At 46.1% G+C, this 72,089-nt stretch overlaps 1 protein-coding gene across 3 annotated transcripts; it reads left to right on the forward strand.

The window, feature by feature from the left end:
* The first annotated feature begins 12,207 nt into the window (after positions 1-12,207).
* Positions 12,208-45,686, forward strand: LOC115475954 (perlwapin-like). 3 transcript variants are annotated; one of them, XM_030212038.1, is made up of 7 exons: positions 12,208-12,326; positions 15,412-15,555; positions 29,009-29,152; positions 31,788-31,928; positions 38,030-38,167; positions 40,303-40,440; positions 45,537-45,686. In XM_030212038.1, the coding sequence occupies exons 1-7, from the start codon at positions 12,239-12,241 to the stop codon at positions 45,551-45,553; spliced, it is 810 nt and encodes a 269-aa protein (XP_030067898.1). In that variant the 5' UTR covers positions 12,208-12,238; the 3' UTR covers positions 45,554-45,686. The 3 variants fall into 3 exon arrangements, with proteins under 3 accessions (XP_030067898.1, XP_030067899.1, XP_030067900.1); XM_030212039.1 differs by lacking the exon at positions 40,303-40,440; XM_030212040.1 differs by lacking the exon at positions 38,030-38,167.
* The last annotated feature ends 26,403 nt before the right edge of the window (positions 45,687-72,089 follow it).

A 72,089-nucleotide genomic window follows, 5' to 3' on the forward strand; every position in this document is an offset into this window, starting at 1 on the left:
TTGTAGGTGCACTGAAAAAGAATTCTGCGCGCACCCAAAACCTGCACCTACACTACCGCAGGCCCTTTTTCAGCACGCAGAGCTCTTCCAGAAACAACAGGGCTTTTCATCCTCCTGTTGTATATGGTGGAACAGCTCTGCTGGTCACATTACTCTCTTTGTTTTTTGTCAATTTATTAGAAGCCAGGAGTGTGTTTGGCTGTCTTGGACATACATGCATTGAACCGTTAGAAACTAATAGTACTGATTTTTGCTTTTCTTAAAAGTTTTTTGAAAGTTCAAGATTGGATACGATGACTGTTTGCACGGAGAGTGTTAATGGAGTTTTTCTGACCACTGATGTTTTTCCTTGAGTAAGTAGAGAGGTGTAGTAGCCGTGTTAGTCCACTCTTAAAGGTTATCAATAGAAATCAAACAAAATAAAACATGGAAAAGAAAATAAGATGATACCTTTTTTATTGGACATAACTTAATACATTTCTTGATTAGCTTTCGAAGGTTGCCCTGCTTCGTCAGATCGGAAATAAGCAAATGTGTTAGCAGATAGTATATATAAGAGAAACATCAAAGCATTACTTTGACAGTCTGACAGAGTGGGAGGGTGGGGGTATGCATGGGGACATCAAAGCATTTCATTGATATTCTAACAGAATGGGTGTTGGTAGGTGAGAGGAGGGTAATAAACAGAGAAATAAACAGAGAAATACAGCTTTATGTTTTATAATGAGTTAGAAAACCCAGATCCTTATTAAGTCCTGTTTGTTGGGTGTCAAAATATTCAATCATTCTTATTTCAAAGGTCTTACGTTCCTGTATTGTTTTAAAATTACCTTTCAGTATTCTTACTGTGAAATCACTGGTGCAGTGTTCTGGTCTTGTAAAGTGTTGGCCCACAGGGGTGGGGGCTTGACTGGCACCGGCTATTTTCATGTGATGACTGTGCAGATTGAATCTTGTCTTAAGCATCTGGCCTGTTTCTCCAATATAGCATCCTTCGTTACATTTTTTACACTGAATGATATATACCACATTGGAAGATGAGCATGTAAAATAGTCCTTTATGTTGAATATTTTTCCTTTGTGAATGACTGTGGGGTCTTGTGAAATGTTTTGGCATAGTTTGCAGCTGGCTGTGTTACAGGGAAACGTGCCCTTTTCTTTTTCCGTCTGTGTTGGAAGTTTACTTCTGATCAGCTTGTGTTTTAAATTTGGTGGCTGTCGGAAGGCCAGCACTGGTGGGGATGGGAGTCTCCCACTCTGTCAGACTGTCAAAGTAATGCTTTGATGTTTCTCTTATATATACACTATCTGCTAACACATTTGCTTATTTCCGATCTGACGAAGAAGGGCAACCTTCGAAAGCTAATCAAGAAATGTATTAAGTTATGTCCAATAAAAAAGGTATCATCTTATTTTCTTTTCCATGTTTTATTTTGTTTGATTTCTATTGATATCCTTGAGTAAGATAATTGTCATTATTTTTGAAAGCTTTAACATCAAGGTTCACTGAGATCTTTTCTCCATACTTTTCCCACTCTTGCTCTCTGTTCTTTGATTGTTTCTATGAATCTGAATGTTTTTTTGTTGAGTTATTGTTCACATTCTGGAAAACCCCAATTACTTCGGAAGCTTGGGAAATGAGTAGCCTAGTGGTTAGTGCAGTGGACTTTGATCCTGGGACACTGGGTTCAATTCCCACTGTAGCTCCTTGTGACTCTGGGTGAGTCACTTAACCCTCCATTGCCCCTGGTACCAAATAAGTACCTGTATATATGTAAACCGCTTTGAATGTAGGTTGCAAAAAACACTGAAAGGTGGCATGTCAAGACCCAGTTCACTTTCCCTATTTGAGATTCTACATGGAATGCTGCTACTATTGGAGATTCTGTTGCTACTATTTGAGATTCTACATGGAAAGTTGCTAGTGGAGGAGTAGCCTAGTGGAGTGGAACATGGAATGTTGCTACTATTGGAGATTCTGTTGCTACTGTTTGAGCTTCTACATGGAATGTTGCTACTATTGGAGATTCTGTTGCTACTGTTTGAGATTCTACATGGAAAGTTGCTAGTGGAGGAGTAGCCTAGTGGTTAGTGCAGTGGAACATGGAATGTTGCTACTATTTGAGATTCTACATGGAATGTTGCTATTCCACTAGCAACATTCCATGTAGAAGCCTGCCCTTGCAGATCAGCAACGCGGCCTCGCAGGCTTCTGTTTCTGTGAGTCTGACGTCCTGTGCGGCCGCATTGCTGATCTGCAAGGGCAGGCTTCTACATGAAATGTTGCTAGTGGAGGAGTAGCCTAGTGGTTAGTGCAGTGGACTCTGATTCTGGGGAACTGGGTTTGAGTCCCACTACAGCTCCTTGTGACTCTGGGCAAGTCACTTAACCCTCCATTGCCCCAGGGTACAAAATAATACCTGTATATATGTAAACCGCTTTGAATGTAGTTGCAAAATACCACAGAAAGGTGGTATATCAAGTCCCATTTCCCTTTTATGGAGCAGACTCAGTACATGGCACCCAAAAATCGGTGCCAAGCGCTAGCCTATATTGGGCGCACCAGGCTGAGCACTCATTATAGAATGCCATGTAGCGCCAATTCCTGCCCCAAATTTGAGAGCTAGCATTTACATTAGCTGAAACCTGGTATAAATGTCAACGGCCACCTCACGGCATTTGGGGCATGTAAATTGTTCTATTTCATAAGACTGCACACAAATATTCAGAACATTTATGACCCGCCCATGACCACGCCACCTTTTGGATGGCACATGGCACTATGGGATTTGGATGCTCAGGATTATAGAATGGCAATGCACACACAAATCCAAATTAGTGCCAATAATTGATTGTTCGCATCCAATTATTGACTGTCATTGGCCTTCTTAGCTAGTAAGTTAGTTGCGTGCACATCTTGGATGATGCCCAAAGTTATAAATACATTCAAGGCAGTTTATATGGTATATACAGGTACTTATTTTGTACCTGGGGCAATGGAGGGTTAGGTGACTTGACCAGGGTCACAAGGAGCTACAGTGGGAATTGAACCCAGTGCCCCACGTCCACTGCACTAACCACTAGGCTACTCCTCCACAAGCAACATGCCATGTAGAATCTCAAATAGTAGCAACATTCCATGTAGCCGTCTCAACTAGGGAAAGGGAACGGGACTTGATATACCGCCTTTATGTGGTTTTTGCAACTACATTCAAAGTGGTTTACATGGTATATGCAGGTACTTATTTGTACCTGGGGAAATGGAGGGTTAAATGACTTGCCCACAGTCAGAAGGAGCTGCAGTGGGAATCGAACCCAGTTCCCCAGGATCAAAGTCTGTGAAGATCATTGTGTCTGTTTGCTCATGTAGGAATAAACCACTGGTGTTTACCGTAGCCAGCTTGACCTTTACAGAGAAGGAAGCATCTCAGGTGTCTGATACAGCACTAAGTAGCCCTGGAAAAATACCATCATTAGTTGCAGATCTGCAGTCCTTGCCAATCTGCTCTCATTGTGTCTTAGTGTGGCAATGTCAGAGTAAAAACATACAGTGAGACGTTGAGAAATGCCCATCAGTCTTCTCTCAATAGAAGTATTGAGAAAAATCTTCATTCATGTTTGATGCATTTAATTAATCCGGAAGAAAGAATAATAAGAAAGACTCAGAGGGCAAAAAGGAACGGGGTATTTTGCAATACAGCAGTGCAATCAAAGTTTAAATAAATGTAACTAGTGATTTCTGCCAAATCATACCCTCCTAAATATTATTTTGGTTCCAAATCCTGACATGGGATTTAATATCATACGTACCATTGCCTGCCTTGTGCCTTTTATCCTAGGAAAAGGCCAATAAAAATAATCCCTGCACCGTCCTGAGTGAGCTGTTTTGGGTCGGAACGAGGCCTCTGGCTAAGTGTTGGCGTTTCAGTGCCCAGTAGAGCCCGGTGTTGTTTTCAGACTGCACCTGGGCGTGTGCTGCAGTTGGGAAGGGGCCTGGCCTGCTGCTCACATTCATTTGTGAGGTGAGCCCAGACAGGCCTTTGCCACTGCATCTGCTGCAGGCAGTGAGGTACAGTGGCAGTGGAGCTGGAGCCACTTTGGCTGTGTCTCGGGGCAAGCCCCTTCTGCCTCGCATCACCTTATGCCTGGAACAGATTTCCCGAGCCCATACGCCATGCGCCCTCCCTGCCTATCTTCAAGTCCTTACTCAAAGCCCATCTCTTCTCCCTTGCTTTTGGCGCCTAACCACCTTCCCCATTCATGTTACCTACACTGACTACAGAGTTTGTAACCTCTAGATTGTAAGCTACCTACACTGACTACATAAGTTGTAAGTTACCTACACTGACTACATAGTTTGTAACCTTTAGATTGTAAGCTCTCTTGAGCAGGGACTGTCCTTCCCCATGTTAAACTTGTACAGAGCTGCGTAACCCTGGCAGCGCTATAGAAATGCTAAGTAGTAGTAGTAGTAGTAGTAAGTCTTTGGGGCATGTGTGTAGATTTTTTTTTTTTTTTGGAGCCCTGGGATGGTGTGTGTTTCAGGTTTAGGGTGAGAATTGTACCTGCAGTCTTTCTCCAGAGGGGATGGGGGGACTTAGTCATGCTTGCTAGTGTAAAAATTAAGTCTTGGGTTAGAATCCCTGCAACACTTCTCTGTTAATCCTTGCTTTAAAAATGAAGTGAGTTTATTTTTTTTGACTCCTTATTTGAATAGGTGCAGACATTTTAAGCACACGTTCTCCCCACCATGGCCACTGATGAAGTTTTTCTCCTGTGAAGAACCTCTATACTACCAGTGCTGCAGACTGACTTCTGGAACTGTCTGGAGAAACCATCCGTTTTCATGTTTTTATTATTAAAGTTGTTTCCTATTATTCCCTTACCCTTAATTGTTCTGTCTGTTTACCTGTCTTATCTAGATTGTAAGCTCTTTGAGCAGGGACTGTCTTTTTGTGTATGGTGTGCAGCGCTGCCTATGCCTTGTAGCACTATAGAAGTGATAAGTAGTAATAGTAGTAGTAATGTAGAAGCCTGCCCGTGCAGGACATCAGACTCACAGAAACAGAAGCCTGAGCGGCCACATTAGTGATCTGCAAGGGCCGACTTCTACATGGAATGTTGCTAGTGGAATAGCAACTATCCATGTAGAATCTCAAATAGTAGCAACAGTGGAGGAGTGGCCTAGTGGTTAGGGTGGTGGACTTTGGTCCTGGGGAACTGAGGAACTGAGTTTGATTCCCACTTCAGGCACAGGCAGCTCCTTGTGACTCTGGGCAAGTCACTTAACCCTCCATTGCCCCATGTAAGCTGCATTGAGCCTGCCATGAGTGGGAAAGCACAGGTTACAAATGTAACAAATAAAATAAATTCTCCACTGTCATCTGTCAGTCAACCAGTTTCCAATCTGGTTTACCACTTTGGGTCTTAACTTCAGCCCTCTCATTTTATTCAGAAGACTCCAGCAAGGAGCCATATCGAAGGCTTTGCTGAAACCCAAGTAGATTATATCTAGTGAGTGTCCTTTATTCAGTTCTCTGGTCACCCAGTCAAAGAAATCAATCAGATTCATTTTTCACAATATACTATTTGTTTGTGCTTATCTGCATTCTGTGAAAGAACAGCCTAAGTGGACTTGGCTGGATAGAGAAAGAAGCGCCTAACCCAGTGAGTAATCTAAATGTGCTGACGAAAGAGGAACTGTCATCTGACTATACTCCCTTTTAGAAACACCTTGTCCTGTAAGTCCCAAAATGGGCTGGGTGACAGTCTCCCAGGGCCTCTAAGCAGAAAGAAAAATGCTCTGCCCTCAACCCAAAAGAATTGGAGAATACGGTGAAGGCGCTGAGGCTCAGGCTCCTGTTTGGACTGAAGTCTCAGAATGGCCAGTGTTGTCTTTAACCATACTAACAACGTGAACGACAGCAAATTCCTTTGTTCTCTGCTAATCTATTACTTGGAAATGCAAATAAATGTGAATATAGTTTTGAAGTTCTCCTCCTTCTCATCTATCTCTCCTGTATCCTCTACCGTACAGCTCCCATAACTTCTCCTGTTGCAGCAATGACATCTCCTCCATCACTTGCACACTTTCTAGCCCCACTCAAGGAAGAAAATCTGCAAGCTCCGATTCTGGAGGACACTTGCGTGCCATCATCCTTTCTCACTAAGCACCCTGTAATGTTACAGCCAGGGCCCTGTGTAGGCAATACGAATAAATGGAAGCCTCTTTATGAGAAAGGAAAAATCAGGTGATGGTGGTGATTCTCTAAGTGGTATCAACCATACCAATAGGCGGACTGGCCGGATAAACATTGGAAGAGCTTTACAGCTCTTTGAATAAAGTTCTGTTGTCAAACAAAATGAATTGGTTACCTCAAAGGAAATCTCACTGTCCTGATCAAACTCAGAATACCTGCAATGGTCTCTGACGTACGTCCATAATAGCAGTTATGATCAAAATCAGTGTATTTTGTATGGCTTTATAGCATTACTAGTAAAAAAAAGGCCCGTTTCTGACACAAATGAAATGGGCACTAGCAAGGTTTTCCTTGGAGTGTGTATGTTTGAGAGAGTGTGTGTGAGAGTGACTGTGTGAGAGAGAGATAGAGAGAGAGAGAGAGAGAGAGAGAGAGAGAGAGAGAGAGAGAGTGAATGTGCAAGTGTGTGTGTGTGACAGAGAGAGAGTGAGACTGGGTGCGAGTGTGTCTGTGAGAGAGAGAGAGTGTGTGTGTGAGCATGAGAGTGTGTGCCAGGGGCCCCCTCCCTCCCGCCCTCCGAGTTCCAGGGTCGTCCCCCCTCCCTCCGAGTTCCAGGGTTGTTGTCCCTCCCTCTGAGTTCCAGGGTTGTCCCCTCCCTGCCTCCGAGTTCCAGGGTTGTCCCCTCCCTACCTCCCTCCGAGTTTCAGGGTCCCCTCCCTCCCCTGCATTATGCTCTCTCCCCTGCATTCATCCATATGCAGGCAACGTCCTCTGTGCCCTGCCCCCTCCATCCATCCATGTGCAGCATCTCTCCCCTGCCCCATCCACCTCCCTCCGAGTTCCAGGCCCCCCTCCCTCCCATTTCCAGGGGCCCCTCTCCCTCTGTCCCTCCGTCCCTCCCTCCCAGTTCCAGGGTCCCATGGAACTGGGAGGGAGGGGGGACGGAGAACGTTGGAGGAGTGACGTCAGCAGGTGGTTATAATCCCAGTGACACACATTGGAACGTTGGAGGAGAACATTGGAGGAGTGATGTCAGCAGGTGGTTACGATCCCAGTGAGACACAATGGAATGTTGGAGTAGCACATTTTTATATTAGATTAGATACAGTTTAAGCCTTGTGCCTTCTACATTATAGAGTATTGTACCACCTTCATCTTTCAGCCAAAATGCATGCTGGAAACTGTGCTTTCACAACAGCGGGCATACTGTAAAGTTCAAAGCTGGTCCAAGGCTGGTGCTAAATTTTTGGCCATAGCAAACACATATTAAATAGCAGGTGGAGGAGAGTATACCGCACTAATTTCCAGGCAGAACACCAAAAGACGCAGAGGCATAATAGAAAAGCGTCGCCGAGATCGAATAAATAACAGCTTGTCAGAACTGAGACGATTGGTGCCTAGTGCTTTTGAGAAACAGGTAAATATGATTTGAACAGCGTTCTCATTTTTGTGGGGTTACTTACAAAATACTTAACTGTTTAATTGCGTTAAGATGTGTCTTCCCAGATATATATTTCAAATAGATCCATGGTTTCATTTCTCTCTCCTGCTCTCTTGTATTCTCCTCAGGGATCAGCAAAATTGGAAAAAGCTGAAATTTTGCAGATGACTGTGGATCATCTTAAAATGCTGCACACAGCAGGAGGGGAAGGTAGATGTCTGTTTTACGAAACAGAAAATGCGCAGGACTAAAAGTAATACCACAGAAGGCTTCCTAGGAATACTGGTTTTAAGCATACTGGTTTTAGGACTCTATAGCTGGTAAACGTGTTGGGTACAGTAAATTCAAATGAAGGGGTCCCTCCCTTGAAATAGCTTTAGAAAGGACTTTTAGCACAGAGGGTCCAAAAGCAGCCACAAGTGGGCACTTTTTATTCCTTGGGGTCATTTTTGTTTGGATGTGAAACTTGGGAGAATTTGATTGGTCTCATCTTCCAGTAGACTTTCTTACAGGTTCACTGCAGGCTGCAGAATACAAATAACATAAACAAAAGCTTTCTTGAGAAAATTTATTGCTGCTCCCAAGGGTTTGTTCAGGTTATGTAACACAGGTTCAACTGAACAAACCCTTTGGAGGAGTGGCCTACTGGTTAGAGCACTGGTCTTGCAATCCAGAGGTGGCCAGTTCAAATCCCACTGCTGCTCCTTGTGATCTTGGGCAAGTCACTTAAACCTCCATTGCCTCAGGTACAAACTTAGATTGTGAGCCCTCCTGGGACAGAGAAATATCCAGAGTACATGAATGTAACTCACCCTGAGCTACTACTGAAAAATGTGTGAGCAAAATCTAAATAAAAACCTAATTCATAGGTGACATTTATATGCAAAGACTTTCTCATTTTACTGCATAAACACTAATATATTTTATTTTAGTGAACATGCTGCTTTATTGACATATGTCAAAACGCCTTAGCCGAGTGGCTAAGGATATATCTGGCTAGATCAGCCACATTGACTGGGGAACAGCAGCTAACTGCTTTGTGAAAACAGGTAGCTAGATTCGACCATGGCAAATAATGGCATTCCAAAAGGCAGGATTAGGTCAGGAGAGATAACTATGAACATACCTTGGATGAACAAAATATGCATCGTTATACAGGCAGTTTTGTATCACTTGTTGAAGTAGGCGCAAATGTGCTTGCACTTTGTCTCCTGTCCAGCAGATGAAAGACACTCTTGTACAACTGACTCCTCCTTCATCCCATTCCTTGAATTCTGATCCACGTAAGATACCCCTGAAGAATCAGGGCCACCACCTTTCTGAGCTCCCTCCATTCTAGGTCTAAACAGCAGACACGTGATTGCATCAGACCCCCAAGATCACGAGGAGGTAGCACCATGATTGTGGTCATGTTTGGAGAAAGATATAAGAAGAGGATTGAGAGGGAGGTGGAAGACATAGGTAAGGGAAGCTAGTGTTAGGTTTAACAGGATAGTAATGGAAGTTCCCCACAGAGGGAGCTTATAGAAGCAAGTAGCCAACATGGAGCAGGTGCCAAGCATCTTGATCACTACTACCTTGCCAGCCTAATGCTCCAGGGAAAGATCATAGAGAACTTACTCGGTGTCTCCATCTTGGAGGATCTATTCAATACTACAGGTCTCTCCCATCAGAAGAAGAGAGTGGAGGAACTTGCAACTCAGTTAGCAAGATGGGTGAAACTAAAACACCTTGTGAGGGCAACATGGATCTTTTGCTCATGGAGCGGTGAGGAGTGACCTAGTGCAGGGGCGTAGCTATGGGTGCAACGACGGCGACGACGACAGACTTAGTCTAAGACTCTTCTTGCCTGCAGCGGCAAGCGGGTGGGCGTAAAAGCAGCAAGCAGCCAGGCTCGACTCCATCCTTCGCTTCCTGCCCTCTCAGCGTTCCGCCCGCCCGAAAGGAAATGACATCAGAGGAAGGCGGGACGGCACAGAGAGAGGGCAGGAAGCAAAGGATGGAGTCGAGCCTGGCTGCTTGCTGCTTTTACGCCCGCCCGTTGGCCACTGCAACTTTGGGAGTGGAGTGGAAGTGAGCCAGCAGCCAGCCCATCTAGTCCACTCAAGGAGGGGGAATCCTCATTGACGTCACAGTGGCACGGAGATTCTCTGTCTTTCACGAGGCTGGGAAGCAGGCAGAGTGCACGTGGAGATTCCCCCGACCAGGGGAGCTGTGACACTTAACGTCTCTCTGCTTTAGATCTGCGCAGGAAGTAGTTAAGGGCAACTTAAGCAAGTATAGATGAGGGATCATAGCAGGGGTAGGGGTGGGGGGGTGGCAGGAAAGATTCTCGCACACCCGTGGACTGGCTCCCTATAATGAGGAGCGTGTTCAGCCATCCTGGGTTTGCGTTCTGTAGGAAAATCACTGGGACGATCAGAGGCTGCAAAGCCACACGTATTTAAACCTTTTTTAGTAAGGCCTCGAGGTAGAAAATGAATTATGCCACGTCCTTAATGTGCCTTTAAATGAGAAATTGCTTCTCTCTATTAATTCTAATTTCTCTTGTAGATGGGCATCTGATTGCATAAAATACCCTGAGATTAATGTTCCTAATCATTCTAATACTCTGTATAAGGTCAACTACCCAGAGGTAACATGAAGGAGTGGAAAAGATTTATGTTGCTGTATGCTACTCACACCTAGTTCCCGCCCATATTAGCTCTGGACCCACCCAAAATGTCAGGTCTGGCTACGCCACTGACCTAGCGGTTAGAGCACTGGTTTTGACATCCATTCCATTCATTGCATCAGGTACAAATTTAGACTGTGAGCCCTCCAGGGACAGGGGAATACCCAATGCGCCTGAATGTAACTCACCTTGAGCTACTACTGAAAAAGGCGTCAGCAAATCCAAATAAATAAAAAAAATAACAAAGACAAAGAATCAGCCAAGCGCTGAAATCCCACTACGATTTTAATGGGAGCAAGTAAAAGCTGGCATAGCTCTACCTAGGACTTCCCCTTTGAATTCATGTGCCCCATTGTAACTGCTCTGCACAGAATCTGGGGATTGTGAAAACTCTTGTTTCCTGTGGAATACAACCTGTTTATCTAGTGTCTTGTAATAATGTGAGATCAGTTTGGAACCACGTCTGCTGAATAGTCTGTAATTATTTGGAGTTACATAACAGAAATTACTCTAGAAGCAGAAAAATATTTTCTTTACACCGGGCCTCCACCCAAGGTCCACTAAAGTAACTAATTTGACTTCAGATGAAAGTAACTAATTACCTGAGTTTTTGAGACCTTAGAAGCAGTGGCATAGCCAGAAAGGTTTAACAGGGGGTGGGCCCCCTGCTTCCCCCCCCCCCCCCCCCTCGGTTACCTTAAAATCGCCTCTGCTCTGCTCCAGTGTTTGCCCATCCTTTAGAAAACAGGAAGTTGTGTCAGAAGGGGTGGGATGGTTCAGAGAGAACGTCCCAGTGCAGGCAGCCTATGAGTGCTGCTGCCGCTGCCCGGGCAACGATTGGAGGGAGATGATTTTAAGGCATGTGCGGGGAGGTGGGAGGGGGGTAGCGGTCTGACAAGGGATGTGTATGCAACACACGCACATAGAATAAATACGTCACTGCTTAGAAGTCCCTCACCAGGTGCTCCTTCTTCAGATGAATTCTGGGCACTCTTCAGCTGTTTACCCATAGGAAAAAAACCCAGCTCAAAATTGGGCCCTCCCTGTGAGGAAAAGTGCCCATGCACTGGGAGAGGCTGAGGGCTTTGAGTAGGACATATGTACCTCCTTTGGTATTGGGCAAGCATTGAATGTAAGGAAAAGTTTGCAAATGTCGCAGCCATAGGAGCCAACTTTTCAAAATTATTAGGGGTGCTAAGCCCAGTGGAAATAACCCCTCCCTGGACACATACAAGGAATTTTCTCAATTATTGGGGGTGCTCAAGCACCCACAGAGTCGGCTCCTATGACTCGCAGCAGTTCTGGCATTACGAGGAACAACCAGAGCAATTCTCTATGAAGTCCAAAGTCTCCCCAAAACTGAAGGAGGCACATCCCACTGGCAATGCTCTGGGCTCCATCATGTCAACCCCAGACCTGTTCAGCTAAGGGATTACTAACAAACTGCATTCCTCCCGTTCCTCTCACACATATATAATGACCTTGTCTAAGCGACCACTTGAATCCTACTTATATTGTTTCACCGAAGGTGGAAAGTTTCAGAAATGATGGGGATCTTTCAAGGAAACATTGCTCGGAAAAGGGTACTTTCTAAGAGAAATGTGCGCTAGCATTTTTTGCTGGATTCATTTTGCCATGAAAATCACCACATATATCTCATGTGGCTCCCAAACCACAGACTTGCACATCTAGAAATGATTAAGCTTTGGCACGGAAAGGTGTTTCTCAACACTGTGGTAATCAGCAGTTCCTTGTTCTATCTTGCCCAGGCAGATGTCTCAAATGAGCAGGTTGTGAAAGACCAAGTGAGGAGGAGACCAGTCCCATGATCCCTCCCTCAACTCTTCCACTCCCAATGAGGCAGGAGTATAAATTCCAGCCAAGGTTAGCTGTGGAGATTCAGATACAACTCCTGAAGGTACCATGAAGGCAGCAGGCGGCATCTTCCTAACCGTGGTTCTCCTCTCCCTCTGGGCAGAGCAGCAGGCTGTGTCTCTTCAGCAAAGTGAAGGTGAGTAGAGGGAGCCGCCTCACATCAATGCAGATTACAGCTCAAGAATGTAGCTCCAGGTTCCTCTTTCATGTAGCGATGGTAAAATGACACTCACCAGACTTCTTAAAGAAAGTGGGACTCGATAAATTGCTTTTCTGTGGGGTTTTTTGCAACTACATTCAAAGCAATTGATATATTATATACAAGTACTTATTTTGTACGTGAGGCAATAGAGGGTTAAGTGATTTGCTCAGAGTCACAAGGAGCTGCAGTGGGACTTGAGCCCAGTTCCCCAGGATCAAAGTCAGCTATACTAACCACTAGGCCAGTCCTCCAACTAGCAACATCTTGTGTAGAATCTCAAATAGTAGCAACATTCCATGTAGAATCTGAATTAGTAGCAACATTCCATGTAGAATCTCAAATAGGGAAAGGGAATTGGGACTTGACGTACCACCTTTCTGTGGTTTTTTGCAACTACATTCAAAGCAGTTTACATATATTCAGGTACTTATTTTATACCAGGGGCAATGGAGGGTTAAGTGACTTGCCCACAGTCACAAGGAGCTGCAGTGGGAATTGAACCCAGTTCTCCAGGATCAAAGTCTGCTGCACTAACCACTAGGCTACTCCTCCACTAGCAACATTCCATATAGAATCTCAAATAGTAGCAACAGAATCTCAATAGTAGCAACATTCCATGTAGAATCTCAAATAGGGAAAGGGAAATGGGACTTGATAGACCGCCTTTCTGTGGTTCTTGCAACTACATTCAAAGCGGTTTACATACTACACACAGGTACTTATTTGTACCTGGGGCAATGGAGGGTTAAGTGATTTACCCAGAGTCAGAAGGAGCTGCACTGGGAATTGAGCCCAGTTCCCCAGGATCAAAGTCTATTGCACTAACCACAAGACGACTCCTCCAGAGTGAGCATTATGTCAAAAAGAGAACATTTTCTTTAAAAAAAAAACACACACACACACTCTCTGGGGGATTCTATATATGGCGACTAAAGATTTGCAGGTTTGCACACCTAACTTAACTGATCAGTGAGACAATAAGCACCAATAATTGGCTGCTAATAACCAATTATTGGTGTTAATTGGCCTTAATTGGGATTCACTCATGGATTGTATTCTCTAGCACTCCGCATGTAAATCCTATAGCGCATAAATTCAAGGGGGCATGACGAAGAGCATTTTGGGAGTGTTCCAGGAGTGTTCCCAGAATTTCTTTTCACATTGTTACAGAATAGACCCCCATCAGCGTCTAATTTAGCTGCTGGCTTTTACGCCTACATTTCATTTGAGACATCTGCCTGGGCAAGATAGGACAAGGAAGTGACGATTACCACAGTGTTGTGAAACACCTTTCTGTGACAAAGCTTAATCGTTTCTGGGTATGCAGTCTGTGACTTGGGAGCCACATGAGACGTGATGATTTTCATGGCAAAATGAATTCAGCAAAAAAATGACATTTTTGCTAGCGCACATTTCTCTTAGAAAATACCCTTTTCCAAGCAATATTTCCTTGAAAGATCCCCGTCATTTCTGATACTTGCCACTTTCACAGAACAATGTAAGTAGGATTCAAATGGTCACTTAGACAAGGCCATTATATGTGTGTAAGAGGAACAGGAGGAATGTAGTTTGCTACTAATCCCTCAGCTGAACAGGGATGGGGTTGACATGATGGAGCCCAGGGTGTGCCTCCTTCAGTTTTGGGCAGACTTTGGACCCCAGGGCAATTGCTATGGTTGTTCCTCCTAATGCCAGCACTGCTGTAATTCCAAGTGCCTCAAGATAGGCATCATTTATACGCTTACTATTTTTGATCCTTTACAGAATAGCAGTGCTTAAATGTTTCAGCGCTATTGGGAAAAAGAGTGCGCTCTGTTTAAAGAGTGCATACTCTTTCCCAATAGTGCACAGAAGTGTGGGCGTGCAACGAAATGTGATGGTTCACACGTGTGAACACTGTCAGGAAAAGAGTACATAAGTGTTGCCATACTGGGACAGACCGAATGGTCCATCAAGCCCAGGCATCCTGTTTCCAACAGTGGCCAATCCAGGTCACAAATACCTGGCAAGATCCCCAAAAAAGTACAAAATCATTTTATGCTGCTTATCCCAGAAATAGTGGATTTTCCCCAAGTCCAGTTTAATAATGGTCTATGGACTTTTCCTTTAGGAAGCCGTCCAAACCTTTTTAAAACTCTGCTAAGCTAACCACCTTTACCACATTTTCTGGCAACGAATTCCAGAGTTGAATTACTTGTTGAGTGAAGAAAAATTTTCTCTGATTTGTTTTAAATTTACTACTTTGTAGCTTCATCGCATGCCCCCTAGTCCTAGTATTTTTGGAAAGCGTAAGCAGACGCTTCATGTCTACCCGTTCCACTCCACTCATTATTTTATAGCCCTCTATCACAGCCTCTTTACATATACTCCCTGATTCTATATAAGGTACCCAAAGTTGAATGCCCAACTTCAAGCACGCTTCTGAGATGTTCACGCAAATAAATTGGATAATTATTGATGTTAATTGGCACTCATAAAATTTGCACGTGCATCTGGCTGCACGCTATTCTATAAGGTACGCACAATGCCTAACTCCCATAGCATGTATCTCAAAAGGGGGTGTGGCCATGTGCGTGTCAGGGCATTCCAACAATTTGCATGTGAAATTACTGAATAATGCCAAAGTGCAGCTTAGGTGACGCCATTTATACCAGATTTCAGCAGGCGTAAATCCTGTGCCCAAAAGTTAGGCGTCAGATCAGTGCTAAGTGCTTACTGCTCAAGTTTGGACACCATCTCTAGAATTCCCTCCCTATTGCCTTTGTAAAGAGTGTGCAGGTAATGACATTCATTCCAAAACATAAAACAAAAAAAATCAACTAAAATGAAACACACACATTTTTGGGCTGCCCATCCATCCCTACTTTCGTGTCCAGAGGAGCAGCTATTATGGGTTCAAAAATGGAAAGAAATGGTTTAGATCATTTTGTCAGACTTGTTTTGGCTGGTGGTAGATTTTTATGAGCAGTTGTATGATATCATTAGTATGCATTGTTCTGTTATTATGTTTTTATTCTAGTAAAGGCTGGAGTTTGCCCACCAGCACGAAATATAAAGAAAACCCCGTTCTGCGATTCTTTCTGTACCAACGATAAAGACTGCTCAGGAAACAAGAAATGCTGTGATGATGGGTGTGATAAGTTTTGCAAACCACCTGCAGCAGGTAATTATCATTTACAATTGATCTGATTATACTTTTCCCAGCAGTATTAATTCTCTTCTTCTGAAACTGTTATAGACAGAAAAGGCACTGCTAAATTGCAGCTCTTGACTTTAAAAAGATAGTTCACTGGCTCAAACAGATGATCTGTGTTTAATTTCTGTCCTCACAAAAACACAGACACAGGGAGACTCAAGTAGGCACCTGATGTATGATTTTTGCCCTCTCGTGGCAGTAGAGGATTTGAGAAGACTGTTTTAGCTGTTTTAATTCTCTCTCTTATCAATCAGACCATCTACTATAATAAAACGCACCCTCAACGTTCTGAGGACACTGACGTCACTGCAGGCACTCAGACACCGGTTCGTAAGTTCATGGTGGTGAAGCCAGAACACTCACCATGTCTCCATGCCCCGCCCTCGCATCACACGTGATGATGTCGAGGGTGGAACATGTACACAACCACGCAAATGAACAAACAGGAAGGAGTAGGGAAACACGCGTAGCTTGTTTCCCTACTCCTCCCCTTCCAATGAATCGCAGCCGCCGAGGACGTGCCCATCACCCCGCCCCTTTCGCACCATCGCCCCGCCCCGATAACGCTAGCACCCCGCCCCCGGTCGCCCCCTCTTCCCCCCCATCACCTCCCCTCCCCTTACGCTACTATCCCTGGTGGTCTAGAGGTACCTGTTCGCTCGGGGCAGGAAAGAAAGAGCCGCCACTTTCCTGCCCGAACCGGTGCTGCTAGCTGCCCTGCTGCATCCTCTGTGAGTCGGGCTCTCCACGTTTCAAAATGGCCACCGAGAGTTGACGCAGCCTCGCGAGACTTCAATTCTCGGCGGCCATTTTGAAATGCCGAGAGCCGGACTCGCACAGGATGCAGCAGGGCAGCTACCAGCAGCGCTACAAGCAGGAAAGAGGGGGCTCTTTCTTTCCTGCCCCGAGCGAACAGGTACCTCTACACCACCAGGGGTACTAGCGTAAGGGGAGGGGAAAGGAGTCCCGTGCCCGCTAGTGCCCGTTTCATGACAGGCAGAAACGGGCCTTTTTTACTAGTATACTATACAGTGGGGGAAATAAGTATTTGATCCCTTGCTGATTTTGTAAGTGTGCCCACTGACAAAGACATGAGCAGCCCATAATTGAAGGGTAGGTTATTGGTAACAGTGAGAGATAGCACATCACAAATTAAATCCGGAAAATCACATTGTGGAAAGTATATGAATTTATTTGCATTCTGCAGAGGGAAATAAGTATTTGATCCCCCACCAACCAGTAAGAGATCTGGCCCCTACAGACCAGGTAGATGCTCCAAATCAACTCGTTACCTGCATGACAGACAGCTGTCGGCAATGGTCACCTGTATGAAAGACACCTGTCCACAGACTCAGTGAATCAGTCAGACTCTAACCTCTACAAAATGGCCAAGAGCAAGGAGCTGTCTAAGGATGTCAGGGACAAGATCATACACCTGCACAAGGCTGGAATGGGCTACAAAACCATCAGTAAGACGCTGGGCGAGAAGGAGACAACTGTTGGTGCCATAGTAAGAAAATGGAAGAAGTACAAAATGACTGTCAATCGACAAAGATCTGGGGCTCCACGCAAAATCTCACCTCGTGGGGTATCCTTGATCATGAGGAAGGTTAGAAATCAGCCTACAACTACAAGGGGGGAACTTGTCAATGATCTCAAGGCAGCTGGGACCACTGTCACCACGAAAACCATTGGTAACACATTACGACATAACGGATTGCAATCCTGCAGTGCCCGCAAGGTCCCCCTGCTCCGGAAGGCACATGTGACGGCCCGTCTGAAGTTTGCCAGTGAACACCTGGATGATGCCGAGAGTGATTGGGAGAAGGTGCTGTGGTCAGATGAGACAAAAATTGAGCTCTTTGGCATGAACTCAACTCGCCGTGTTTGGAGGAAGAGAAATGCTGCCTATGACCCAAAGAACACCATCCCCACTGTCAAGCATGGAGGTGGAAATGTTATGTTTTGGGGGTGTTTCTCTGCTAAGGGCACAGGACTACTTCACCGCATCAATGGGAGAATGGATGGGGCCATGTACCGTACAATTCTGAGTGACAACCTCCTTCCCTCCGCCAGGGCCTTAAAAATGGGTCGTGGCTGGGTCTTCCAGCACGACAATGACCCAAAACATACAGCCAAGGCAACAAAGGAGTGGCTCAGGAAGAAGCACATTAGGGTCATGGAGTGGCCTAGCCAGTCACCAGACCTTAATCCCATTGAAAACTTATGGAGGGAGCTGAAGCTGCGAGTTGCCAAGCGACAGCCCAGAACTCTTAATGATTTAGAGATGATCTGCAAAGAGGAGTGGACCAAAATTCCTCCTGACATGTGTGCAAACCTCATCATCAACTACAGAAGACGTCTGACCGCTGTGCTTGCCAACAAGGGTTTTGCCACCAAGTATTAGGTCTTGTTTGCCAGAGGGATTAAATACTTATTTCCCTCTGCAGAATGCAAATAAATTCATATACTTTCCACAATGTGATTTTCCGGATTTAATTTGTGATGTGCTATCTCTCACTGTTACCAATAACCTACCCTTCAATTATGGGCTGCTCATGTCTTTGTCAGTGGGCACACTTACAAAATCAGCAAGGGATCAAATACTTATTTCCCCCACTGTAAATCAAGCCTTTTGGATGCAGTAATACCAATATATGAGCTCGAAGTGAAAAATTAATAATTGACTCTTGTGGTCACCTTTTGAAGAACTTGAAATTGATGACACGCTGATGTCTGGTTTGAAGGGTCCACCTTCTCTACACAATGAGTTATTAAAATCCCATCCAATATTTAAAGAGCAGAAGTGGTGAAGACAAGATGGCTGTCAGTCCAAGAGGTGCCAACAATGCAACTACAAACTATTGGAATGCATGACTCTCATTAGGGGTACACTGGAAGGGTAGATAGTATAAGTAGCCAGTTCTCCAATTTCTTGGGGCTGAAGTTGACCCCTGGTGCAAGTACACATTTTTTTTTTTTTTTTACATTTTTTTGGTGTCTGTAGCTAAAATGTCAACATCTCCTGCGTCATTCTCTCTCCAAGCACACAGGACAAGTATCAAGGATCCCTGAATATTATTAGCATGGTCTCTGGACAGTCAAATGCAACCTGCATAGGAGAAATCACTAAAGAAGGCTGATAGAAATTTGTATTAAAATATCCATTTGTTGAACCTTCCACAAATAAATAAAAATATACAAAAGTAGGACAATAATAACTCAATAATAGTGCATCTACAGGGTGAGGCAAAAAAAAAAAGTAGCCCCCCTAGAGTTTTTCACTGTTTTCTCAGCAACTGCTTTGAATTCCAACGAGAAATTTTACGTGGTTATTTAGTTATTATACTTGTGTGTTACTATTAAATGATATTTAATTATCTTAAGCTATGTTTAATGTTACTACATTTTAGCGTTACTACCTAGCAAGTTTTGCGTGTTAAAAAATGTTGAAGCTAAAATACAGTATAATAATGTCATCCGAATGATATAATTAACAATGTGCAAAATTTCGCAGTCACCGTGAATGCTCAACATGTCCACCCCCAGCTTTAACATAGACCTTCAGTCACTTTGGGAAGTCATTATAATTGGGTCTGCCACGGTCTGGGCAGCGGAAGCCATGGGCTTTCTATTATCCTGAAAAGGACTGTATGTTCCCTCTAAATTCTTAATTACCCTGACCTTGTCTCTGCTCATGACGGTATTACACAGTCTGGGCAGTAGCAAGCTCCACAATTAGAAAGAAACCCAATAGTCAGTAGATATAGTAATATAGTTTATTAGCATCAGTATCTCACCCAAAGGCAGTACAGGCAACCAGGTATTCACATGGTAGAACAGCACTTCACGACACGTCTCTCTCCAGCCTTCTTCTCCCGTCTTCTGATCTAATACCCTTCAGACTGTCCTTTTTATACCCTTTTGACTCTATTCATTCCAATGGACCCTAGCTTTCTCACCAGAACTCTTCGGCCCTTATCAGTTGATAAGCATGACTTCATATGTTCCCAAGCTCTAAGTATAAACAAAATATGTTTAGAGCAACATCTGTGAAGAAAATGACCTCATAGGTCATTTTGCTCTTCAGCTCCCCCTCCCTCTACTTGCACCTGACCCTCTGCTATCTTCCATTAGGCAAAACATCTTGCTCATGACTTCTGGCAGGTGCCAGTCCCAGCATTGTTGACAAGAGCAAAGTCCCCCTCCCCTGTCAGCTCTCTGGGAACTCACTTCAGCTTCTGCTGCAGTGAAATGTATTTTGTATCAGAGATGATTTTTGATTTTTTAAGAGGCCTAGCTCTTAGCCTGAGCCATTGGCCTGTATTTCACTGAGAGCAAGGGCTAGCATATTTCTACAGAAGTTCTTAACAGCCTAGCTGATGGGTCCTTGTGGCAGGCTGTCCCAGATCACCTGCAGCACCTCCTTCAGTATGGCGATTGTTTGCGGCTTTAGGCTGAGCTCGTGATAGGCCTCTGACATTGCTCCCTAGACAAATGTCTCCATCACTGTGACATCATTAACAATAAGCTGGTACTCCTTTTTTTTTTTCCTTCAAATAATGGTAGTTTTAGATTGCAAACATTTCTGAAAGCGTGATAATTGCTGAGTCGTCACGCTAAAAAGTCTGTAACTTCACCATGTTTAAAGATAACCTCATTCCACTCAGCACGTAAACGTAGATAGTAACAACAAATAAAGCTGTAAAATTTCACACTGAAATTCCAAGTGGTTGCTGAGAAAACAGCAAAAAACGTAATGGGTCTTTTACTAAGGCAAGCTGATGTTTTTAGCGCGTGCGCTAGAGATGCCAATGTATCCCTATGTAATTCAAGTTTAATGTCCCAAACACTCATCAGTAAAATACTCTTTGTTGAAAAATAACAACCACAGCCAACGCTTATCATATCCAAAGCTACGTTGCAAAATCAATTCACATTTGTATGAACTTTTCTAAAGGGGATCATCAGAGTATCCTGCAGCACACACCATGTGGGAACTACGTCCCTTTGTGATAACGGTGTGGCGCATCGTCATAGATCCACTAATATATTTTGTTGTTGTTATTTTTTTTTTTTACAAATTTTTTTAAAGTGAAATATGTTTTTTTGAATCTTAGTTATTTTTTTTTTTAATTTTTGTTACATTTGTACCCCACACTTTCTCACTCATGGCAGGCTCAATGCAGCAGGCAATGGAGGGTTAAGTGACTTGCCCAGAGTCACAAGGAGCTGCCTGTGCCTGAAGTGGGAATTGAACTCAGTTCCTCAGGACCAAAGTCCACCACCCTAATCCCTAGGCCACTCCTCCACTGTTGCTACTATTTGAGATTCTACATGGAATGTTGCTATTCCACTAGAAGTCAGCCCTTGCAGATCACCAATGTGGCCGTGCAGGCTTCTGCTTCTGTGAGTCTGACGTCCTGCATGTATGTGCAGGACGTCAGACTCACAGAAACAGAAGCCTGCGCAGCCTTCTACATGGAATGTTGCTAGTGGAATAGCAACATTCCATGTAGAATCTCCAATAGTAGCAACATTCCATGTAGAATCTCCAATAGTATCTATTTTATTTTTGTTACATTTGTACCCTGCGCTTTCCCACTCATGGCAGGCTCAATGCGGCTTACATGGGGCAATGGAGGGTTAAGTGACTTGCCCAGAGTCACAAGGAGCTGCCTGTGCTGGGAATCGAACTAAGTTCCTCAGTTCCCCAGGACCAAAGTCCACCACCCTAACCACTAGGCCACTCTTCCACTCTTTATTCTTTAGCATTCATGCTCTAAAGTCAATAATGGAATTGAGATGAAAAAGGGAAGCACATATTATAGCACTTAACTGGCAGCGATTTTTCAACAAGGAAGAACCTCTGCCAATGTATTCCTATGGGCATCTTTAGTGTTTAGCGCGTGCCTATTTTTAGTGTGTGCTAAAAACGCCAGCACTCCTAAGTACAAGACCCCCTTACTTTATTTTGGCTTCATCCTTTATATATAGGCACCCAGACGATGCCTGATTGCCGTGTATTCTATAACAGAAAATAAGCACCTTCTTTCTTTCATAGAACACAACCCCCGAAGTCCTCTTCTCTGACACGGCCGCATTGCTGATCTGCAAGGGCAGGCTTCTGTTTCTGTGAGTCTGACGTCCTGCACTAGTAGCATTCAAATGCATGCTAAACAGGGCTCTTAGCGCAAGTAGCTTGCAAATGCATGCTAATCAGCACTTAACGCATTCATCCCCAATGATCAGCAACCAGCGCGCCAAAGACTGGGTCACTGGCCGCAACGAACCCTACGCCAGCTCCGAGCTGGTGTTAGGGTTTGCAGATCATTGGGGAGGAATGGTGAGCCCTGTCCAGCATGCATTCCCCCCTACAGCAAACCTGCCAGCGAGGGCAGTTGAGGACGTCCAAAATTTGGACGTTTCTGTGACGGGGCAGTTGAGCACGTCCAAATTTTGGACGCTTCTGCAATGGGCAGTTAAGGACATCCAAAATTGGATCTTTCTATGATAAAGACATCCATGGGCGTCCTTCTCTTTTCATTGGTCTCCAGCCCAGACCTGTCAATCAAGTGCGGGAGGATTGTGCTCAGGCACAATTCTCCCGCACTTCTACCCCATGATCAGAGATAATTGCGCTGCTTAAATTTGCATGCATTATCTCTGATCATAGGTTTAATAGCGCCCCGTGCTGTTCCAGCGCTATTTTAGAGCGCTGTTTGGAACAGCGCGGGGCTTTTGATCATCTGCCTGAGAATGACCTCCCCATAGTCTATAAAACAAAGTGGAATGATGACAATAGGTATCTCACTTGCTCACAGTATTAATGTCGCTAGGTCTCCTTTGAGCTGTGCTGTCGCTCCTCCTGCATCTCTTGGTCTGCCTTTCTCTTGTGAATGGGTTTTGAAGCCTTTCTGCACCTCTGGAAGTGCCTCTTAAATCAGAAGGTGCTTCTGGCAACCCCACTCCTTCATCTCAGGTATTTTCAGTGTCAAAGTTCACCGTAAGGCAGAAAGAACACCTTCGCTCTGTGCAGTCACTCTGCACATAGGAAAAGTCCCTTCTCCCCTGTTGGGGTTCAAGTCTCCTTTCTTCTCACTTCATGTAAGCACAGTACTAGTATTCACAGGGCTTTTTTTTTGAGGGGGTATTTGGGGGTACTGAGTACCGGCACCTTTTCCATTGTCTGCTAAAATTGACCCATGGTCTCCAAGGTTTAATGAAAGAGCTCAGGCTCTACACGCCAATTCTGCCTTGTCATAGATTCTGTGACTGGTTGCAGGGGGCCTGGCTTTTGTGGGGTGGGTCCCTCAGTCATCACCCCACCCCTGAAGAGTGGCCTGGCATTTGTGTACCAGCAATTTTTTTGTTAGAAAAAAACGCACTGAGTATTCAAGACATTGATGTACATAACAGGGGTATATATGGGTTCATTTTATACTCAGTTTTCGTAGGATTTCTACTACTGCTGTTTTAGAAAGACTTGTGGAGGGGCATTTTCAAAAGAATGTGCAAGTCAGAATTGGGACGTCCTGCTCATAATGTCCAAAAAAAAAGAAAAGTCCATTTCAAAGTCATTTTCAAACAGGGAAAATGAAGGGATTCCCTGTTCAAATATATATGAGAAGGTCATTCACATCCAAAATGAACAGCCATGTTCCCAATTGAAATGCCCAAAATATGAACGCCACAAAAGCAAACACAAAAAACATCTGTCTGACATCATTTATACAAATGAACTCCTAAACATAAATCCAGTACTGTGTCAGAGCCGGTGGTGGAAGGCAGGACTGGAGGTTGGGAGGCAGGGATAGTGCTGGGCAGACTTACATGGTCTGTGCCAGAGCCAGTGGTTGGGAGGCGGGGCTGGTGGTTGGGAGGCGGGGATAGTGCTGGGCAGACTTATACGGTCTGTGCCAGAGCCGGTGGTGGGAAGCGGGACTGGTGGTTGGGAGGCGGGGATAGTGCTGGGCAGACTTATATGGTCTGTGCCAGAGCCGGTGGTTGGGAGGTGGGGCTGGTGGTTGGGAGGCGGGGATAGTGCTGGGCAGACTTATACGGTCTGTGCCAGAGCCGGTGGTGGGAAGCGGGACTGGTGGTTGGGAGGCGGGGATAGTGCTGGGCAGACTTATACGGTCTGTGCCAGAGCCGGTGGTGGGAAGCGGGACTGGTGGTTGGGAGGCGGGGATAGTGCTGAGCAGACTTATATGGTCTGTGCCAGAGCTGGTGGTTGAGAGGCGGGGCTGGTGGTTGGGAGGCGGGGATAGTGCTGGGCAGACTTATACGGTCTGTGCCAGAGCCGGTGGTGGGAAGCGGGACTGGTGGTTGGGAGGCGGGGATAGTGCTGGGCAGACTTATATGGTCTGTGCCAGAGCCGGTGGTTGGGAGGTGGGGCTGGTGGTTGGGAGGCGGGGATAGTGCTGGGCAGACTTATACGGTCTGTGCCAGAGCCGGTGGTGGGAAGCGGGACTGGTGGTTGGGAGGCGGGGATAGTGCTGAGCAGACTTATATGGTCTGTGCCAGAGCTGGTGGTTGAGAGGCGGGGATAGTGCTGGGCAGACTTTTACGGTCTGTGCCAGAGCTGGTGGTGGGAAGCAGGGCTGGTGGTTGGGAGGCGGGGATAGTGCTGGGCAGACTTATACGGTCTGTGCCAGAGCTGGTGGTTGGGAGGTGGGGCTGGTGGTTGGGAGGCGGGGATAGTGCTGGGCAGACTTATACGGTCTGTGCCCTGAAGAACACAGGTACAAATCAAAGTAGGGTATACACAAAAATTAGCACATAAGAGTAATCTTGTTGGGCAGACTGGATGGACCGTGCAGGTCTTTTTCTGCCGTCATCTACTATGTTACTATCCAGCTTATAATCGAACGAGAAAAACGCCCAAGTTCCGACCTAAATCGGGAGATGGGCGTTTTTCTCACAAAAACAAATAAAGCGGTATAATCGAAAGCCGAACTTTGGACGCTTTCAACTGCACTCCGTCGCGGATGTGGACAAAGTTGACGGGGGCGTGTCGGAGGCGTGGTGAAGGCGGAACTGGGGCGTGGTTATCACCCGAACAGAGATGGGCGCCTTTCGCCGATAATGGATGCGTTTGTAGCTAGAATTTAGGGCACTTTTCCTGGACCCTGTTTTTTCACGAATAAGGCCCCAAAAAGTGCCCTAAATGACCAGATGACCCCCAGAGGGAGTCGGGGATAACCTCCCCTGACTCCCCCAGTGGTCACTAACCCCCTCCCACCACAACAAAATGATGTTTCACAACTTTTTATTTTGACCCTCAAATGTCATACCCTCCTCCCAAGCAGCAGTATGCAGGTCCCTGGAGCAGTTGTTAGGGGGTGCAGTGGACGTCAGGCAGGTGGACCCAGGCCCATCCCCCCCCTACCTGTTACAATTGTGCTGCTTAATGCTTAGTTGTCCAACCCCCCCAAACCCACTGTACCCACATGTAGGTGCCCCCCTTCACCCCTTAGGGCTATAGTAATGGTGTAGTGTTGTGGGCAGTGGGTTTTGAGGGGGATTTGGGGGGCTCAACACCCAAGGGAAGGGTGCTATGCACCTGGGAGCTCTTTTACCTTTTTTTTTGTTTTTGTAAAAGTGCCCCCTAGGGTACCCGGTTGGTGTCCTGGCATGTGAGGGGGACCAGTGCACTATGAATCCTGGCCCCTCCCACGAACAAATGCCTTGGATTTATTCGTTTTTGAGCTGGGCGATTTCATTTTCCATTATCGCTGAAAAGCAAAAACGCCCAGCTCACACCTTGGCGAATAAAACATGGGCGTCTATTTTTTAATGAAAATACGGTTCACTCCGCCCCTTCACGGACCCGTTCTCGGAGATTAACGCCCATGGAGATAGGCGTTTCTGTTCGATTATGCCCCTCTATATGTTACTATGTAGTACTGCCTTTTAATATTCGCTGGTTAAATACGATCACATTTTATCATTATGTTACCCAAGATCCTTATGTAATACTAAATGTCTATTTATTATATATTTCCACCATTCATGATGTATTGTAAGCCACATTGAGCCTGCAAAGAGGTGGGAAAATGTGGGATACAAATGCAATAAATAAATAAATAAGTAAAATGGCCACACAGACGTCTCTGCAGAGCGGAGGGGCAGGGTAGAATTGAAACAACAGGATCCAGGTACAAATCCCGCTTTAATTCCTTTGTATGTTATTCTGAGCCCTCCAGGAACAGATAAAAACCTACTATACCTATAGACAGGGGCTTATCTGACCTTCAGCGGTAGGGGGGGCCAGAGCCAAGGTGCCGCCGCCACCCCCCCGGTGCCGCCGCCACCCCCCCTGCCGCCGCCGCCATCATCACCCGCCGCCCCCATCATCATCATCGCCGACATCCCCCCCCCCCGCCGCCGCTGACCCTCTCGACCCCCCCCCCCGCCCACTCGCCGTCACCGTCGCCTACCTGGGCAGGCGGGGGCCCCATCTCCCACCAGCCGAAGTCTTCTTCCTTCCGAAGTTCCTTTCAGGTTTCTGAGTCTGACGTCCTGCACGTCCTGACGTTGTACGTGCAGGACGTCAGACTCAGAAACCTGAAAGGCACTTCGGAAGGAAGAAGACCTCGGCTGGCGGGGGATGGGGTCCCCGCCAGCCCAGGTAGGCGACGGCGAGCGAGCGGGCAGGCGAGTGGGCGGGGGGGGTCGACGGTAGGGGGGTCCAGGGCCAAATCTACGGGGGCCCTGGCCCCCGTGGCTCTATAGCAGTGATGCCCCTGTCTATAGATACACCACTGCAATAGCCATCATGCTTATAAATTCAGGGACAGTTGTTATTTCTATGTTCTAAGAGAGCTCATATATTTGTACAGAAACATAAGAGTTAAAGTGGGAGTTACCCCTGTGTCCCGTTGTTCAAAGTTCACTGCACTGACCACTAGGCTACTTCTTACACTTGTTTGCTGCTCTATTAGGAATGGCCATAATACCGGAAACAGTCAAAAAGCCTGGTCTCCACTGTCACTTTCACTTCTATGGGGGATGGGAGGGAGTCAGTAAGCATTGGAAGATGAAGGAGGGGTCATGCCTTCATCCCTCCAGTGGACAGCCGCTCAATCAGGGCACCCTTCGGTACACTGGACATGACGGAAACAGATCTAGATTAATACGTCCTTCTTTCTTATTTTGGACATTTCTTCCTGTTCCATTATCACTGAAAGGTATCCTAATTTTGGTCCCACTCTAGTCCCACCCAAAACATGCCTCCAACATGCTCCGTTACTACTGGGTGAGCTGCAGCATACACTGTCCAGATTCTGCGTTTTTGAAAATGGTGATTTGGAGGTTTTTGGTAGATGGACTTTTTTTGGGGCCATTTTGAAATGCCCATCTGCTTCTAAAACGAGCACCATAGGCACCTTTTGGGCTCATTTTCAAAAGAGAAGGGCGCCAATCTATCGACACAAATCGGGAGATGGGAGTCCTTCTGCCAGGGTCGCCCAAATCGGCATAATCGAAAGCTGATTTTGGGCGCCCTCAACTGCTCTCCGTCGCAGGGACGACCAAAGTTCCCGGTGGCGTGTCGGAAGCATAGCGAAGGCGGGACTGGGGCGTGCTTAACACATGGGCGTCCTCGGCCGATAATGGAAAAAAGAAGGGCGTCCCTGATGAGCACTTAGCCGACTTTACTTGGTCCATTTTTTCTTGCGACCAAGGCTCAAAGAGGTGTCCGAACTGACCAGATGACCACCAGAGGAAATCGGGGATGACCTCCCCTTACTCCCCCAGTGGTCACTAACCCCCTCCCACCCTAAAAAAAAAAACTTTAAAAATAGTTTTTGCCAGCCTCAAATGTCATACCCAGCTCCCTGACAGCAGTATGCAGGTCCCTGGAGCACTTTTAGTGGGTGCAGTGCACTTCAGGCAGGCAGACCCAGGCCTATCCCCCCTACCTGTTAAACTTGTGGTGGTAAATGTGAGCCCTTCAAAGCCCACCACAAACCCACTGTACCCACATCTAGGTGCCCCCCTTCACCCCTTAGGGCTATGGTAGTGTTGTACAGTTGTGGGGAGTGGCTTTTGGGGGGGGGGTTGGGGGGGCTCAACACCCAAGGTAAGGGAGCTATGCACCTGGGAGCAATTTGTGAAGTCCACTGCAGTGCCCCCTAGGTTGCCCGGTTGGTGTTCTGGCATGTCAGGGGGACCAGTGCACTGCGAATGCTGGCTCCTCCCATGACCCAATGGCTTGGATTTGGTCATTTGAGATGGGCATCCTCAGTTTCCATTATCGCTGAAAACCAGGGACGACCATCTCTAAGGTCGACCTAAATGTTGAGATTTGGGCGTCCCCAACCGTTTTATCAAAACAAAAGATGGCTGCCTATCTTGTTTCGATAATACGGGTTTCCCCGCCCCTTCGCCGGGACATCCTGCGAGGATGTCCTCAGGAAAACTTGGGTGCCCCGTTCGATTATGCCCCTCTTTGTGTGTTAACAAAATGGCTTCCAAACTGTCACCTACTTGCTCTTCCACAGAGAGAACCTCTGTTGAAAAATTAACCCTACACATGTTTGCTGATTGATACACAGGGCAAGCTGCACCTTAATGATTTCCAACAGAAAAAAAAAAAAGATGTAAAAATTGGGCATGGGACAATTGGGTCATTGACACTACAACTAAACACACTGGTGTCATTCACTGAGAAAGCCCACACTTAGGCCCAAACAGGGGCGTAGCTAGGTGGGGCCACGGGGGCATGGGCCCCCGCAGATTTAGAGCTGGCCCCCCCTGCTTTCACCCCCCCCGCCACCAACCCTCCCCCGCCACATTCGACCCCCCCCCTCCCGCCGCCGCAACCCTCTCCCACTGCCACCGTCAGGTACCTTTGCTGGCAGGGGTCCCCAACCCCCGCCAGCCGAAGTCCTCTTCAGCGCCAGTCTCCGGCGCGTTGCTGGTGAGTCCTGACGTCCGTCACGTAGGAACGTGCAGGACGTCAGGACTCACAGAAACAGAATCCAGATCAACGAGTGCGCCAGACTCGGAGACCGGCGCTGAAGGCGAGTTCAACTGGCGGGGCTCCAAAGGTTACCTGGCAGTGTGCGGGAGGGGTGTCGAAAGGCATGGGGGAGGGGACTAAAATGTGCCCCCTCACCTCAGGCTCTGGACCTCCCTCCCGCCGGTCTGGCTACGCCCCTGGGCCCAAATATCACCCACTGTTCCTAGATAGTGTTCTAATTCCCTGTCCTCACCGCTTCGTGCCTCCATTTCTCTGGTTCTGAGATGACTGTTTCCTTCCATCCCTTATTTTATTTTGGTGTGAAGAATGTTTCTGTTTTCTTTGCGATCCTCAAATCCTACCCAATCTTACCGTTTTACAAGTTGAAGCAGCTGGGTGGCGGCCATTATTTGAAGTGTGACTTTTTAATCCACTCATTTTTGTTTCTGTTAGAGAAAACCGGCACGTGCCCAGCACAACCTCAAAAAACGTCTACGGAAGGAAGCGGCGATGAATGTACGTCTGACAGCGAATGCGCCGGAACGTTCAAGTGCTGCCCTGGTCAATCTGGGAAGGCCTGCACACCACCTTCCGGAGGTACAGTACTGCAATATAGAGAGACTTAAATTCTGATATTGATTAAGTTTTTAGCGCCTGGAGTCAGTACTTGTGTAAAAGTGAGTTGGGTGTTTAAGTGTTTGTTGTAGAGAATTCAGTGTGTGTGTGCTCTGTGCACTTTGTGCTGACTACCTGTCTCATACGCAACCGTGTTGATGGAGGTGGCATGCGAGCCTGTGGGCCGGAACGACAGCACACTGCAACCTGACAACACAACGTTGTCTGACGCTTGCAGACCACACACCATACTCCTATACTTCACCCCACATGTGCCTGGTTCTTATGATCCATTTTCCTATCAACCTGCTCTTCCCATTGTGTTGAAGCTCATAGTGCACCTCTGCTGCTCAACTCACACCATGACCCATGAACAGGGCTGCCGAGAGACTGAGCCGGGCCCAGGGCAAGGCCACCTCCCCCCCCCACCCCCCCCCCCCCCCCCCCCCCCCCACTCGCTACTCCAGTCGCCTCTCTCTCCTGCTCCCAGGCCGCCGGAAGTAGTCCCCAGTCTCCACGTGCCTACCCTCAGCTCCCTCGACGGCCCCCTTCTGTCTGCCACCGAGCCCCCTGCATTAAAAAAAAAAATCTCGGCAGCACAGCACCAGTGAGCAGCGCGTCGTGTCTGTGTGAAAGCGGCAGATGGCCGCCTCAGGCCTTCCCTCGCTGTGCCCCATCCTCGCAGAAATAGGAAGTTACATAAGACGAGGGCGGGTCACAGTGAGCAAAAGTCTGAGGCGCTGCTCGCTGGCACTGTCCATGTAGAGCTGTTTTTTAATGCAGGGGGCCCAGTGGCAGACAGAAGGGGGCTGTCGAGGGAGCTGAGGGTAGGCATTTGGAGACTAGGGACCGTGATGCCGGCGGCCAGGGAGCAGGAGAGGGAGAGAGACCCCCGCGTCGGGCTCCCCTTGGAGGCCTGGGCCCGGGGAATTTTGTTCCCCTTGCCCCCCCTCTTGGCGGCCCTCCCCATGAATGCCCCAACTCTCATAGCCCTCTACTCACTGCTTGGCTCTCATAACCTGCCTCCTCTTGCTACCTGCAGAGCTGACCTGTCCCTCATTATTGACAATGTGAGAGTGAAACAGCACCCCCTAGTGGCAGGACTATAGGTGGAGGACTCCCGCTCAACTTAGAGGGAACAGTGACCTAAATGTAAGCACAATGCGCCCACTAAGATTATAGAATACTAGCACACATGCGAATGTAACATTTACACACGTAAGTGCTAGGTGCACGCTCAGGGGCCCTTTACAGAGTGGCAGTAAGCTCAACGTGGGCTTACCACTCGCTCTTCTGGGACTACTGCTGGCCCATTCCAGGGGGAAAAGGTTATCAATAGAAATCAAACAAAATAAAACATGGAAAAGAAAATAAGATGATACCTTTTTTATTGGACATAACTTAATACATTTCTTGATTAGCTTTCGAAGGTTGCCCTTCTTCGTCAGATCGGAAATAAGCAAATGTGCTAGCTGACAGTGTATATAAGTGAAAACCTTCAAGCATTACTATGACAGTCTGACAGGGTGGGAGGATGGGGGTGGGTAGGAGGTATGCATGGGGACATCAAAGCATATCATTGATATTCTAACAGGATGGGTGTGGATAGGTGAGGGGTGGGGTGATCAACAGAGACATACAGCTTTATGGTTTATAATGGGCAAGGAACCCCAGATCCTTAAGTCCTTTCTGTTGGGTGTTAAAATATTCAATCATTCTGACTTCAAAGGTCTTACGTTCTTGTATGGTTTTAAAGTTACCTTTGAGGATTCTCACTGTGAAATCACTGGTACAGTGTCCTGGTCCTGTAAAATGTTGCCCAACAGGCGTGGGAACTCTGCTGGCACCAGTATTGTTCATATGATGTCTATGTAAAGAAAACCCCCCAGAAATAGCTTGCGCAGCAGTAACCCGGTGGTAATCGGGAACCGCCGCGTGCTGATCGGTTACAGCCATGTTAGCACGGGGACCCTTATTGCCACCTCAGTGGGTGGTGGTAAAAGGCTCCCTGCCGCATGGCCATGTGTGTCTGGGGTCTTTTTAAGCTGCTGCAGTAAAAAGGACCCTGGTGCCTGGGGGAAAACTGCCCCCTACCCCGCTAGCGCAGGCCCCTTTTTCCTGCAGCTTGGTAAAAGGACCTCTGAGTGCTCTACTATAACTTTGGTGCAGATGTTGCATAGGACCAAATTCTCTAAATGGCGCCGAAAAATCAGCCCCAAAAATAGATGCTCTAAGCAATGGCGTTCCTGGGCGGGGGCTGACACCTGGGGCGGATCGCCGATGCACCCCACCCCCCGGGTGCAACGCCCCCCCCCCCCCCCTGGCGAAAGAACACCCCCCCCGGGTGCACGCCGCTGGGGAGGTTGCCGCGTGCCTGCCGGCTTTTCGTTTTCATGCTCCCTCTCTGCCCCGGAACAGGTTACTTCCTGTTCCGGGGCAAAGGGAGCATGAAAACGAAGAGCTGACAGGCGCGCAGCACCCCCCCAGCGGCGTGCACCCGGGGCGGACCGCCCCCACCGCCCCCCCCCCCCCTTGGTACGCCACTGGCTCTAAGTGCATTAGAGCATAAATAGAAAACCTCTGCTCGTGTTTATTCTGTGTGATGCTCTTATTACAGAGGCACCTGGATTTTGCCCACCCAATGTCCTTCCTCCTGGTATTGGGGCCACTATCTGTATTGTAGACTGCAATAACTGCTCTGCAGAGGAGAAGTGCTGCTCCATGGGATGTACCAGGAGGTGCATGAAAACATCACAAGGTAGGTGTTGTATTTAATATTGTGTTATATACATTTACCCTGATATTTATCTGTTTATTAGACTTTTAATGAACGCCAGGCAGCTTTCAAACAGCTGATACAGGGGGTCTTTTACTAAAGCTTAGCTCCCGTTATCTGCAGCAGGGCCCATTTTATTCCTGTGTTTATCCACTTCTACCCTAGGTGAGATAATATTTAACCATCTCTCTGACCTCATGTGCAACTTCCTTTACATAAGTACATAAGTATTGCCATACTGGGGCAGACCAAAGGTCCATCAAGCCCAGCATCCTGTTTCCAACAGTGGCCAATCCAGGTCACAAATACCTGGCAAGATCCCCCACAAAAATACAAAACATTTTATGCTAAATCCCAGAAATAGTGGATTTTCCCCAAGTCCAATTTAATAATGGTCTATGGACTTTTCCTTTAGGAAGCCGTCCAAACCTTTTTAAAACTCTGTTAAGCTAACCGCCTTTACCACACTTAAATTAGTCACCTTACTTTTTAACTCCTCTTACTCTCTTACCCATCTATATGTTCCATCTTTGATTATACCCTTCACTATCAATTAAAATATTCTATTATGTATTGTGTTGACATTGTAAATAGTATACTATGCCAAACTTTCTATTGTTATTTGAATATTTTTACTACTGTATTTGCCTATGATTTATTCTTATTGTACACCGCATTGGGTGAGTTCCTTCAAAAGGAGGTAAATAAATCCTAATAAATAAATAATAAATAAATAAAAGACCCCCCTCCCCCGCACAATAATTAAAAGCACAAAAACAGAATTGTAACTTTGAAAACAGAGCCATACGAGAACATCCTATGTAAGCCTCCATGTCTTGTATATCTTCTAAAATTTTAAATAATTCTCAAATCATCTCAGATTCTTGTACTTCTTCTCTCTTAGGGCCTCTTTTACAAAGCCATGCTAGCGATTCCCATGTGCAGTGGTGTGCTGGTAAATGTTTAACAACAGGCTCTCTCCCTGGCCACCTCTGCGCATCTCCTTCCTGTCTTCCCTTTTCTCCCCTCCATCCATGTCCAACAATTCTCCTCTTTCCCTGCCCTCCTCTCCATCCACCCATGTCTAGCAACCCTCCTCCATCCACCCTTGTCCAGCAACTCTCCTCTCCCCTCCATCCACCTATGTCCAGCAACTCTCCTCTCTCCTCCCCTTCATCCACCCATGTCCAGCAACTCTCCTCCCCTGCCCTTCCCTCCCCTCCATCCACCCATATCCAGCAAGTCTCCTCTCCCCTGCACTCCCCTCCATCCACCCATGTCCAGCAACTCACCTCTCCCCTGTCCTCCATCCATCCATGTCCAGCAATTCTCTTCTCCCCTGCCCTCTATCCATCCATCCATATCCAGCAATTTTCTTCTCTCCCCTGGCCCCCTCCATCCATCCATACCCAGCAATTCTCTTCTCTCCTCTGCCCCCCTCCATCCATCCATACCCAGCAATTCTCTTCTCTCCTCTGCCCCCTCCATCCATCCATACCCAGCAATTCTGTTCTCTCCCCTGCCCTCCTCCATCCATCCATACCCAGCGATTCTCTTCTCTCCCCTGCCCCCTCCATCCATCCATACCCAGCAATTCTCCTCTCTCCCCTGCCCTCCCCTCCCACTCCCATCCATGTCCAGCAATTTTCCTTCGCCCTCAGAGTCCCGCCCTGGTGGAAAGAGGAAATTACATCAGAAGGCGGGACTCTGAAGGAACGAACTCAGGAAGGGAAGGCTAGAGACGGGCAGGGCTTTCAATGACGCGGCCGCTTCGACAGAGGTAATAAAAATTTTTTTTAACCCCCCCCCCCCCAGGGCAGCGTGGCGTAGGCGCAGGCAAACAAGGGCTGTGGGAGGTGAGGTAAGCGGGGTAAGCATGGCCTGTTGCGCCCTCCTGCCATGCTTACCTCGTTTACCAGAGCCGGCTCGCTGTGCAGAACAACTGGCTCGCAAGAGCTTACAAAATTTAACAACCAGCTCTTGTGAGCCGGCTTCAGCACACCACTGCCCACACGGCAAATGAGAGGAAGCCCATAGGAATTGAATGGGGCTGGTAGTGTGAATAATTCTTACTTGCTCTACTCTGTGTCTCCCTCAGGGGCTGCTGGGAATTGTAGACCCTGACTGTACTTGGTGTTTCTCTCAGGGGCTGCTGGGAATTGTAGTCCCCGGCTCTACTCTGTGTCTCCCTCAGGGGCTACTAGGAATTGTAGTCTTTGGCTCTCACTATTTCCTCTGAGGAAGGTGACCAATTGCTTTCCCTAACATGCTGGATCCTCGGGGACTGGAATCTACGACGACCACCCCTGCGGGAGGACTCCGGCCACCCCAAAGGAGCCTTTCTCTCTCTTTCCCTAGCAATTACCCCCTCTTCGTCCTTGTACTCTTCACAACATCTAATAAGCACTCATTAAAACATTCAAATAACAGAGATATAAAATGATGTCAGCAGGATACCAATGTAACCTAATAAGTATACATTAGACAATTCAAATAATATAGATACGATGCTAATGCTGTCCCTACAATACAATGAGACAATGTAGTTGAGAGCCAAGTGCAGCTGTGCAATAAATCTATTTGAAAACAAGGTTTGATCATGTGACTCCACTTTTGGCTACTGGTGGAGTTACATATTAAGTATAAATTATGTTGTTTGGTCTTTAAAATGTTAACTGGGAAGGTGCCAGATAACTTTCCATCATTAATTTCTCTTTTAAGTGGTTGATATGAAAGCCATAGTTTTAAACATTTAATTTAATGATTTTCTTCTGTTACGAATATTAATCATAAAAGGTTACATCAGGAATCATATTGCTATTCGGTAGTGAAAGTCTGGAATTCTTGACCTCTTCAAATTTTATTGAGTTCATTTTATATAATGTGTAGGAAACAAGATAAGACCTGGCTATTTGAGGGTTTCTTTTGGCAACAAGAGGGGTGTTAATGTGGATAGTTAATTATATATAAAACATGTGAAAATGTGCACTGCATTAATCTATTATATGTAAATTTCTTTTTGTTCTAAACCTGCTTTGAATCTGTAATAAGGGAAAGGGAAATGGGACTTGATATACTGCCTTTCTGAGGTTTTTTTTTTTTGCAACTACATTCAAAGCGGTTTACATATAGTCAGGTACTTATTTTGTACCAGGGGCAATGGAGGGTTAAGTGACTTGCCCAGAGTCACAAGGAGCTGCTGTGGGAATCAAACTCAGTTCCCCAGGATCAAAGTCCACGGCACTAACCACTAGGCTACTCCTCCACTCATTCCACCAATAAGAGCCAACCTCATCAGTGATGTCACAATGGCTTGATTGCCCGATACTTGGCTCACTTCTGATATTGTGATGTCATAAGGGAAAGGGAAATGGGACTTGATATACTGCCTTTCTGAGGTTTTTGCAACTACGTTCAAAGCGGTTGACATATATTCAGGTACTTATTTTGTACCAGGGGCAATGGAGGGTTAAGCAGGATAGAAAACCCTTAGTAGTATAGTATAGTATAGTATACTGTATATAGATGGGGACAAGATGGATAGTATAAAGTCAAATGGGAGAAATTGATGGGTAACTAAACTGAAGGCAAATTATAATAATATTTAAAACAGAACATATGGGAAATTATCCACCTTATAATTGAAAGAGAAAAACGCCTAGATTTCGACCCAAATCGGGAGATAGACGTTTATCTCACAAAAACGAATACATCGGTATAATGGAAAGCCGATTTTGGACGTTTTCAACTGCACTCCATCGCGGAAGCTTACAAAGTTGATGGGGGCGTGTCGGAGGCGTGGCAAAGGTGGAACTGGGGCGTGGTTATCGGCCGAGGAGAGATGGGCGCCTTTCGCCAATAATGGAAAAAAGTATGCGTTTGTAGCTAGAATTTAGGGCACTTTTCCTGGACCCTGTTTTTTCACGAATATGGCCCCAAAAAGTGCCCTAAATGACCAGATTACCCCCAGAGGGAATCGGGGATGACCTCCCCTGACTCTCCCAGTGGTCACTAACCCCCTCCCACCACAAAACATGATGTTTCACAACTTTTTATTTTCACCCTCAAATGTCATACCCACCTCCCTGGCAGCAGTATGCAGGTCCCTGGAGCAGTTGTTAGGGGGTGCAGTGGACTTCAGGCAGGTGGACCCAGGCCCATCCCCCCCTACCTGTTACAATTGTGCTGCTTAATGCTTAGTCGTCCAACCCCCCCAAACTCACTGTACCCACATGTAGGTGCCCCCCCTTCACCCCTTAGGGCTATAGTAATGGTGTAGACTTGTGGGCAGTGGGTTTTGAGGGGGATTTGGGGGGGCTCAACACACAAGGGAAGGGTGCTATGCACCTGGGAGCTCTTTTACCTTTTTTTTTGTTTTTGTAAAAGTGCCCCCTAGGGTGCCCGGTTGGTGTCCTGGCATGTGAGGGGGACCAGTGCACTACGAATCCTGGCCCCTCCCACGAACAAATGCCTTGGATTTATTCGTTTTTGAGCTGGGCGCTTTCATTTTCCATTATCGCTGAAAAACAAAAACGCCCAGCTCACAAATTGTCGAATAAAACATGGACGTCTATTTTTTTTTTTTCGAAAATACGGTTCGGTCCGCCCCTTCATGGACCCGTTCTCGGAGATAAACGCCCATGGAGATAGACGTTTTCGTTCAATTATGCCCCTCTATGTGTGCTATATTTAAGCTCAAAGTGCAACTTAATGTATCATTAATAATATTTAAATCCTGTTCATCTGATATCTGTTTACCAGACAAACACAGAACGTTGTTTGACATATTAATTACTATTGGTCAACATATGATACTAGCTAATTGGAAAAACTCAACCCACCTTAATGAACACTTCTGGTGGCAAACTGTCTTATCTACTACAATAAAACTCACCCTCAACGTTCTGAGGACACTGACGTCAGTGAAGCCAAGCCACCGACTTCAGTTCCTTCAGGTTCGAAGGTTCGTGGTGGTGAAGCCACCGGGCCCTGCCCTCGCGTCAAACGTCATGACATCGAGGGCGGAGCAAACGTTGAGGGTGAGTTTTATTGCTGTACCTGTGCTCCGCCCTCGCGTCAAAACGCGATGACGTCGAGGGCGGCCCAGGAAAATCGCCACTGTTCTCCGTATGTGAGTCACCCCCCCCCCCCCCCAAAAAAAAGCTAGTGCCCGTTTCATTGCTCTGAGAAACGGGCCTTCTTTCCTAGTCATATCATAAATTTGAATCAGCATCTGCACAACTAACGGGAACTCTCGATAAGAAGAAATCATTATGGTCATCTCTCAAGGACTCTATACACACATTACAGTGCTAGATATTATCAGTCTCATATGGACACTATCAACATCATACTACGATATCCTCTCATCTGTATAAATTTTTATTTTGTATAATTTTTGTACAACGTCTGTACTGTTCACCATATTATATAAAAAAATCAATAAAATTTCTGGAAAAAAAAAATAAAACAAATAGGAGGAAATAATTTTTTCACTCAAAGAATAGTTAAGCTGTGGAATTCGCTGCTGGAGGTAACAACGGTTAGCATATCTGAGTTTTAAAAAGGTTTGGACAAGTTCCTGGAGGAAAGGTCCATAGTCTGCTATTGAGACAGACATGGGGAAGACACTTCTTGCCCTGGGATTGGTAGCATGGAATGTTGCTACTATTTGGGGTTCCGGAATCCTGTTATTGTTTGGGATTCCGGAATGTTGCTACTAATTGGGGTACTGCCAGGTACTTGTGACCTAGCTTGGCCACTGTTGGAAGCAGGATACTGGGCTAGATGGACCATTGGTCTGACCCGGTGTGGCTATTCTTATGCCTTCTCATGTTCTCAATATTAAGCAGTATTAATGTTTAGTACAAAAAGCCCGAAGAGACTGATGTATGGTCTGGGAATTTGGAAGACCTACACCATACATTTCACTTAACCCTCTTGCAATAATTTAGAAATCAACTTCAATCAGAAACAGTGCAAAAAAACCACGTGAACAATTTGCAATACAAAATGTATTACTCTAATCAGTATCTTTTGCCAGCAGACTTGTTTATACTCAATTTTTTTTCCTGTATTTGTAGATAAACCGGGATCCTGCCCGTATGACCCAGTTAGGTGTATTCGAGCAGCTCGTAGTACCTGCGCCAGTGACAGTGGATGTCCAGGAGATCAGAAGTGCTGTTCCCATATGTGTGGGATGAGTTGTCTTGCCGTATCAGGTAACAGTATAATGTATGATGATATAGCATGATGATATAGTATAAGGAAAATCTTATTTCCTTTTTAGTCAGTTAGGTTCCAGATGGCGTAAGCGTTCATGCCTACGGTTAGGTGCAAAACTGCAAACGTGCGCTAGCATTCTATAACAGCAGGTTCCATGTGCGCTGCTGTAGTAGAATTCGTGCATAGCGTGCATCATCCTGGCATTTTGGCACTCTTTCTTGAATCTACCCCATGTGCATAAGTATTTAGAATATTAGCACAACGTGCAGCCTAAGCACTAGTCTACAAATATCCAGTGAATTTATTTTACACATATTTGCAAGGGGGAAAACACAGGGGCAGAGAGTGGGAGTTACACACATAACGGTACTATGTAAGCCACATTGAGCCTGCAAATACCGTGTTTCCCCGAAAATAAGACACTGTCTTATATTAATTTCCCCCCCCCCCCCCCCCAAATGCGCTAGGTCTTATTTTCAGGGGCTGTCTTACTTTTCGGGGAAACATCAGGGTTGGATCGGGGTTGGCCCGCCCGCCCTCCGTCGCTCCCAGAACTAACCTCAAACGCCTCCTTTCACCTTCGCAGCAAGCAGCAGCAGGGCAGGCCACTCCTTCCTTCCGTGTCCCGCCCTTGCCTGACGTAACGTCCACGAGGGCGGGGCACGGAAGGAAGGAGAGGTCTGCCCTGCTGCTGCTTGCTGCGAAGGTGAAAGGAGGCATTTAAGGTTAGTTCCGGGAGCGACGGAGGGTGGGTGGAGGGGGGGCCCGGTGACCTCAGGTGGGGGGGGGGGGGCGGCCTTGTCCGGCTCTCGGCGGCCCTGCTTTCAAACAAAAATTTGCTAGGTCTTACTTTCGGGGGAGGCCTTATATCTACCAATTCAGGAAACCCTCTACTAGGTCTTATTTTGGGGGGATGTCTTACTTTCGGGGAAACAGGGTAGGTGGGAAAATGTGGGATACAAATGTAACAAATAAATAAATAGAATGAAAAATAAGTTACAGAATACGGAAAGTTCCACTGGTGTTCTAACGCTTACACCAGCAGTATGGCTGGCTATTCCCACTTAATCTAGTATTCTACACAGGAATTGAGGCACCTGCTTTCCTATATCTTATAGGCTCCTATCACATACCCTCTGGCCACCTACAGGTTCTAACACTGCCCTCTATAGGAGGTAATTTTATAAGGCACAGCCTCATTTTAGGAGCCAGTGCTGTTATTTTAGTCATTTATGCATGCAAGTTGACATTTACATATGCAAATGACCTCTTTTTTTTTTTTTTAATTTCAAGTCTCTTTATTTACAAGAAGACGCAATACAGCGCATGAATCAGCACATCAACCATGAAATTCAAAATCCTCATGCTGGTCTACAAATCCAGATCTCCGTGTTCCCCCTCCTACCTCAATAACCTCCTTATTCCTTACACCCCCCCCCCCCCCCCCCCCGATGTCTCCATTCAGCATTCAATAATAATAAAATAATCAATAAAATTTCTGGGAAAAAAAAATAAAACAAATAGGAGGAAATAATTTTTTCACTCAAAGAATAGTTAAGCTGTGGAATTCGCTGCTGGAGGTAACAGCGGTTAGCATATCTGAGTTTTAAAAAGGTTTGGACAAGTTCCTGGAGGAAAAGTCCATAGTCTGCTATTGAGACAGACATGGGGAAGACACTTCTTGCCCTGGGATTGGTAGCATGGAATGTTGCTACTATTTGGGGTTCCGGAATCCTGTTATTGTTTGGGATTCCGGAATGTTGCTACTAATTGGGGTACTGCCAGGTACTTGTGACCTAGCTTGGCCACTGTTGGAAGCAGGATACTGGGCTAGATGGACCATTGGTCTGACCCGGTGTGGCTATTCTTATGCCTTCTCATGTTCTCAATATTAAGCAGTATTAATGTTTAGTACAAAAAGCCCGAAGAGACTGATGTATGGTCTGGGAATTTGGAAGACCTACACCATACATTTCACTTAACCCTCTTGCAATAATTTAGAAATCAACTTCAATCAGAAACAGTGCAAAAAAACCACGTGAACAATTTGCAATACAAAATGTATTACTCTAATCAGTATCTTTTGCCAGCAGACTTGTTTATACTCAATTTTTTTTTCCTGTATTTGTAGATAAACCGGGATCCTGCCCGAATGACCCAATTAAGTGTGTTCGAGCAGGTCCTAGCACCTGCGCCAGTGACAGTGGATGTCCAGGAGATCAGAAGTGCTGTTCCTATATGTGTGGGATGAATTGTCTTGCCGTATCAGGTAACAGTATAATGTATGATGATATAGCATGATGATATAGTATAAGGAAAATCTTATTTCCTTTTTAGTCAGTTAGGTTCCAGATGGCGTAAGCGTTCATGCCTACGGTTAGGTGCAAAACTGCAAACGTGCGCTAGCATTCTATAACAGCAGGTTCCATGTGCGCTGCTGTAGTAGAATTCGTGCATAGCGTGCATCATCCTGGCATTTTGGCACTCTTTCTTGAATCTACCCCATGTGCATAAGTATTTAGAATATTAGCACAACGTGCAGCCTAAGCACTAGTCTACAAATATCCAGTGAATTTATTTTACACATATTTGCAAGGGGGAAAACACAGGGGCAGAGAGTGGGAGTTACACACATAACGGTACTATGTAAGCCACATTGAGCCTGCAAATACCATGTTTCCCCGAAAATAAGACACTGTCTTATATTAATTTTTGCCCCCCCCCCCCCCCCAAATGCGCTAGGTCTTATTTTCAGGGGCTGTCTTACTTTTCGGGGAAACATCAGGGTTGGATCGGGGTTGGCCCGCCCGCCCTCCGTCGCTCCCAGAACTAACCTCAAACGCCTCCTTTCACCTTCGCAGCAAGCAGCAGCAGGGCAGGCCACTCCTTCCTTCCGTGTCCCGCCCTTGCCTGACGTAACGTCCACGAGGGCGGGGCATGGAAGGAAGGAGAGGTCTGCCCTGCTGCTGCTTGCTGCGAAGGTGAAAGGAGGCGTTTAAGGTTAGTTCTGGGAGCGACGGAGGGTGGGTGGAGGGTGGGCCCGGTGACCTCAGGTGGGGGGGGGGGGGGGCGGCGGCCTTGTCCGGCTCTCGGCAGCCCTGCTTTCAAACAAAAATTTGCTAGGTCTTACTTTCGGGGGAGGCCTTATATCTACCAATTCAGGAAACCCTCTACTAGGTCTTATTTTGGGGGGATGTCTTACTTTCGGGGAAACAGGGTAGGTGGGAAAATGTGGGATACAAATGTAACAAATAAATAAATAGAATGAAAAATAAGTTACAGAATACGGAAAGTTCCACTGGTGTTCTAACGCTTACACCAGCAGTATGGCTGGCTATTCCCACTTAATCTAGTATTCTACACAGGAATTGAGGCACCTGCTTTCCTATATATTATAGGCTCCTATCACATACCCTCTGGCCACCTACAGGTTCTAACACTGCCCTCTATAGGAGGTAATTTTATAAGGCACAGCCTCATTTTAGGAGCAAGTGCTGTTATTTTAGTCATTTATGCATGCAAGTTGACATTTACTTATGCAAATGACCTCTTTTTTTAATTTCAAGTCTCTTTATTTACAAGAAGACGCAATACAGCGCATGAATCAGCACATCAACCATGAAATTCAAAATCCTCATGCTGGTCTACAAATCCAGATCTCCGTGTTCCCCCTCCTACCTCAATAACCTCCTTATTCCTTACACCCCCCCCCCCCCCCGATGTCTCCATTCAGCATTCAATAATCTTCTTACACTCCCCCCCCCCCCACCTTCCCTTATACGACTATCCGCCACCCGAGATTCTGCTTTCAGAATATCAGAAACCAATTCTTTCTCCCTAGCTTCAAACAGGCCTTGAGAACCCACCTCTTCTCCTTACCTTTCCCCAACACCACTTAGCCCCTCCCCCGCTCTTCTTCCTTTTCTCATCCTTTGTACCCCTGTTTTATATTGTAAATGTTAACCACTTTCCCCAAGATTCTATATAGCGCGCCTAGCGTTCCATGCCGAAATCCAAGCGTATTCTATAACAACGCACGCAACTTAATTGGCTTAACAAGCCAATCAGTGTTGTTAACAGCACTTAACAAGCAATAATGAAAATTAACAGTGTACCTTTCACTCCATGGACTTTGCTTAATTCTCATAGCAAAAGCATGTGTGTGCGCTGTTTACTTGGAAAATTACCTAAGAAAAGAACCGAAACACATTTACGCCTGCTAATTCGTGTGGCTACGTTTCCTAATTAGAAATACACACATACTCTAGATTCAAAAGTGTGTGCATAATTCCAATTGCCCCACCTAATCCCACCTCCAGAAACTCCAAACCTGACAGTAGTTAAAAGTACACAAGAAATGGCGCATAGCAGTGGATCCCAAACCTGGTTCTGAAGGCACCCCAGCCAGTCAGATTTTCAGGATGTCCACAATGAATATTCATAAGAGAGATCTGTATGCACCAGGGGCGTAGCCAGAATTCGGCGGGAGGGGGGTCCAGATCCCGAGGTGAGGGGGCACATTTTAGCCCCCTCCCCCCCGGCAGCGCCGACCCCCCCCCCCCCCGCCACCACCAACAACGTTGACCCCCCCCCCCGCCGACCATCCTCTCGACCCCCCCTCCCGCAGCCAAGCCTCCCCCGTCGCCGCCGTCGGCTGCCTTTGCTGGCGGGGGACCCCAACCCCCGCTAGCCGAGGTCCTCTTCTTCCGGCGCAAGGCTTCGTTCTGTTTCTGCGAGTCTGACGTCCTGCATGTTGCAGAAACAGAACGAAGCCTTGCGCCGGAAGAAGAGAACCTTGACTGGCGGGGGTTGGGGTCCCCTGCCAGCAAAGGTAGCCGACGGCGGCGGCGGGAGGGGGGTCGAGAGGGTCGTCGGCAGGGGGGTCCAGGGCCAAATCTACAGGGGTCCAGGCCCCCGTGGCCCCAAGTAGCTACGCCACTGGCCAGCACTTCATGCAAATCTCTCTCATGAATATTCATTGTAGATATCCTGAAAACCTAACTGGCTGGGGTGTCTCCTGGATCAGGTTGGAGAAATACTGGCATATAGGATAAGCAATGTCAGCAGGTAAAATGCTAGTGTTCTGATGGAAATTATTTGAAGATTACCCTCCCTACAAGAAGGTGATAAGAAAAAACATATTACAACTGGCGCTGGGTGTAACAGTGAGCTGAAGGTGGCAGGTGAACACTCAGATGTCAGAGAAATTAACCTTACTTGCAAGCCAGGATATGTTGGCTGGGGTGGCTGGTTGAGCTCATTGGGTCCTTAATTACTTATTTGTTTTAATGAATGAATTTTCACATAATTATTTGGTTCATGTGTGGTATTTGATACCCTGAAACCAGTGTCACTTCCTGTGAACTCAGCCTGTGAAGGGCAATTCTGAAACTGGGTTCCATCATTTAAGCGCCACTTGTGATGTACTAATTACCAGCACTTTAGTAAATGCGTTTTGGTTCTTTTTGCAGGTAAGGGTACCTTGACTTACATAAGTGGCAACAATGAACTAGAGTTAGTCAATGGTGCTCAAGAAACGTGCTGGAAAAAAATCCACGTGGCGCGCTATTCTACAAATGACGCTCCGAGTTGTGCGCTGTTCCTAGAATAACGCTTAGAGCCAATTTCCGCGCCAAAGTTTTGGCACAAGGATTTACAGCAAATGAAATCTGGTGTAAATTGTGGTGCATAAGTTACACGCAGATCCCTGACATTACGGTAATGCCGTGTGCATCGTTAGTGAACACCCCGATCCGCCCTCCAATTGCCACGTTCCCTTTTGAGTTGCACGCTAAAGATTTGCACGCAGATCTTCATAGAATAGCGCCTAGCAAGATGCGTGCAAAAATCCAAAATGTTGCCAATTAATACCAATTATTGGTGCTAATTGGCTCATTAGCCAATTTAGTTGTGTGTGCATCTCAAGATAGCATGCAATTTTGTGTGTGGAAATTTGCACTCCATTTAAAGAATCCAGGGGCAGATAAGCTGCATACGTTGTACATGCAAGAGGGTGTTCACATGGGTGGAACATGGGAGGGGCTTGGGTAGTGCTGCCACTTACACATGCAACTTACAGGATACACCCTACGTCAGGTGGTGTAATTGTGTGCATGTAAATGTTAGGCATGTTGGTGTTCCATCTTGGAATCTGGGTGCCCATAGAATAGGCTCTTATCAGGCAGTGTCAGGGCACCTAAAAGGAGGCCCCCCAGTTATAGAATTGTCCCTTCTCATGAGAGGAAAGATTCTACCTTGACCCCTGAGATTAGAGAGCTGCATGGGAATGGGGATTGCGGGAATCCTGCTGAACCCATGGGATTCCCATGAGGATGGAAGAAGTTGCCACAAGATTCCCACAGGGATGAAAGAAGTTACTGTGGGATTCTTGCAGGGATGAAAGAAGTTGGCATGGGATTTCCACAGGAGTGTAGTTAGATATCTCTGGTGACTCCAGAATGAGGCTTAGAACACACTGAAAGAGGCAACTGGAGCACCGGAATGAGGCTTGGAACACTCGTTGGGTCAATAGTGAATACCATCCAAAAAGTTGGGTCAATAGTGAATACCATCCATCCTGAGGAATGGATCCTCAGGAGCTTAACCGAGATTGGATAGCAGAGCCGGTAGTGGGAGGCGGGGCTGGAGGTTGGGAGGCGGGGATAGTGCTGGGCAGACTTATACGGTCTGTGCCAGAGCTGGTGGTGGGAGGCAGGGATAGTGCTGGGCAGACTTATACGGTCTGTGCCAGAGCCGGTGGTTGGGAGGCGGGGCTGGTGGTTGGGAGGCGGGGATAGTGCTGGGCAGACTTATACGGTCTGTGCCCTGAAGAGCACAGGTACAAATCAAAGTAGGGTATACACAAAAAGTAGCACACATGAGTTGTCTTGTTGGGCAGACTGGATGGACCATGCAGGTCTTTTTTCTGCCGTCATCTACTATGTTACTATGTAAGCTGTTGGGGATGGGAGGAAACAGAGGGCTGTGAGCAAGTACATAATAGTGTTGACTACTGTGGATATGGGTGGGGATGGAGGAGATTAATTGTGGAGATGGATGGGGATGGAATGGCCTAGTGGTTAGGGTGGTGGACTTTGGTCCTGAGGAACTGAGTTTGATTCCCACTTCAGGCACAGGCAGCTCCTTGTGACTCCGGGCAAGTCACTTAACCCTCCATTGCCCCATGTAAGCCACATTGAGCCTGCCATGAGTGGGAAAGCGTGGGGTACAAATGTAACTAAAATAAAAAACCTTAGTTGGTATGGATGGGTATGGGTTAGATTCCATTGAGGACAGGTGAAATTTCTGTCACTATGTTGTTTCTGTTTCTGCTGCTAAATTCAGTTTCTTTTATTTTATTTTTAGCCACAAAACAAAAATGACAAAGATCCTTCCAGAAGAAAAGGAAATAAAAATTTCTACTCTGTGAGCATTGTACTTGACTTTTAATATATATCAATCACATTCTAAAGATTGGAATACGGACAACATTCTCGGCACACTATCAAGACGCAAGCAGAAGGACACTCAAAAGTCAAGAAAGTCCAGATGAAGACCTAATTGCAAAATAACACCAAAATCCTGCACTACAGGGGCAAAAGCAGTGCTTTAAAGTTAATTAATTCCACACATTTGATTTTAGCATTTTAAAAAAATGGTATTAGAATACCACTTGCTCACTCAGATACTGTGGATGACAATGAAGTAACTCAGGCAATTCCTGCTGCTTCTGATTCGTAGGATATGACCAGCCAATCTGATCCTTCTCTCGGGCACTCCGACCCTTGCAGCTCATGAATTTTCAGATAATTATTTGGTTCATATGTGGTATTTGAAATTCTGAAACCAGCATCACTTCCTGTGAACTCAGCCCGTAAAAGGGTCCTTCTTTGTAGATGTTATCTTCATGGAAGTACACTTAATAATAAAATGATACATTAAACCTGGCTTATATGTAACTAAAAAACCTATGCTCACATTGTTACCATAGTTTTGCATTCTCTCATGTTCTCATAAACAAATAAAGAGTCAAGGTCATGTGAAATATTGGGAGAGAGTACAGTCTGTTTCTTTGTTGTTCAGTCTTTATATGTGCAGCCCTGAATTTTAATTCACTGCTTATAAGTACATAAGTATTGCCACATTGCGACAGACCAAAGGTCCATGAAGCCCAGCATCCTGTTTTCAACAGTGGCCAATCCAGGTCACAAATACCTGGCAAGAGCCCCAAAAAGTTCAGTACATTTTATGCTGCTTATCCCAGAAAAAAGCAGTGGATTTTCCCTAAGTCATTTTAATAATGGTCTATGGACTTTTTTTTAGGAAGCCGTCCAAACCTTTTTTTAAAACCCTGCTAAGCTAACCGCCTTTACCACATTCTCTGGCAACGAATTCCAGAGTTTAATTACACGTTGAGTGAGAAAACTTTTCTCTGATTCGTTCTAAATTTACTACTTTGTAGTTTCATCACATACCTCCTAGTCCTAGTATTTTTGGAAAGAGCAAACAAACGATTCATATCTACCCGTTCCATTCCACTCATTATTTTATAGACCTCTATCATATCTCCCCTCAGGCGTCTTTTCTCCAAGCTGAAGAACCCTAGCCAATCCTCCTGCTCTATCTGTTCATTCTCTTGCTGTCTTCAGTTTGGTCCTACTCATTGTTTTAATTTGACATGAGAGCAATTTTCAAAGCCATTCATCTGTGTAAATAAATGTTTACCTGGGTGTAATAGATCACTTGATCATTTGCTTGCCTGGTGCAAAGGCAGCAGACCTCACATGCCACCTCAATTAGATTTTAGATGCTGGAGAAGAGCTGGCTGCCTGGGTACATGTGCATACCAATGATATAGGGAACTGTGGAAGGGAGGTTATGGAAACCAAATGTAGGCTCTTACATAGGAAGATAAAACATAGAAAAGAAAATAAGATGATACCTTTTTTATTGGACATAACTTAATACATTTCTTGATTAGCTCTCGAAGGTTGCCCTTCTTCGTCAGATCGGAAATAAGCAAATGTGCTAGCTGACAGTATATATAAGTGAAGCTTCCAAGCCTTTCATTGACAGTCTAACAGTCTAACCCACCTTGTTAGACTGTCAATGAAAGGCTTTGAAGCTTCACTTATATATACTATCAACTAACACATTTGCTTATTTCCGATCTGACGAAGAAGGGCAACCTTCGAAAGCTAATCAAGAAATGTATTAAGTTATGTCCAATAAAAAAGGTATCATCTCATTTTCTTTTCCATGTTTTATTTTGTTTGATTTCTATTGATTACCTTTAAAAGTGGACTAACACGGCTACCACACCTCTCTACTGAAGAATTGAAATAAATCTCAGTGAACATGGAAGATATGATAGGCCAAATCGAGAAGCTATAGAGCAGCAAATCACCAGGACCAGATGGTATATATCACAAAGTACTGAAAGAATCTGAAAATGAAATTGCAGATCTACTAATAGCAATCTATAATTAAAATTGCTTACAAAACCCGAAGATTGGAAGGTGATTAATGTAATGTCAGTTTTTTTAAAAGGGTTCACAGGATGATCCAGGAAACTACACCTCAGCAGAAAGATTATAAACAACAAATAGACAGGGTTTAATGGGACAGAGTCAACATGGATATATATAGTGGTTAGAACACCTCTGACATCCAGAGGTGGCTGGTTCAAATCCCACTGTTGCTCCTTGTGATCAAGGGCAAGTCATTTAACCCTCAATTGCCTCAGGTGCAAACTTAGATTGTGAGCCCTCCAGGGACAAGGAAATACCCAGTGTACCTGACTGTACTTCACCTTGACCTACTACAGAGAACGTGTGAGCAAAAATCCAAATAAATATAGCTAAGGGAAATCTTGCTTCATCAGTCTGCTACATGTTTTTGAAGGCATGAATAAACATGTGGATAAAGATGAGTCAGTCGATATTGTGTATCTAGATTTTCAGAAAGCTTTTTACAAAGTCCCTCATGAGAGACTCCTGAGTAGATTAAAATGCCATGGGTTAGGAGGCAATGTTCTGTTGTGGTTTGGAAACTGGTTAAAAGATAGAAAACAGAGAGAAGGTTAAATAACCAGTTATCTCATAAGTACATAAGCACCGCCACGCTGGGAAAAAACCAAAGGTCCATCAAGCCCAGCACTCTGTCTCCGACAGCGGCCAATCCAGGCCCCAAGAACCTGGCAAAAACCCAAAATTTAATAACGATCAATGGACTTTTCCTTCAGGAATCTAGCCAGACCCCCCTTAAACTCAGCAAAGCCAGCTGCTGTCACTTTACAGGGGCGTAGCCAGACTTCAACGGTAGGGGGGTCCAGAGCCGAGGTGAGGGGGCACATTTTAGCCCCCCCCCCCGGTGCCGCCAACCCCCCCCCCCCCATTGCCAACACTGACCCCCCCCGGCCACCATTGCTGTCACCTCCAACAACTTTGACCCCCCCTGCCGATGACCCTCTCAACCCCCCCAACCACCAACCCACCGCCTGCTACCTTTGCTGGCGGGGGACCCCAACCCCCACTAACCAAAGTCTTCTTCCTTCGTTTGGTTTCTTCTGACTGAGTCTGACGTCCTGCACGTACAACGTGCAGGACGTCAGACTCACAGAAACAGAACGAAGCCTTGCGATCTGCAGGGCTTCGTTCTGTTTCTGTGAGTACGTCAGACTCAGTCAGAAGAAACCAAACGAAGGAAGAAGACTTCGGCTGGCGGGGGTTGGGGTCCCCCGCCAGCAAAGGTAGCAGGCAGCGGGTTGGCGCCGGGAGGGGTGGTTGAGAGGGTCACCGGCAGGAGGGGTCCTGGCCCAAATCTACGGGGGCCCAGGCCCCTGTGGCCCCATAGCAGCTACGCCCCTGCGTAACTACCTTCTCCAGCAATGAGTTCCAGAGTCTAACTATGTGCTGAGTAAAGAAAAGCTTTCTCCAATTTGTTTTAAACCTACCACATTCTAATTTCATCTTGTGTCCCCTGGTTCTATTTTTTTTTTTGTTACATTTGTACCCCGCGCTTTCCCACTCATGGCAGGCTCAATGCGGCTTACATGGGGCAATGGAGGGTTAAGTGACTTGCCCGGAGTCACAAGGAGCTGCCTGTGCCTGAAGTGGGAACTCAGTTCCTCAGGACCAAAGTCCACCACCCTAACCACTAGGCCACTCCTCCAAATGCTTCACATCAGTCCGCTCTACCCCACTCATTATTTTGCACACCTCTATCATATCACCCCTCAGCCGCCTTTTCTCTAGGCTAAAGAGTCCTAGCCGTCTTAATCTCTCCTCATAGGGTAGTTGTCCTATCCCTTTTATCATTTTTGTCACCCTTCTCAATTGAGGAAGGTGAATAGTGGAGTACCACAGGGATCTGTACTGGGACCAGTGCTTTTTAGCATACTTGTAAATTATCTGGAAATGGGAACAATGAGTGAAGTGATCAAATTTGCAGACATGCATGTGGATTACGAGAAGTTGCAGGAGGACCTTGGGAGATTAGAAGACTGAGCATCCAAATGGCAGATAAAATTTAATGTGGGCACATAGGGGTACGTACCATGGAATCTTGTTACTTTTTGGGATTCCGGAATCTTGCTACTCTTGGGGATTCTAGAATCGTGTTACTCTTGGGGATTCCAGAATCTTGCTACTGTTTGGCAATATGGCAATTCTTATGTTCTTAAAGAAATGCACCCTCCTAAAATGCAGCTATAGGTATGTGAGGAACAGAGGCACCCCAGTGGGTATGTTTAAGTTGGGGAAGGCAAGCAGCACACATACATTCAGGGCTCAATATCTGAAATGATTTAAATGACCAGGGAACTCTCCTGGCCATTTAAATCACCTCTCTAGGGCTAACTGGGCATATTCAGTGCCATTTAACTGGATAGTGTCGCTGAAAATGTCTGTTTCGTGCTCAAGCTGAAATTGGCTATTTTGAGTGCATTCCAACAGTGGTAATATTCAGCACTTACCAGCCAAGGTAACTGCATAAATAGGACCACAGGAAAGTCAGTCCTATCTTTATGTGGTTCACGATAACTACTACTACTACTACTACTACTACTACTACTACTTATCACTTCTATAGCGCTACACGGCATACGCAGCGCTGTACACCATACATGAAAAGACAGTCCCTGCTCAAAGAGCTCACAATCTAAAAATGGAATATTGCTAGTGGAATAGCAACATTCCATGTAGAATCTCAAATAGTAGCAACAGAATCTCCAATAGTAGCAACATTCCATGTAGAATCTCAAGTAATAGCAACATTCCAGAATCTCAAATAGTAACAACATCCCATGTTCCACTGCACTAACCACTAGGCTACTCCTCCACTAGCAACATTCCATCTAGAAGCCTGCCCTTGCAGATCAGCAACGCGGCCGCGCAGGCTTCTGTTTCTGTGAGCCTGCGCGGCCGTGTTGCTGATCTGCAAGGGCAGGCTTCTACATTACTTCTACTTATCACTTCTATAGCGCTACAAGGCATTCGCAGTGCTGTACACCATACATGAAAAGACAGTCCCTGCTCAAAGAGCTCACAATCTAAATAGTACAGACAAACAGACAGAACAACTAAGAGGTAAGGGAATTAAAGAGGTGGGGATAAAAGGTACAGGGCAAGTGAGTAGTGGTTAGGAGTCAAAAGCAGCGTTAAAGAGGTGGGCTTTTAGCCTGGATTTGAAAACGGCCAAAGACGGGGCTAGACGTACACTATTTGCAATATTTGTAATATCATTAACACGTGTGCCCTTTTTCGTCTAGAGCTCAAATTTAGAAACTTGAGGGGTCCTTTTACAAAGCTGCAGTAAAAATTGACCTTAGCACGCCCTTATTTAATTATTTTTTTAATTTATCACATTTATATCCCGCATTATCCATATGTAATCTAAGCAGGTCACAGTAGAATATCCATAAATTAAAACCATAAACACACCAATATAATTAAAACAATTGCATGCCATCATAATATTTATAAATTAAGGATTGTGTGGCATATTAGATCACTGGTTAACCATAACCGGTTAAGTGCTGAATATCACACTTAACTCTTTTTTTGCCGCACCCATATACCCGCAAATTCAATGCCAGAGCCTGGAAATCACCCGGCGTTGAATTTCCAGGGATAACGCCAGCGGCAATTAGCAAAACGCTGACCGCCATGAGCTGATTATTTACCCCTCAATTTTCAAAAATAGATGTGTTACTTTGACCCCCTTCACCAGCCCTCACAAGTATCAGATACACAGTATGTAGAGGATTTTAATACACATAGGACTAAATTCTATAAACAGTGCCTAAAAAAAAAATCGACACCCAAAAAAATGCTTAGAGCTAGTCTATAAAACCTGCCTAAAATTAGGTGTGGTTTATAGAATATGCGTAGCACCCGTCCCCATGACTAAAATTTAGGTGCAACCATTTACGCCAACGAAAACCTGGTGTAAATTCCCACGCCTAACTTAGGCGCAGATCGAGCGTATTCCATAACAGCGCGTATAATTTTTAGGAACGCCCATGAACTGCCCATGCCCCTTCCATGGCCATGCCCCCTTTTCAGATCCATTCAGTAGGATTTATGTGCACTGTTTTACAGAGTACGCTTAGAAAGTTGCGCATGTAAATTCTAAGCCCTGATGTTTGAAGAAAACTTGGATATTGTTGCTATTACGGAGACGTGGTTCAATGATTCTCATGAATGGGATGTGACCGTACCGGGCTATAATCTTTTTAGGAAGGATAGAGAGGGCCGAAGAGGTGGAGGAGTGGCTCTGTATGTGAGAGATAATATCAGAGCGGCTGAAATGTGGGGAACCTGGGGAAAAGAAGAAGCTTTATGAATCGTCCTGGAAAGAGAAGACGGAACCTGTATCCACAAGGGAGTTATCTACAGACCCACTTGGAGTATTGTGTTCAGTTTTGGAGGCCGTATCTTGCTAAAGATGTAAAAAGACTGGAAGCGGTGCAAAGAAAAGCTACGAAGATGGTATGGGATTTGCGTTGCATACCGTACAAGGAGAGACTTGCCGACCTGAACATGTATACCTTGGAGGAAAGGAGAAATAAGGGTGACATGATACAGACATTCAAATATTTGAAAGGTATTAATCCGCAAATGAACCTTTTCCGGAGACGGGAAGGCGGTAGAACTAGAGGATATGAATTGAGGTTGAAGGGGGGCAGACTCAGGACTAATGTCAGGAAGTATTTTTTCACAGAGAGGGTGGTGGATATGTGGAATGCCCTCCCGCGTGAGGTGGTGGAGATGAAAACGGTAACGGAATTCAAACATGCGTGGGATAAACACAAAGGAATCCTGTTTAGAAGGAATGGATCCACGGAATCTTAGCGGAGATTGGGTGGCGACACCGGTAATTGGAAACAAAATGGGAGCTGGGCCTGATCATGACTGAGTAGATAGGGATGGGCTGGAGTGTAAATTTTAAAGGGCTTCGATGTTAGTTTCAGAACTTAGTACAAGAACAGTACTGGGCAGACTTCTACGGTCTGTGCCCTGAGAAAGGCAAGGAAAATCAAACTCGGGTATACATATAAAGTATCACATACCATGTAAAATGAGTTTATCTTGTTGGGCAGACTGGGTGGACCATACAGGTCTTTATCTGCCGTCATTTACTATGTTACTATTAGTGCCAATAATTGCTTGCTAGTTGTCCATTATCGGCACTGATTGGCTTGTTAAACAATTAAGTTGTGTGTGCAATTTGGCCACACGGACAAAATTGTGGGCAGAACTTTAGCCATCATATATAGACTCTGGGGTTAGGCCATCCCTTTCTAGACTCTATTAAACTTTTCACTTGACTTAGATTGTACCCAGCAAACTGAGCCTTATGAGCAGGGTTTTTTTACGGGGGTACTTGGGGGTACTGAGTACTGGCACCTTTTCCATTGTCTGCTAAAATTGACCCATAGTCCCCAAGTTTTAATGAAAGAGCTCAGGCTCTACACACCAATTCTGTCTTGTCATTGATTCTGTGATTGGTTGCAGGGGGCCTGGCTATTGTGGGGTGGGTCCCTCAGTGATCACCCCACCCCTGAAGGATGGCCTGGCATTTGAGTACCGGCACCTTTTTCGCTAGAAAAAAATGCACTGCTTATGAGTGAAGCTCATTACTGCCCATTATGAACTAAACCAACACATTCGGAGATGCTGCCCCCAGAGCCCTCGGCTAATCAAGAGTGATTATTCTCTTCCACCCCCATATAACCGAAAGCAGAGCGCCACGACCGAGTGGACACAAAACCAATCAGGTGAGCATGGCCCACTGGAGAAACACAATGCCTTCTGACACTCTGTTGGGTGTTAACACAGATCAGGTGCTGCACTCTAGGTACAGCCAGGAAAATGTCACATTAGCCAGGCTGGACACAAAAAAGGGAAAACATGGATTCTGGATTTCGCTCACTCCTTCTTTCTGTTGTAGCTCAAGGCAAGTTACATTCCGGTATACTAGGTACTTATTCGCTTCCGGAGAACTTACAGACTAGTTTGTACCTGAGACGAAGGTTGGGGGGGGGGCAATTCTATAACTGCCCCCCCCCCCCCACACACACATTTTTAGTTGGCCCAGTGTTAGTGGGAAAGCTATCAAAGCAAAAACGTATTGGTGTTTAGACAGCAATTCCAGTACTGGGGAAGTGGGGCAGGTACTGAGCGGACGTCTACAGTCTGTGTCCCAAATATGGCAAGACAGGGCAGACGTTTATGGTCTATGTCCTGATTACGGATGGGCAGGAGTGCGCTTTAACAGCAACTCCAGTGATTTGGAAGTAGGACCAGTGCCAGGCAGACTTCTACGGTCTGTGACTCAAGGATGGCAAGAACAGATCAAGAACAAAAGTGTGTTTTTTGTGTCACGTTTACCAGAATGATCCAACCTAAACACCTGAACCCTGCAACACAATCCAAACTCATACCAGAACTGGACAAAACTTAACTCTTTCTCCTCGAATACCTAATTTACTCTGTCACTTATGAACTTTAACGCAAGACCACTCTGTATTTCTCTTACCGGAACTGGAGATCGCCATCACGGTACTATGTAAGCCACATTGAGCCTGCAAATAGGTGGGAAAATGTGGGATACAAATGCAACAAATAAATAAATAAATAAATTCTGTAACAGCATCTGGGCATCCGGATTATGTTTTAGAATACCAGCATAAACCTGTATTGGTGTGCCTAAATACACATGCCCCCATGGTCAATAGCAGGCATACATGGGTGTATCCATTTGTGACATGTAACTTGTGTAACTTACAGTTTTTCTGTAAGCAGTGTGTAAATTACAGAGTTGCCTCTAATTTCACCCAGCCCTGCCCACCCCCGATGGAATCTAACCCATACGCACCTCCATACCTGCTAAGATCCATTCCATCCCCAGCCATCCCTACAATTAAGCTCCTCCATCCCCACCCATACCCGCAAGAGTCGACACTGTTATGTACTTGCTCGCAGCCCTCTGTCTCCTCCCAACTCCAACAGTGTCCTGTGGGGTTTTTTTGGATGACATTTACTATTCAACCAATGAGTGTTCCAAGCCTCATTCTGGCGTAACCAACTGCCTCTCTGGGCATTCCAAGCCTCATTCTGGCGTAACCAACTGCCTCTCTGGGCATTCCAAGCCTCATTCTGGTGTAACCAACTGCCTCTCTGGGCATTCCAAGCCTCATTCTGGCGTAACCAACTGCCTCTCTGGGCATTCCAAGCCTCATTCTGTCACTCCAACTGCCTGTCTCCATACATTCCAAGCTTCATTCTGGTGCTCCAATTGCCTCTTGAAGTGCATTCCAAGCCTCATTATGGAGTCACTAGAGATTTTGACTACACTTCTGCCATACCCTTGGGAATCTCGCAATCCCCATTCTTGTGCAGCTGTCTAATGTAATTGGCAGCCCTGCCTATGTGTATGCCCCTCTTCCAGTTATATTCACATTCATACACTTAAGAAACACTTTCTATGCAAATGTACATAACTGCGGATAGGGTTACCATATGGCTCCAGAAAAAGGAGGACGGATTGAGCCAGCCGGGTTTTACTTCCATTGCTTTCCAAGCAATGGAAGTAAAACCCTGCTGGCTCAATTACTTCCATTGAAAGCAATGGAAGTAAAACCCGGCTGGCTCAATCCGTCCTCCTTTTTCTGGAGCCATATGGTAACCCTAACTGCGGATGCTCATTTAGAGACTTGGCTTTTAAGTAAATTGTCCAAGATCACAAGGAGTTGAAGTGGGATTTGAACTCAGGCTTCACTGGTTCTCACCTTCTTACCCTAACCATTAGGCTCCTCCTCCTCCTCCACTCCACAATCTACCCTGTTTCCCCGAAAGTAAGACATCCCCCGAAAATAAGACCTAGTAGAGGTTTTCCTGAATTGCTAGATATAAGGCCTCCCCCAAAAGTAAGACCTAGCAAATTTTTGTTTTAAAGCAGGGCCACCGAGAGCCGGACAAGGCCGCCCCCGGGCGGCCCCCCCCCCCACCCGAGGTCGCCGGCCCCCCTCCACCCGCCCTCCGTCGCTCCCGGAACTAACCTTAAATGCCTCCTTTCACCTTCGCAGCAAGCAGCAGCAGGGCAGATCTCTCCTTCCTTCCGTGCCCCGCCCTCGCAGACGTTACGTCAGGCGACGCCGGGACATGGAAGGAAGGAGTGGCCTGCCCTGCTGCTGCTTGCTGCAAAGGTGAAAGGAGGTGTTTAAGGTTAGTTCCGGGAGCGATGGAGAGCGGGGGGGCCAACCCCAATGTTTCCCCGAAAAATAAGACAGCCCCTGAAAATAAGACCTAGTGCATTTTGGGGGGCAAAAATTAATATAAGACAGTGTCTTATTTTCGGGGAAACACGGTATGTGACATGATGTGCTCAGAACATTTGGATTCTAAAACCAAGGTACTTTTCTTGTAGGTACTGAATGTTTGCAGAGTATATATATATATATTTCTTCTGTGACAACTATACTCTCTTTTTCTGTACATCACAAAGGCATGTCTTGTCATAGTGGTTCAAGCCATGACATCATGATTGGATTACTGTAATGCACTCTACATTGGTCTGACGACAGAAAGTTTGCACCAGCTTCAATTGATTCAGAATGCCACAGCATAACTGCATATGAGCTCCCCAACAGGACCACAGAGTACGACCAATCCAACAAGCACTGTAAGGTGGATTCTATTCCGTGCGTTTTTGCTAGCAAAAAAGGTGCCGGTACTCAAATTCCAGGCCACCCTTCAGAGGTGGGGTAATCACTGAGGAACCCACCCCACAATAGCCAGGCCCCCTGCAACCAGGCACAGAATCTATGGCAAGGCAGAATTGTTGTGTAGAGCCTGAGCTCTTTCATTAAAACTTGGGGAACATGGGTCAATTTTAGTAGACAATGGAAAAGGTGCCGGTACTCAGTACCCCCTCAAAAAAAGCCCTGATTCTATTACTCCCAAAGCTTGAGACCAGAAGGCAGACAGAGAAGGGCACTCCATAAAGGAATGCAAGAAGGATCCAGAGGACACCCTGCACTTCACACAAGGTTAGGGCTCTTCAGCTTGGAGAAAAGGGGGCTGAGGGGTGATATGATAGAAGTCTACAAGATAATGAGCGGAGTAGAGCGGACAGATGTGAAGCGTTTCCTTACACTTTCAAACAACAACAAAACCAAGGGACACAAGATGAAGCTAGAATATGGTAGATTTAAAACGAATAGGAGAAAGTTTTTCTGTACTCAGCATGTAGTTGGACTCTGGAACTCGTTGCCGGAGAATGTAGTGACAGCACCTGGCCTTACGGAGTTTAAGGGGGGGTTTGGACAGATTCCTGAAGGAAAAGTCCATTGAACATTATTAATTTTTTTTTTTTTTTTTTGGGGGGGGGGGGGGTTGCCAAGTTCGTGAAGCCTGGATTGGCCGCTGTCAGAGACAGGATGCTGGGCTTGATGGACCCTTGGTCTTTTCCCAGTATGGTGGTGCTTATGTGCTTATGACTGCTGTAAGCGACATGATCATATCACATCATCTCTTCAAAAACTTCACTGTTGATCAGTACAATACAGTGCTAACCAAGTTTGATTCCCAATGTGGTTCCTTGTGACCCTGGGCAAGTCACTTAAACCTCCATTTCCCCAGATACCAGTTTAGCGAGCCTACAAGGGACAAAGAAAGCACCTGTATATAATATGCAAACTGCGTTGATTGTATCATAGAAAGGTGGCATATCAACAATCTAATATCAATGATAGTAGCTTAAAACTCTATCTGTGATCTTCAAGACCCTTAAAAGAAATAGGCCAGAATACTTGAAGAACAGCATCTCCCTCTACACACCTCCAAGGACCCTCCCAAGGAGTAGCTTAGTGGGGTTTAAAAAAGGTCTGGACAATATCCTAATGGAAAAGTCCATAGACCATTATTAAATTGACTTGGGGGAAAATGCACTGCTTATTTCTGGGACAAGCAGCATAAAATGTTTCTCGCCAGGTATTTGTGACCTGGATTGGCCACTGTTGGAGACAGGATTCCGGGCTTGATGGACTTTTGGTCTGCCCCAGTGTGTCAATTCTTATGGACTTATCCCTAACCGCACCCTCTCCAAAGAGCATCACACGATGTGACACCTGCCAATGAGTCTTCTCCGGAGTAGCCCCCCACACTCTGGAACACACTCCAGAAAGACTTTGCTTAATGCAAGACTATCGTAACTGCAGGAAGCAGGTGACAACTTGGCTCTTCTCCTAAGCATTTAACGGAAGAGCCAACTAACTAGATAATCATACAGAGAGACTAACACCAGTTGTGCACAGTCCAGGGGCGTAGCCAGACACCCAATTTTGGGTGGGCCTGGGCCCAAAATGGGTGGGCAGAACTCCGCCTTGTCCCACAAGTAATTTGGTCTCTCTCTCTCTCTCTCTTGCCTGCATGCCATATGGTCTATCAAACATCCCCCTCCCCCGCATACCTTTTAAATAGCAGATTTTCACTGGCAATGAGCAGCAACTAATACACAGTGCTCATGTTGGTCCCCCAGCCTTCCCTCTGATGCAACTTCCTGTTTCTGCATAAGCAGGAATACATCAGAGGGAAGGCTGCAGGGCCAGTGCGAACAGTATGGATCAGTCGCTGCTTGTAGCAGGCAAAGATCTGCTATTTAAAAGGTATGCAGGAGGGACAGTTGGGAGTTTTCGGCTGGTGGGGCTTGAGAATCCCTGCCAGCCACATTAGAGATGTGCTGCGATTGGGTGGACCTGAACCCAAAGTGGGTGAGCCTGGGCCCACCCGGGCCTACCCTTGGCTACGCCACTGGTGCACACCGCAGCTGGACTTGCTTACCACACACACTCTAGCTGAGATCATTTTCATACACCTGTTCTGACGACATATGCTATTTGTCCTCACGTTGGTCTCCCTTATCTTCTGTTATGGACTTTTCCAGCTGTTCAGTTCAACTTTAACATTTGGAAGAGAATAAAAAAACTTAACATAAGCAGATTTAGAAGTGCAAAAACGGTCAATATTCCAGGCTTTCAAGAAGAATGGGCAATCGATGTAAGTGGATTATTTTTCATTCTTTTGGATGGTTTTCAAGCAGATTTTCTTTGGGAACTTTAATCGCATAGTTTAGTGGCAACTGTATCCCTTTATCACAAGACCCCAGGCTACTATTACCTGGTCCAGCAAGTAGGCTGTGCTCAGATTATAGTGAACCACGGGATTCTTGTTACAGCGTAACTTTGCCATTTTAATTTCATATGATCGAGCTCATGCAGTTCTAATCTGCTTCTTACTGTGAAAAATACAGGGTACCTTGCTTCACAATTTCTCTCTGTTACAGACCCAAAGGCATCAGTTGGCTTCATTTGCTTTGTTTGTTAGACCAGTGGCAGTGGAACACCAATGTCTGGCCCCTCCCCCAAGCCCTATAGTCGCTAACGCTGTGTTGGGCAAAATATCGGTAGGGCTGCTTGGTGACATATTGCCTTTCAATATAATGCAGAAAAGCAGCTTACGTCAGTTACTTTCACATGCTGTAGTGAAAAATTCAAGTACAAGAAAGAGAAAGGAAAGAAATGTTAAAGAAGAAATCAAGGGGGGGTCTTTTATTTATTTATTTATAGCATTTATATCCCACAATATTCCCACCCATGGGCAGGCCCAATGTGGCGTACAACAGTCTACAAAAACATACAACAATTCAACAAACAAACATACCATGTCATAAGAGCGTAAGAGAGAGAGGGTAATAGCTAAGGAGGGAAAAGGGGAAAGAGCAGTACGTCACTACGACAGTTGTAATTCAGAAGTAAGAGATGCCAGGTGGGTTTGGAGCGTAAGCTTTTCTGAAAAGAAAGGTCTTGAGGCGCTTCTTCAAGGTCGGGTGATCAAGAGTAAGTTTGGCCAAGTGAGGCAGCCCATTCCACAATTCAGCGCTAATATAGGAGAAGGCGCACTCACATTTTTGGTGCGCGCTAAATGTTAGAGTCGCCAATGCATTCCTATGGGCATCTCTAACATTTAACGTGCCCACAATTTTAGCGCGCGCTAAAAACGTGAGCGCGCCTTAGTAAAAGACACCCCAAGACAGTTGAAGAGTTGGTTGAGAGTAACAAGAAAGAGTGCATAAGTCTTCAGGCTGCTACTTAAAGGGGATATGAGGGAATAGAATTTCTAAGGAAAGGTGCGAGGAACAGTAACTGAAGGCATCAAACAATCCGAGGGTACTGAGGTACTTAGGGGAGTTCTGCTGGCTCCACTAGCTGACTTTTTCTATGATTCTCTCTAGAGTCAGGAATGGTCCGTAAAGCTGGGAAAAGGGCGGATATGGTCCCTCTTCACAAAAATGGAAGTGGCAGAACCACCAGCAAATCACTTTGGGAAATTCTTGAACAAGTAGCTGGAGCTTATAAAATAAGTGTTTTTCTTATACAGCTTATCACTGATCTGAATCAGCAGTCGCTCTTTATCAGGTCTACAATGGGTCCAGTAATATGTGGTTATAAATCACTGCAGTCACATAACAAAGTTGATCTTACTATTTACTCCTTCCCATTTCAATAGCACCACTGGGCAGACACAGGTACCGATGTTGGATCGAGCCAGAGGAACACCATGTTTATAAAGAAAGTGACAACACGGACATGGGTTACTAATGACAAAACATGTCACAGCGACATTTCCAGAACAATACCATAAACATTCTAAAAACAATAGATCGCAGAAAGCGGTGAACAATGAACAGAAAACCATGAGAATGTCAACGTGCAACAGTTAAGAGCCTGGTCCAAACAGAAATATCGGACACTGAAGTTGACCACTCTTGTAGGCCAATTCAGCGCCCCTATGTATCTGAGCGTATTCCGTGCAGATCTGGACTAAGTCATACGTGAGAATGAGCACAGACATTTCTTTCTTTTTGTTTTGTATTTCTTGTTTCTTTTGTGCTTAGTTTTCATTTATTTATTTGAAATTAAACAAAACAAACAAAAAAACAAATTCTATTGGTTCCCCATTGCTGTAACCCTCCCCCACCTCTTCTAGTCCAAGGATTCTCAGTCTAATCCTCAAGATACACCAAGCTAGTCAATTTCGGGATACCCAGAATGAATAGCAGAACAGCAGACCAACACATATCAATAATAGTAACAAGGGCTTTTAATTCAACCAGAAACACTTATGCCTGACATGGCCACATTTCACCAAAGGCTAGGTCAGGCAAAACTAGAGAGGCAAGGTCAAAAACACACTTCCCGCTAGAGTAACAATCCAGATTAATGAATCTCACAGCAAGAGCATGTCCTGATTTTCCTGAGGACTTGCTGTGAGGCTCATTCATATACAGTGATACCTCGGTTTTTGTCGATAATCCATCCGAAAACAATCGGCGAAATCCGAAACCAACGAAAACCGAGGCAACTTCTTCATCTGCCATCTGTTGCACTTCTAGGTGAAGGTCTTGCAGCTCTTCAGTGGTGAGTTCTTCACTGTGGTCATCCAACAACTCTTCCACATCCTCACCACTCACCTCCAAACCCATGGACTTCCCCAAATCATGTGAGCACGCCGACGAAACCCGAGACAAATTTTTCACGGAAAAAACCGACGATAACCGAAGTCAACGAAAACTGAGGTACCACTGTATATAAATATTTTTTACACACACATTTAAATTTTTATTGTAGAGATGTTGATATATTACATCTTATTTCAGGACTGCTCCCTGATGAAGCCTTCATGGTGAAACATGGTCCATGTTGGCATTTTGATCCCGGCATTTGGTCTGTTTGACCTTTTTAAGATAAGTGGAATTGCTATTTGCAAAGTTACTATTAAAAGTGAGTTTTTGATACATACATTATTAAAATACAGTGAGCCTGCCTGCCCATGTGAAAAGAGTCACCTCTGAAGCTGTTTGAATTTGGTTTGATTGCTTTCGGGCCCTTCTACTAAGCCACAAAAGCACATACGCGCGCCAAACACATACCAATTCCGAGTTACTGCGTGGTCCGGGCGGTAATTTCATTTTTGGCACACGTCCACTACGTGCGGTGGTAAAAGGCATTTGATGCGCATAGACCATTACCGCCCGGTTAACGCGTGAGACCTTACCGCTAAGTGAATGGGTGGCAGTAAGATCTCAGACCCAAAATGGATGACCTTCCATTTTCGGTCAAAATTTTTTAAAAAAGGTATTTTTACAGGTGCGCTGAAAAATGGATCTGCGCGGGTCCAAAACACGCGTTTACAGTAGCACAGGCCATTATTTTAGCACACCTTAGTAAAAGGACCCCTTTGTGCTGTAAAGTTGAATTAAACCCTGGGCTACAATTGTGTGTTATGTTTAGGGACTTTTTCATGGTGATAACACCCTTTTATTTTTTCTATAGGAGATCAACCTCACTAAAATCTGATAATGCAACTCATTGCCTCAAAACTTACCAGCATTCAAACGGCTCAAATCATGCTGTTAACTTTCTAGATCACTGTTCTTTGGCCTCCAGAACGGCCTCCTCTAGCTCTGAATCCTGGTTGGTCTTCCTGAATAAGCTGTTTACCGTGGCCTCCTTTCCAGCTTCAAACAGGACTAGACCCTACAATCTTTTGTTTCTTTTTTTTAATAAAGATGTAAATGATTGCATTTATTTTATATTATCTACACAAATTTTCTGACATGTCCTGTTCTAGATATCACATTTTGTTATGATGACCTCAATAACAAATAAACAAGAAAAGAGGTTTTGTCCTTATCTAAGCCAGGTTTTGAAGCTCCCATGTATTTTGTTTGATGGCCAGTTCCCGCCCTCATTTGCTTTGGCTCCACCTCTCTTTGGCAGTTTAAATCCCAGTCCGGTGCTGCCTCAGGGCATTTGGAAGCAGCAAAAAGTATATCATGAGGACTGAAGGCGTCGTCTTCCTTCTGCTGCTCTCTCTTTGCTCAGAACTTCGTCTCACATCTAGTCACCATCTACCAATAGGTGAGTATAGAAGAGATTTTAGAGCAGCACTAAACTGACGGACTATAGGCAGAGGGCTAAGGTTCAGACTCCTAAATGTAAGCTGTGATATAAACCTGAAGTTTTAACTATATCATCCTGTCACCTTACAGTCGCCAACTGGCTAAGTAGCTTCATGCATGAGCATGGAACGAGGTCACCTGTCTATTGGAAATTGTTCTTGCTACCAGGCAACTCTATTTATTAATTTGAGTGTTCCTATTCAGTAACATGCTGGTTCCCATTCTGATAATATTTAACTATCTTGGTTGTCTACGACAGCTGTCTTTCTGTGACTGTGCTCTCAAAGAATTGAACACTCAAGGAAAAGCTATAACATGAGGAGCCTTCTAAGGCAATAGCTTCATATGCTCACTTGGTGGCCTCTGGGGTAGGTTGACGACAACTCTCTAGGATTTTCCTGGAAGCTCCCAGACACTGCTGCAAACCAACCAGGAGGAAGTTCAGAGGCAATTTAGAGAAAAGAAACAGTAAATTATTTTTAGTTTGGATTGTTCCTGGACATTGTAGTGCAGCCAATCCTTGCAATGTCAAAGTTTAGGGCAAAAACCCAAAATATAACTCTTGTAAATACAATGTGTTCCCTTCTCCACTACTGCCAACTCCAGACTTCGCGCCTTCTGTCTCGCTGCACCCTACGCCTGGAATAAACTTCCTGAGCCCCTACGTCTTGCCCCATCCTTGGCCACCTTTAAATCTAGACTGAAAGCCCACCTCTTTAACATTGCTTTTGACTCGTAACCACTGGTAACCTCCTCTCCTCCTTCCTGTACACATTAATTGATTTGATTTGCTTACTTTATTTATTTTTTGTCTATTAGATTGTAAGCTCTTTGAGCAGGGACTGTCTTTCTTCTATGTTTGCGCAGCGCTGCGTACGCCTTGTAGTGCTATAGAAATGCTAAATAGTAGTAGTAGTAGTAGTTTATGACTGTATCAATAATTATGTAACGTTTTTAAACCGAATAGAATTAGTTGAAACACAAACCATTTAAACATATGTTTAAAAAGTATAGCAATCCCCATCAATTAAAAAATAATAATAAACCACAATCATTAAATATTGTTTTCTTGATGTAAAGCATCAGAGCTTTGCATGAAACCCAACAATGAGGTTTTTTTGTCTCCCGAAAGACGGATGTTCTTCCCATAGTGGAAATATTCAGTAAACTCAGTCCTTAAAGCTGTGATATAATATGAGGAAACCTCCAGAACGCGTCCAACCACAGCTGGCAGCCCTTCCTTAAGGCCCCATCCCACACTGATGAGAGGAAGGAAGTGTTCCAAGTCACTTAATCCTCCATGACCTCTGGTTCAAAGCTTTGATTGTAAACCCTCCAGGGACAAGGAAATACTTACTGTACCTAGAATGTAATTCACCGAGAACTACTACTGAAGAGGCATGAACTAAACCCAAAATAAATAAACATGGATTTCACAAGTTTGGGAGTGAGTGGTGGAGGTTACAAGGGAAGGGATGAAGCGTTCAGGGCCGGTCCAACCCAGTAAGCGAGGTAAGCATGGCAGGAGGGCGCCGACCTCTGGAGGGCGCCACCACGCCATGTTTACCCTCACCGCTTACCTCAGCTTCCGGACCCCGACAGCAGCCCTGCCTTCGGTTTCCTGCTCCAGTACCCGCGCAGCCCTAGGGCATTTAAATCTTGTATTTAAATTTACCTCCGACATCGCAGCAGCTGCGCAGCATCAGTGAAAGCGCTGCTGCCCGACGTCTCTAGCTTTCCCTTCACTCGTTCGTTCCCTCTCAGTGTCCCGCCCACGCAAGGAAATGACATCAGAAGAAGGCGGGACACTGAGGGAACGAACAAGTGAAGGGAAGGCTGGGAGACGTCGGCAGCAGCGCTTTCACTGACGCTGCGCACCTGCTGCAACGTCGGAGGTAAATTTAAACACAAGATTTAAACCAGAGAAGAGGGCAGGCAGGTGGACATGGGAGCGGGAGGGCAGGGGAGAGAGGAGCATTGATCGATGGACATGGATGGGAGGGTAGGGCCCAGAGAGAGAGGCGAAATTGCTGGACATGGAGGGGAGGGAGGAGAATTGCTGGATATGGATGGATTGAGGAGGGAAGGGGAGAGAGAAGCATCGATGGACAAGGATGGACATGGATAGGAGGACAGGGCCCAGGGAGAGAGGAGAAATTGCTGGACATGGAGGGGAGGGAGGAGAATTGCTGGATATGGATGGATGGAGGAGGGAAGGGGAGAGAGGAGCATCGATGGACAAAGATGGACATGGATGGGAGGGCAGGGCCCAGGGAGAGAGGAGAAATTGCTGGACATGGAGGTGAGGGCAGGAGAGAGAGAGGAGAATTGCTGGATATGGATGGATAGATGGATGGAGGGCAGGGGAGTTGCTGGACGTGGGTGGATGGAGGGGAGGGCAAGGAGAGAATTGTTGGACATGGATGGAGGGAAGGGAAGACAGGTGTAATATTTTCAATGATGCCATGGCTAGTAAAAGGGGTGTGAGTACTGTAGGGGCGGAGCCATAGTAATCCCGCCCCTGGATGGGTAGGGGCGCTGACTAATAGGCTGCAGGAGGGCGCCAGAAACCCTAGGACCGGCCCTGAAAGCGTTGCCATTTTTGAAATTCTATAGAAAACACAGATGATACTTTTCATTTCATTTCCCATCTGAAAAGACAGAATGCCAAACACAAGTATGGTTGATGGTTTCCATGTCAAGGTCGTGGAGATGTAGAATTTTCCAGCACTGGAAATACAACTGCTTTGTTAGTCCAGTAATACAATTCTGTCACACTGTTTAGATTCTGAGCGGTGCATTTTTTTCTGTAATTTTGTGTTTTGTTTCTTTGACCTTATCTCAACGTACCCTTTGGGGCTCACTTTCGAAAGAGGAAAAACGTCCAAAAAGTGTCATAAAGCTCCAGTTTGGACATTTTTCTTCTCAAAATGTCCAAATTGGTATTTTCAAAACCTATTTTGCAAACGTTTATCTATGGAATTCGTTTGCAGTGCATCTAAACCACAAAGGTGCATGTCGGGGGCATTTCAAAAAACAGGATTAGGGGGGGGTGCCAGTGGAGTACCAAGGGCGGGGCGATGGGGGCAGTCCGCCCCGGGTGCACACTACTGGAGAGGTGTAGAGAGCAGCCACGCGCCTGTCGGCTCCGCTGGTTACTTCCTGTTCCGGGGCAGAGGGCGCCAGTGGAGCCGACAGCCGCACGGCTGCTCCCAACACCCCTCCAGCAGCGTGTGTTGATGCAGGGTATGTTGATGCTCCGGGGGAGGGGGGGGGGTGTTGATGCACTGGGGGGGTGTGTTGATGCACCGGGGGAGGGGGGTGTGTTAATGCACCAGGGGGGGTGTTGATGTGCCGGGGGGGGGGTGCGCAGCAGCGATCCGCCCCGAGTGGCAGCCGACCTAGGAACGCCACTGGAGGGGTGCCTAACACTTGGACATTTTACAGCCACAATGGAACAAAACAAAATCGTCCAAGACTATAACTAAGAAATTTCCATGTGTAAAATTGTGCAGTGTCCTAATATGCCCACGCAACTAAATTGACTAATGCCAACAATTATTGATGTTAAGTTGCAACCGTTTGGATTTCCACGCGCATCTTGCTAGGTGCTGTTCTATAAAGATCTATGCACGGATCTTATAGTGGGTAACTCACAGGGGGTGTGGCCATGGGAAGGGCGTGGACAGGTCAGGGGCATTCGCTAATGATGCGCACAGTATTACTGAATACCAGGGGTCCACGCCCAAATTATTTGCCAGGATTTACACACATTTCAGTTGGTGTAAATCCTTGGTCCACAGTTTTGCCGTTGAAATTGATTCTAAGTGCTATTCTATAAACGGCGTGCAACTCGGAGCGCCATTTATAGAATAGTGCTCTGCATGGATTTTTTTTTTCAGTACTGTATTTTGCTAAATGTAGTCCTTAGGACAGCAATTGTAAACAGAAGCAACAACCTCCACGGATGAACTACAACAGGTACTAAACAGTAGAGGAGACAAAAACGAGGAACCTCTCGCAGATGGTATCCAGATTCTCTTTATTTTCCAAACAGTTCTACATCAAGGGAAACCTGACACAACTCGTGTTTCGGCCGTATTGACCTGCATCGGGGGTCTAAAAAAAATATTACAAAGAATGAACTATAAAACATATATTAAAAAAAAAATACATAAAAATAACATATAAATATATTATTTAAGACATCTAAAACAGAATAGAATCCTACCTAAAAATTTGTCATGTCATTCATATCTCCAGAGGAATCCACAAAAGTCAATCTATAGACAATACAAAACATTGATAAACATATATGATATTACAATTTATTTCCTTTTTTATTATTATACTCATTTGAGAGGTTCAAGTGTGGGTTACAGTTTGATAATATAGATATAAAAATTAAATACATATGTAGGTATGTATTTAAAAAGGGGTTGGACGGATTCCTAAAGGACAAGTCCATAAACCGCTACTAAACGGACTTGGAAAAATCCAAAATTCCAGGAATAACATGTATAGAATGTTTGTACGTTTGGGAAGCTCGCCAGGTGCCCTTGGCCTGGATTGGCCGCTGTCGTGGACAGGATGCTGGGCTTGATGGACCCTTGGTCTTTTCCCAGTATGGCATTACTTATGTACTTATGTCCTCTACTTGGCTCACTTTTATTACATAGAGCAGTGATTTAACCTATTGTGATGTCATAGTGGCTCATTCCACCAATAAGAGCCAACCTCATTAGTGATGTCACAATGGCTTGATTGTATAGAATGTTTGTACGTTTGGGAAGCTCGCCAGGTGCCCTTGGCCTGGATTGGCCGCTGTCGTGGACAGGATGCTGGGCTCGATGGACCCTTGGTCTTTTCCCATTGTGGCATTACTTATGTACTTATGTAATATTGCAAAGTTGGAATGCAGGCAAGGCTGTATATGTTTGATTGTATTATTCTTGTGTTGTTGTTTTTAAGATTACATATGTGTATATTGTTATCCACCTTGGTCCAGGTGGATTACAATTCAATACCTAACCTTTTGACACCATATATTTTTCTCTTACAGAAAAGCAATGCAACTGCCCAGCTCAGAAAAGGCCATGTAACTATTTACATCCACCTCCGATGAAATGTCACTTAGGATCTACTGTATGCCCGAAGCATACACATTGTTGCCCCTACTGTGATCATCTAGCATGCCTCTCGCCTCCAGAAGGTATCTGCCTCGATCTGAAGTTTGTATAATGATTAGCTTTGAAGAAAGAAACTGCACTGCACAGCAGAAACTTCCCTGGCAATCCTATTGGGCAGAATGGATAGACCATATCAGTCTTTATCTGCCGTCATCCACTATGTTACTATCACGCTTATTTTCAAAAAAGAAGGGCGTCCATCTTTTGACACAAATCGGGAGATGGGCGCCCTTCTCGCAAGGCCACCCAAATTGGCATAATCGAAAGCCGATTTTTTGACACCCTCGACGACCAAAGTTCACGGGGGCATGATGGCAGGGTAGCGAAGGCGGGACTCGGGTGGGACTGGGGCGTGATTAGGAGATGGGCGTCCTCGGCCGGTAATGGAAAAAAGAAGGGCGTCCCTGACAAGCACTTGGCCGACTTTACTTGGTCCATTTTTTTTCGTTACCAAGCCTTGAAAAGATGCCCTAACCGGAGGGAATTGGGGATGACCTCCCCTTACTCCCCCAGTGGTCACTAACCCCCTCCCACCATAAAAAAACAGGTTAAAATACTTTATTGCCAGCCTCTATGCCAGCCTCAAATGCCATACTCAGGTCCATCACAGCACTATACAGGTCCCTGGAGCAATTGTAGTGGGTATAGTGTACTTCAGGCAGGCAGACCTGGGGGGGGGGGGTTGGGGGGCTCAGCACCCAAGGTAAGGGAGCTATGCACCTGACAGCAATTTCTGAAGTCCAATGCAGTGCCCCCTAGGGTGCCCTGGCATGTCAGGAGGACCAGTGCACTACAAATGCTGGCTCCTCCCATGACCAAATGGCTTGGATTTGGCAGTTTTTGAGATGGACGTCCTTAGTTTCCATTATCGGCGAAAACCAAGGTCGGCCATCTCTAAGGGCGGCCCAAATGTTGAGATTTGGGCATCCCCAGCCATATTATCGAAACAAAAGATGGACACCCATCTTGTTCCAATAATACGGTCGAGGACGTCCCTTTACAGGGCCGTCCTTAGAGATGGGCACCCAGTTCGATTATGCCCCTCTATGGGGCTCATTTTCAAAGCACTTCGGGGCCCTTGTACTAAGCCATGTAAGCATCTACGCATGCCCAACGCATGCCAAAATGGAGTTACCACCCGGCTACCATGTGGCTCTTCTGGTGATTTCATTTTTGGCACGCTTCTGAAAAATTATTTTCGGATGTGCGTATTGGGCGCACGCCAAGTGGCATTTGATGCACGTAGGTCATTACTGCCTGGTTACCACGTGAGATTTTACCGCTAGGTCAATGGCTGGTGGTAGGGTCTCAGACCCCAAATGGCCGCGCGGCAATTTTCATTCTGCTGCACGGCCATTTTTGGCAAAAAGTTTAAAAAAGGAATTTTTTACAGGTGCGCTGAAAAATGATTCTGCATGTGCCCAAAACACGCGTTTACACTATCGCAGGCCATTTTTCAGTGCGCCTTTGTAAAAGAGCACCTTAGACTCACATAGTTCCATAGGTTGCTACATAACTTTATAAGTCTACTAGTATAAAAGGCCCGTTTTGGTAGGCAATGAAACGGGCGCTAGCAAGGTAATCCCCCCCCCCCTGCAGCATCCTTCCTGTCTCCCCTGCCCCCCTGCAGCCACCCATGTCCAATGACCCTCCTCTCCCCCTGCAGCCACCCATGTCCAGCGACTCTCCTCTCCCCCTGCTCCCCCTGCAGCCACCCATGTCCAGCAACCCTCCTCTCCCCCTGCAGCTATCCATGTCCAGCAACCCTCCTCTCCCCTGCCCCCCTGCAGCCACCCATGTCCAGTGACCCTCCTCTCCCCCTGCCCCCCCTGCAGCGTCCCTTCTGTCTCCCCTGCCCTCCCCTGCAGCCACCCATCTGGTCTCAGGACCCCCCTCCCCACCTCCCTCTTCCCTGCCCCCCCCCCGCAGCCATCCATGTCCAGCGACCCTCCTCTCCCCCTGCAGCCACCCATGTCCAGTGACCATCCCCTCCCCCTACCCCCCTCCAGCCACTCATGTCCAGCGACCCTCCCCTCCCCCCTTGGCGCATCACCCAAGCCCCTACCCCCCCTCGGGCACATCAACCCCCTTGCCACCCGCAGCCGCCAATACTAACGCTGTCCGGCCGCTGCTGTGTCTCCTGTTGAGCAGCAGCGGCCGGTACAAAAAGAAAAAAGCCAAAAAAAGATTTTAAACCTGAAACACGGCTCCGCAGACAGCCATCTGGCATTGGCTGTCATCTCTGCAGCCGCTCCTCCTCTCCCCTCTAACGTCGCTGCGCTCCTCCGGGGTTTTCCTGCAGAGGCAGTGACGTGGAGGGGAGAGGAGGAGCGGCTGCAGTGACGACAGCCAATGCCAGATGGATGTCTACGGAGCTGTGTTTCAGGTTAAAAATCTTTTTTTGGCTTTTTAATTTTTGTACCGGCCACGGCTGCTCCACAGGAGAAGCAGCAGCGGCCAGACAGCGTTAGTATTGGCGGCTGCGGGTGGCGAGGGAGTTGATGTGCCCGAGGGAGGGGGGGTAGGGGCTTTGGTGATGCGCCGGGGGAGGGTCTTGGGTGATGCATCGAGGGGGGGGGGGGTAGGGGCTTGGGTGCTGCCCCAGGGCAGAGGGGCTTGGGTGTTGCGCTGAGGGGGGGGCACTGAGAGCTGATTGGTAGGCAGGGGGAGGAGTAGGGAAACATGCTCCGCGTGTTTACCTACTCCTCCCCTTGCCTTGGAATCAGCTGTCAGTGACATCACTGACGTCAGTGCATTCTAAACTGCCTATCAGACCACCTCCGAGGGAGCCATGGTACCAGGCACATTAGAAGTTTGGAGGTGAGAATTATTATATAGGAAGTGCTTTGAAAATATGCCTCTATATTTACCCCTTTCTGTTGGAAAAACTCTCTCTCACACAGTCACTCTCACACACACTCTCTCAAACATACACACTCCGAGGAAAACCTTGCTAGCGCCCGTTTCATTTGTGTCAGAAACGGGCCTTTTTTACTAATAAAAAAAAGAGTTGATGTGGGGCTTGAACCTGGATTCCTTGGGTCACCGTCCACTGTACTAGCCACTAGACTGCTCCTCTGATCTGCCTATTACTCTGTTCAGAATGGCCACAACCTTTTGTAACTTGGACATGACTGAAACAGGTCTAGATAAAAACGTCCTACATTTTAGACGTGAATGTTTCTTCCCATTCAAAACTCCTTGAGGTACATCCTACTTTTGGGTCCTCCCTGGTCCCATCCAAAACACACCCACAAAATGCCCCTTGCTATTTGGATGAACTGCAGTGTGAAACGTCCAAATTCTGACTTTCCAAAATCAGGATTTGGACATTTTTTTTTAGGCATTTTAAGATGTCCATTTGCTTTGAAAATAAGCACCTTAACCTTCAAGAAATCATTTAAACAAGTAAGATTTTAGCTATTTTCTAAAGCTTGGGTAATCTGGATTCATTCTGAGATTTAAGGGCAAAGAATTCCATATTTGTGCCGCCTGGTACAAAAGCAGAGAGGAATATAATCATTTAAATTTTCTTTTCTTAGCCAATGGAAAGTGTATAATTACGTGATTTATATTGCGGGTTGTTTTTGCAGAAGATGATGGATAAACTAAAGGCACTAGATAACGCGTGGGATAAACATAAAGGAATCTTGTTCAGAAGGAAAGGATCCTAAGGAGCTTAGCCGAGATTGGGTGGCAGAGCCGGTGGCGGGAGGCGGGGATGGTGCTGGGCAGACTTATACGGTCTGTGCCAGAACCGGTGGTGGGAGGCGGGGCTGGTGGCTGGGGGGGCGGGGATAGTGCTGGGCAGACTTACACGGTCTGTGCCCTGAAAAGGACAGGTACAAATCAAGGTAAGGTATACACATGAGTTCATCTTGTTGGGCAGACTGGATGGACCGTGCAGGTCTTTTTCTGCCGTCATCTACTATGTTACTATGTAGATAAGATGGTGCCGTACCATGAATAATTCTAAATAGCAGAAAGCAGGTTTTAAACAGTGTCCGAGCCCGTATTGCAACTAATGTAAAGCTGGTTCCCATTTTTGAGCTTTAAAGATAACCCTAGCTGAGACATTTTGCATTATTTGTAATTGCTTCCTGATCTTCTTGGAACAGCCTGTGTGAATTATGTTACCATGATCTAATTGGGCCATTACACAGCTTGCGCAATCTTTTTCAAATGTTCCAAATGAAAAAAAAAT

The sequence above is a fragment of the Microcaecilia unicolor genome, chromosome 8, assembly GCF_901765095.1.
Source record: "Microcaecilia unicolor chromosome 8, aMicUni1.1, whole genome shotgun sequence".
NCBI lineage: Eukaryota > Metazoa > Chordata > Amphibia > Gymnophiona > Siphonopidae > Microcaecilia > Microcaecilia unicolor.

Bases quoted from the DNA above. Each gene is read 5' to 3' on its own strand.
- LOC115475954 (XM_030212038.1), top strand. From the start codon at position 12,239: ATGAAGGCAGCAGGCGGCATCTTCCTAACCGTGGTTCTCCTCTCCCTC. The intron at 12,327-15,411 runs GTGAGTAGAGGG...TTTTTATTCTAG, and splicing joins GTCTCTTCAGCAAAGTGAAG to TAAAGGCTGGAGTTTGCCCA. The intron at 29,153-31,787 runs GTACAGTACTGC...CTCTTATTACAG, and splicing joins CTGCACACCACCTTCCGGAG to AGGCACCTGGATTTTGCCCA.